We start from the raw sequence: 72,089 nt of genomic DNA on the forward strand, positions 1-72,089 counted from the left end.
TCCTGTTATGCACTCTAAGACAAAGCACATCTCTATCAAATATCATTATCTTAGAGAAGAAGCTCAAGAGAAGAAAGTGGTGTTGGAGTATGTTAGCACAAAGGAACAAATAACAGATATCTTCACTAAGCCACTGCCAAGGGATACTTTTGAGTATCTCAGAAGCAAGTTAGGGGTCCTACCCCTATCTTCTACTCACTGACCGAGTTCGGTGAAAGCATCAATTCGATGACTCTAAAGAATATATTTTAGGAGTTGATGTTGATTTACACACTTTAGGATGTTTTCTAAAGGTGTGTTGAAAACAAATATAGGGAACATAAATTGTAGACATAATGCTTTGACTGAGACTGAGTTGACACATAACAACAAGGAATTCACTTCTCAACAGAAGAAATCATGTTTTAGTTATTTACTTTTTGGCATTGTTGTCAAAGGGGGAGAAGACTAATGTATGGGGGAGAAGTCTGATGATAGGGGGAGAGCATTTCAGAATCTCATAGCAATCTAAATCCAAATCAATTAGGTCAAATCAATTGGTTTTGCCATCAATGCCAAAGGGGGAGATTGTTGGCATTATAATAGACAAGGAGAGATTGTTGGCATTTCAATATGGATATAATTGATTAAGGATGTTTATTATCTTAATATTATTATTTTGTCATTGATGTCAAGAAATTGATTTTCTAATTCAGTATGATGTTGCCATATCTTAAGAAGTATGATTTGATGAGTATAAAGATGTCGGTAAAAGACATAGAAAGATTGTGATGAATAAGGGGAGAAATAAGTTATTCAATGGGCAACTATTACCGAGTTAGACAATGATGAGATCATGATGTTTAGATTGTTTTGATATCCTACATATGTTTTTGATTGTAAGGTTAATACTATGCTATGTTACCTAGCAAGGAACCTAGTCGGTAAACCTTAAGGTTATCACTATCGGTTAATGAAGGCGAAATGTCTATCGAGTGAAGTTTAGTATTTACCGAGTTACAACCGAGCTGTAACAGAATGCATTAAATGATTTAAAGTGTTATTTAATGAAGGAAGTTGATGAGATGGAATTGATTAAATGATTGGTATGCCGTGCATGAAGTTTGTTAAAGAATCTATGGCAATGGAAGATCGATAGAAATATCTACAACTCAGATTAAACCACAATACCCTAGCACAAGTTCCAAGAAATGTATGCAAGTTCCAAGGCGAGGTAAAACATTTTCCGATCGAAGGATACATTGAACCTGGTCAAGTTTGAAGATCTGATGGCTATGATTGATCATGGGATATGTGATCAAGGAGATTAAGCGGTTAGCAAATTGTTTATAAATAAGGAACTGTTGATAAACAATGCATGTGGGCAAGTGTAAGAACGAGGATGCTACATAGTGATTACCAAGCATAGAAGCTTGAAGACCTGTTTGATTAACAGAGTATAGAGCCCGGCAGAGGGACAAAATAAGTCTTATGACTAGATTATATTGTGCAAATAAGAATCTGCTTTAGCATTTTAGATGCAAAGTTGCAGATATATTTCTATTACTATGATTTTGTGAAGTGATAGAAAATCTCTTAATCGAGTGGACTTAACAGTCTTATTTGTAAAACCCTCTAGCAAGGTGACATTCTAATTGAGTGTTTGAAACCCTTTAACAAGGTCACCTCTAACAAGGTGAAGATCCTAACAGATCTGAGGGAAATCCCTTAACCGAGTCACATCTAGCAATGTGTTTGTAATCTTTAACAAGATTTTCTTTTAACCGAACACACTCTAGAAGAGTATATTTCTTAGTGGGTTCGAAATCCCATAGTGGTTTTTCCCTATTTGGGTTTCCATGTTAAATCTGGTGTTATGAGTATTGTTATGATTATGTGTTCTTAAGGTTGGATGCTTTACAGTTTTGATTACATATATCTGTTTAAGCTACCAAGGTTGAATCTGTTGAATATATTGAGGATTAAGTTTGTATGATTCACCCCCCCCCCTCTCATCTTGTTAGCTTGGCATCTGTACTTAACAATTAGTATCAGAACTATCACATGAATATAGTGATGATACAAAGGATAATATCCACATAAAGGATATTCCTTCTTCATCTATTCATCCTTTTGATCCTTCAACATGCCCTTACACAATGTTTTTTAAGGAAATTTATTGTCAAAACCCTTTTTGTTCACAATTAAAAACAACCTATGAGATTGGCTATGATATAATTTCAAAACATGGCTATAGAGGACAAGGACTTGGAAAACAAGAATAGGGAATCAAGGTCTCTATAGATCCTCCTTCACAATCTACTACATAAGTTTTAGGATATCCTGATTCATCAACATTTATAGATGATCATATTAAGGTTTAAATTCTTAAGGAGTATACAAAATATAGAAACTATCATCCATCAACTTAAGTTTAAAATCATTCCTTGTCTCCATGCTTGGGGAGAAAGAATATTATTTGAATTCTCTCTCTTTTTCAAAGATTGCCTTTTCCTTTGGGTTGCATTTTTCATAACTTGAGGTCCTTTCTTACATAGAGTGGTCCTCCATGCGAGTACATATATGTCCCTTGGTTGGATTTGTTCTTTGTTTGCAATGGTGTGTCTTCTTATGAACAATCTCTCCTTAGTGAATTTGTGCAATTTGGTACTAAGAATTCACTTTTTATAGCAATAGGAGAAGGTACTTATTATAAGTTCCCTTATCCTTTTAAAATATGTTATTTTTATCAAATATCCCTTCTATTTTCAGAGGTGAATGCATTTTGGATAAAGATCTCTTCCTCTATGCATCCCTCAAATGGATCCCTTTACACTTGTTGCAAGATATCTCTTTTACAACTATCTTTTCCTTTCTTGTAAGAGTTATGCCTTTTTATCTTAGAGTTATGTACATTGTTTCCTCAAGAATATATCCTTGGTGATGAGGGTGTGTACCCTTGTTTCTATCTTCCTTAAGACATCAACATAAGACTATGTTGACATCTTAATGAGCGCGAATACATTGCGGCCTCCTTGTAGCATATGTTCAATTAAAGTTGTGCATTTCCTTACATAATGTCTTGCTTGGTTATCCTTTTTGAATTTAAGTTTTTGAATTTATTTATGAACAGTGTGATTTTTTTGGTTATCCTTATGTCTTAGACAGGGTGTACATGCTTGAAACCAAACCAAAGTATTAGATGACATGTTTTATGAAACTAGACATTTTTTATTACATGTCTTACATAGGATGTACATGCTTGAAACTAGACCAAAGTCTTAGACAAGATGCTTAACTCCTTAAACCAGACAACAACATATATAGTAGGATGTCAACTCACCCTCTTATTTAACTTCTTTAAGGTAGGTTGAATAGCATGATACAACTTGATACAACTTTCAACCCTCCTTATGTTGCATTTTTGGGTGAGTGGAACTAGCATAACACAACTTTCTAGACTATTTTGACTCTTCCTTCTCACATGGATCACACAACATAACACAACTTATTGTCCAATGAGATTTCATGTTTTCGTGGATCACCTAGCATGATACAACTTGCTAGCCCATGGAATCTGATGCCATGGAAATATGGATAAGAACCAAAAACAAAGTTCAATGTTAGTATGTTAATTTCAACCATAAAACCAAAACAAAGAACTAAAACTATTCTAAAAACATGTCAAAGGAGATTCAAAAAGCATGAAAGAAGCTTAACAAAATAATAAGAAAGGAGAAGAGTCTCCCTAAGATGCTTCCATGATGCCTTTGTTACTCCTCCCTTGTTTCCCTCCTCTCCAAGTTCCAAATGAGTGTAGCTCTCAGCTTTTAGCACTAACCAGGGATACCAAATGGAGATTCAAGATGGTCGAAAATGAAAAACATGTGCTATGCAAATGCAAATAGTGATGCTATGAGAAAGCTCTAAGTATCTATGCAATATTTTAGTATAATAACAATGCTCTAATGCTTCCTCTTTTGCTTGAGGAGAAGGGTTCTATTTATAGGCAAAATAGAAGATTGGATGGTCAAGATTGATATGGTTTTTGGAGGGCCAAGATTGTATGATTTATAATCCATGTGATGGTTTTCAACCTAATCCCATGATGACAAGTGTCAGGATGAGATGGATTGAGAGGAGAGGGAAGGATCATTTAATTTCTGAGAAGACATGAGGGTAACCTCATGTGGGTTGGGTTATTGGATAAAGCTATTATCCAAGGGTAAGGTTATTATCCAATGGGTAAACTCTTATGCAAATTTTACCCATGGTTAAGCCTTGACCAAAGGGTCAAGACCCATGTGGGTTAGTGTGTTGAAGAAGGGAACCATTTATGACTCTGTATGAGTCTTAAATTGTTGAGATGATGGGTTGGGGTTTAATTTTGGTTTAGGATTGTGCAAGTGATTAGAAGAGGGATTAGGCTAAATTAAAAGGGGTTAGAAGAATCTAGAAGGAGGTTAGAAGAATCTAGAAGCAAGTGGGTGAGGATAAAGTGGAATTTTAATTAAAATACAGTCATTTATTTCAACTAAAATATGCAACTTGCATTTGTAGGAGAATGCAAATGGATGAGGCATTTTTAAATAAATATTGATTTATTTAAAAGGGGATTTGATTTGGGGATTTAAAATAAATGTTTAATTTATTTAATAGATGGGACTATAGTTAGTAATTAAATAAATTTATTTAACTAGGATAGAAGAAGAGGCTAATGGGAAATTAATTAAATATAAATTTCATTAATAGAGGAATATTAATGTATTAAATAAATATTAAATATTCATTTAATTCGTGGACAAATTTATGTGTCTACAGAATCCATTTTCCCTCTTCCTTTTTCTTCTCATGGATCACCTAGCATAACATAAATTGCTATTTTTTAATGTGCATTCTTTATCCTTTCTTCTCCTTATGAGCTCAAATATTTTCTAGTTGTTGAATCATGGTTCATTGTTTGATCCATGCTCTCATTCTTTCCATGTGATTACTTGTGTTCTTGTAATAGCATTTTGAGAATGAGATTAGCAGCTGAGATATTTTGACTATTGAGGTCTCTTCAACTAGTTGACTTGGAGACTTTTTTTTTTATACTAACCCCTTTTTTTATATCTTTTCTCTTTGTCTTGTGTGTCCTTGCATGTGATTGTATGAGTTAAGATTCTAAGATTGGGGGCTTCTTTCCATAAAATTAGTGATGTCTTAACTCTTTGTCATCTTGCTCCTAGTTGCTCCTCTCTCTCTTCCCAGATCTTACTCTTGATAATCTTGGGTCTAAATGTAGCATCATAAATTGTAACTGGTACAATTCACCTCATTTTGTGCTCCTACTTTAGTGTGTCCCATTGTATTTTTCCCCTAGGTTATTTTTGGCTCATTTTATTCTAGATTTGATGTCCCCTGCTACACAGCTGAGTGGATCCCATCCTAGGACCATTCCCTCATATTTTCCATTTTGTTTTCCCTATTTTAGAAGGAAAAGGGTGCTTGGGGTTCCCTTCTATAGACTAGGGCACCCTAGGTACCATGGTTCCCTTTAAACAGATCCCGATTTAAATAAGAGCGGGCACTATCTCATCGTGATGAGTTTTGGTTCTCATGGCTCAATGTGACTATTGGAGTTCAACCTAATCATTAATTTACCTAAGGAACCATATATAAAGATATCATATCAATTCATTTTCATCTAAGACCTAGAGAGTTAATTCAATCATCATTCATGCATTTATCAGGAAACATCAAGTATTCTCAAGCATGTAAGGCAACATCTCATCCCACCATATTCTTTAAGCATTGTGGAGAAAATCACATCAATCATCATGTAAACATGTGTGATTAGGTCATGTTCATGTTCTTTCAAGTCATGTTATTGCAAAAATACTTGTGATCATGTTCAAAGAGCATTGCATCATCAACCTCAATCAGTTGTTGCAGATCTGAGGTATTATGATTGAAGATTTACTTCAATATTTTAATTACTTTTTCAATTAAATTCAAGGTTAATTCCTAAAGTGGGGTTTAACCTAAGGCAATCCCCCATCAACAACCCTGTTTCTTTCTCTTTGTGTAGGAAATTATCTCAAGAGCTGTGAGCAAGGAATCCGATGGTGTAGACAATAGTGATCAAACTCAACTTTTGAAGGCATGAAAAGTAGAAGACTAGGATGACCATGGTCTCAAGAGTTTTTGATGATATTCCAATAGTGTATTTTGTAAATCATCCTCATCCAAAAAAAACCTAGTTTGTCTACCTCCAATATTTGGAGGACCAGGGTGACCTACTCCCCTTAGTCTCAAAAATTATGCCCGAATCTTTTATCATTTTGATCCATTTTCCCTCCCCATATCTAGGTTTATAGCTCTGCATGATATCTAGAATATTTTGTTACTTTTTTTTATGTCAATTTCTCTTTCCTTTTTCTAGATCTAGCATTACGATTCAACCCTAATTACAATTCAATTTCAACTCTAACAAAGGAAGAATTAACTTGATTTGTATACAACCCCTTTAGGATTAGATCAATGAAGTTAGATTCCCTCCTTTAATGTAAAGTTAGTCCCAAGTGAAGTAAGTGGCTTTATTATCCATTAAGGTATTGAAGCCCTAATTCCAATACCTTTCAATTTGTTAACAATAATAGTCTTCCCATATTTGTTATGATTGAAGTTCATCTTTTCAATAGACTTAGCTTTTCAATTTGACCTATATTTCATTGCCTTTCTTGTCATCTCCCCTTTTTCTTTAAAAAGACTCTAAATATTAGAGTACATAATTTGCAAACTCTATAGATTTATGTATCATGAATTCAAATAGCAAAAGCCCAACCGTCCTCTCATAGTCTAGCTACAAGGTGATGCTACTTATCGCTTCACAGAGTTTTCCCAAGTTTTTGACAATGAAAGAGTAATGTTATACACTAATCTTCCTTATCCACTTCAATATCGATTTTTAATTAGCATGCTATGATGTTGAATGCATTTAGATCCTTGTCACTCAAGCTCCATCAACCAATTGTTGGGAGTACAACTTTCATATGAAAATTTCCTAAGGATTTATCTAGTTCAAAACTCCAGTCCTATCCCACATTTTTTTTCATGATGTATTAACCTATGATATTTACGATATTGACCTATCCCACATTTGTATTGTTCTCTTTCATTGATTTATTGATTGGGTATGTTGAATGCAACAAATAGGGCTAATGATGTAAAATTGACAATAATTGGCATAAACAAATAGTTTTAGAACATATATGTAGATATCATGTATAGAACTATAAATGGGAAGCAGAGAGGAACCTATGTTTGGAATTTTGAGCTTGAAAATGTTGGACAATGTTGGTAGGTGACTTTGTCCAAAATTTATTAGATGTGGGTATTAGAATCATATTTGGAATCAAAATATCACTCATAATATTCTCCAAAAATTACATCACACAAATGTGAAGGAATGTTGCTAGATAATCCTGTCTTTTATTATCTGCCTCTTAAAAATTTGATTTTGTGTGCCCTAGTCTTCACTTTCTGAATCTGTATTCACTCTTTTCATAATATGCCACCTGCACACACAAGAGAGGAAATTTTTTGTTTGGATTGTATATGGGCTTGCCTTAGTCAAACCCTAGATTGGAACTAACCCTATAGAAATGATGAATAAGAAATAGAAATCTAAAATTAAATGCTTGAATGGAAATGCTTAATTGAAATTATTATGCTTTCAATTGATGATGAAATGTTCTTAGGAAATGTCTTCCATGTGTTGATGCAATAACATGGTAAATCATGATAAAATTCATCATAAATTCAACATGAAAACATAAATTAAGATTTCTTGTTGTAGCATGTTGCTCCTTGGACTTAGATATTCTCTTGAATCATAATATTTCTCTTAGAAAGAAAGAATGATATAATAATGAGATATGGTCAAATAAATTAGGAAGTGATGTCTTATATAGGGATCTCAAGGTTAATTCACCTTTTGTATGACTTGAAATAATATTTTTTGGCATTGGGGTATATCTAGAAATGGTAAGACCATCATATCCTATCAAAATTTTAGCCAAAAAGTGTCAGATAATGGGGCTAAGCGACATAATCCTAACAAAATAGTGCCAAATTTTTAGGGTCGTGAGATAATTAGACCTTAGTGCCATAATTGTAATTTATATGAAAAATGACAATATTTAAGTGGGAAAAAATGCATTGTACTTGAAAATGGCATAGGACCCATACAAGCTTAAAATGAAATAAGATAAAGAGCACACTTAAAAATAAGGGCCCAAATAAGAGTGTGTTGATGTATTGAAATAATATAGACTCATAATCTTGAATTAAGTATTAATTTAATGTAGGAAAGGTCCCATAATGCTTGGAGGAATGAGAAAATTAAAATAAGCGCTAGGAGAGTGTGTAATTGGACTCATTAATTAAAGGAGTACAATTTACAACACCACAATATCTAATGAAAGGAATGATCCTAATCTAATGAGATAAAAAAGAAAAATATAAAAATAATAGACAATAAAAAATTTAACCTATAAAATCATTTCAATAAAAAATGATTAGAAACAATAGTTCCACTTTCTTTATATTTGAAGTAAAGTGATTACAATATAATGAATATGTAGTGCTATTTGTATACACCTAAAAATGGTCTGAAGATAATTAGTTAAATAAGTAATTATTTAATTAATCACCCTTCCTAATTTAATTGAATTCATTAGGAAATTTGATTAAATTCTCCCTTTCATCTACCTATTAATAAATATAAGGATTTATTTAATAGGTTCATTTCCATAGTCCCCTTTGATTAATTAATTCAAATTAATTAATCTCTTCCCCCCCCACTTCAATTAATTCTTCTAATCCCTTAATTAATTAAAACAAATAAATTTATGAGTTGTTGAGAATTAACTAGTCTTTTCCTATTATTTGAATTTAAATTCAATTAATTCTTCTAATCCCTTAATTAATTAAAACAAATCAATTTATGAGTTGTTGAGAATTAATTAGTCTTTTCCTATTATTTGAATTTTTAAATTCAAATTACCCACATGCCTCCTAACTTCTAACCACCTAACCTAACCATCCCTCTAACCTAACCCATTCCACCTAACCTTGGGTTTGCCTAACCCTATCCTATCTTGCACATTCTAACCTCCTTATCCTAACCTCCTATGGTGTCGATATTTTCTTCTTGAGACACATTGCACTTTGGCCACGTGTCTCCCCTCTTGGACACTTGCCCTTTTATGAGCAAATCTCCTTGACACTTGTCACCACAAAGATGACAAGTGTCTTTTCCTCCAACCTCTCTCCAACCTCCTCCAATTTCACCCTTGATATCTTCAGACTCAATCTTGACCATTGACTCCTGCCACCTCACCCCTAGCCTTGGAAATCCTATAAATATCCCCCATTTTGGAGCAATAAGGATCCCATATCATAGATTTTTATGCATTGTTACTATAGGCATATCGATTCTAGCATATCATTTGAGCATTGTTATTATAGGCAATTGCATCTTAGATCTAGTTTAATTTCATCATTTTCTAGCATAATTGTTGAATCATGTAGCTTAATCAATATCTTTTCTAGCTTAATTGCATAATTATCATTGCTTAATCATGCATATCATTAGCTTAATTAGTCTCTTGGATCAATCTAGCATAATCAATCCCATCTTTGCATATCATTATCATTTCAAATCCTCCATCTAGGTGTAGTCAAGTCATTGGGATTGCTTATCCAGATCTGAGAGCAAATCCATTCTCGTATCTTTTAGGAGGCTATAGGTCGCTTTGTCATGGTTCATCTTTGTTTTCTTATTATTTTCTAATCATGCTTGTAATGATCTATTGAGTTCTTTGTGTTGCAGCTGCAGGTATCACACTTCACAAGCATGAAATTTTGGCACCCATTGTGGGGCCAGAAATCTCATTTTTGGCCTCTCAAGCATCATCAAATCTTCATTTTTGGCCGGGTCGGAATCAAAATCTTGTATGAGCCCCTTTTCATCCTCATACGAGTTCCTTTGTGTACTCAGATGAGGACTCGTTTTGACTTGTACGAGCTTCTAAGGAGACTGAATTGTTGTACGAGCTCCATTTGGCACTCGTACAGTCCCGAAAGGATACTCGTACGATCAAGTAAATAATGTCATACAAAATTTTGCTTCTGTGTTTTCAAAGTAGATTTCATTTTAGGGTTTTCATGCTTCAATTTGGTTATTGCTAATGCTAACCCTGGTTTGTTTATGATTTTTTTGATAGCCTAATTGGTTTTTTGCAGGATGATTATCGAAGATTACGCTTGTCAAAGCTTCATTTCAACAAAACACATCATGACTACTAATGCATTTATTTTGCAGGTTGCCTAGGAGGATTCAACCAAAGTTCATGTCTTCTTTAAGTTTTCTAGGCACACTTGATTTTGCTAATGGAAATGAACAATCATGTATTATGTGTTTTGATGATAGGTGAGTATGCTCTCACCTTTCTTAGGTGATCAGAAAGCTAGACTCATCCTTTGCTTTCATTAGTGCATGTCTTTAGCGGGCCTACCCTCTTGAGGAGCTAATAACTCTTAGCCATTAAGGTCGGTGAGAGGGGAACGACCTAAGTGGGAATGACTAACACCAAGTAATCCAACCCACTATAAAATAAATGCGATTTGATGAAAATCAAGTCAACGATAGTGCTTGGGAATATATCTCCTCCATACCTTTGGGTATATCAAACCTTGGTTTTCAAGGTTGGGAGACCTCTTAATTGAGTATTATACCTTGATGCGCCAAACGGATCCCTTATTAGTTTTGGTTAAATTAGAAGCTACCCGATTCACCTCCAAAAGGGTGATAATCTTTGTGAAAGAGAGATAGTAACTCTCCCAAGACACTTGCCATATCGTGCCCCCATTAGCATTTGGAGTCAGATAAAATGACATTGAGAATCTATTGGATGAGACTCAATGACCATATTTTGATTAGCTATTGGGTGTGTACCTAACCTTGCAAGCAAAGGTTTTCTCTCTTAGCTAACTTCCTTAGGTAGCATAATGTGCTTGAGGTCACTTATCATATCGTGTGTTTGTTCTGATTGAATGAAAAATAGGTTTTAAGGACCCAAAACCATTACAACATAGTTAAAATAAAAAGCTAAGAAAATAGAGTCCTCATACAAAGCGACTGGTCCAAAAAACCAATGAACAAAAAAAACAGCTAAACAACAAAAAATAGCAAAGAACCCAAAGAGACACTACATAGTAATTTTCTTCTGCAGATCCTCTGCCTTAGTCACCAACTCGTCATAGGTCACCCCAACTACTTTTAGCTCCTCCAGGTCCTTATTCACTTTCTTTTCCTTCCTCTTTCCACGGGTGCGAGTTCTGGGACCTTGGGCTTCCCCGGTTCCTTCTACATCCAGGTCAATTTCCTGGGTCTCCTTTTCATCATCAAGCTTGCTAATGAGGGTATGGGTGTTGTTGGCTGAGATTTTCAGAATGCTAAGACTCTGCTATGCAATGTTCTTGAGGCACTCCTCTATCTTGTCCACTTTGGCAACTGTATCCGAGTGCGTTTTTCGTTAGTTTCCTCTAGGGTTTTTCTATCCTGTATCTCCTTTTCAATTTTCTCAAACTGGGGATTAAAGGCATCTCTGATGTCTTCCACTTTGGCCATTGTATTCTTCAAATCTTCAATATAATTGGCCATAGTGTTCCCCTCTCCAATGTTAATGGTCTTCAGGATCATGACTTTGTTGCAGAGTTTTTTGTATTCATCCACAGTATTCTTATTCCCGTCAATAAGCCATTCAATGGTTTTCATAAAACCCTTCAAGGCCTCGGGGTGAGGACCAGGAGAAGGAGTAACTTTACCAGGGGTTATCTGTTCATCTTTAGCAATATGGAGGGCAGAAATAGTGTCAGCGGCCCTGAGGGTCTCCTCCATAGTCTCCATCTCTAGGCTTTGTTCAGCTTCCAGGGTTCTTGTTTGCTTGTCCTCTTCCTGTTCCTTGCCCGTGTCCTCCTGATCTTTGCTAGTCTCCTTTGTTTTCTTTTGCTTCTTCCTGGGTTGGGCTTGGATTTTACTTTTTTCCTTTAGCACTCCCTTAGGGTTCTTCTTCTCCTCAGGGAAATCAGAGTCCTCTTCTTCCGAAGAAATACTAATCAAGGGTTTGCTTTGGGGTTTTTTACTCTTAGAAGAAGAGGGTCTTGATTTCCTCTTCTTGCTCCTCTCATACTTTGAGTCGTCAGAGCTTTCCTCATTTTCAGTCGAGGAATCATTATCTGAATCCTCCTCCTCTGAGAAATCAAAATCAGACATTTCTTCTTCCGAATCCATAGAGAGCTGCATTCGATTGATTTTACTGGCCTTTAGATGATCATAAATGAGGACCATAAGTCCCTGGTGCATTGTAGTGTCACCCTGAGGATTTTCTTTATATGCTTTTAGGGATGCATTCATAGAACAGAGTAAGAAATAAGGGAAATTCACCTTATCATTATGCCTAAAATGATTTAAGAGGACAAAGTGATATCCATATACTTTCGTAAACCTGCCATCTAGAGTTATATACTTCATTAAAACAAAGAGAATTTCCTGCCAGGGCTTTGCAAAAGCCCTAGGCGGGTAATAGGTTTTGCTCAACTTTACCAGTCTTTTCTTCTCTTTCTCTATGACTGGTTACCTTTCAATGGCTTCCCTGCTAACCTTCATGTCTCTGTAGAAATTGCAGCCCTCCCTTTTGAGTCCCGTAGCTTTAGCTATTAACTCTTCATCAATTTCCACCAGTTGGTCACCCATTTTAAGCTTGCCCTTCTTCCAATTTTTGTAGAAGAAGTTGGTTATCTTTCTATCATAGCCATGGAGTCTCTCAAGGAAGCTCGAAAGACCACCCTTCTGCAAAATTTCCCACACCTCTTCTTTCTATTTCCACTCCTTGCAACTTCCTGGCTCATATCTTCTCCTATTTCTGCCCATAGTGTCGTTTCTCACAATCAAGTTCAAGTTACAGAGCTGATGAAATAGAAAGCTTTTCGAAGCTAAAACAAAAGCCCAGAAAATGTGCGTAGCATTATTGATTTGACAAGTTATAATGCACGTTCTGCTAACTTTGATGTTATAATGAGTAATTCCCTCATTATCGAAGTAACTCGAAGTGCTTACTTCAGTACATATCATAATTGCCTTGTCAATCAAGATTCTTTGGGGTACTTTGATATCTTTCATTTATTATGATTTGTCTTACATCTTCGGGAAGACTGCTCTCACCTGTCCACGTGGTTATTGTATCATTCTTCACCACCATGTTTGCAGCCCAATCAGCATAACAGTTGGCCTCCCGATATATATGGGATATGTGGCATTTTTTGAAGGTTCTGATGATGTCAATGGCAGAAAAAATTATATTGTGGATCGACCAAGAGGGCTGAGAGGTCCCATTAAGACACTTAATAATATTGTTGGAATCTGTGAGGCCTCACCTCGACTCAGTCTGACATTCAGTGGATTTTATATTTTAGACTATTATGGATACTTTATTTTGATGCATTTTGAGACTTAGAACTTATATGATTTCAGGACTTGGATAACATTGCTATGATTTGATGATTCACTTACATGCTTTATGAGATAGAACACTACATGATTATTAGATAGAATGATATTGCAATGATAGATGTCGTTATTGAATTTGCAGGACTTTATTCTGAATATAGAACTATGATGTATGTTTAGTTTATGTGAATTGGGATGAAAATTGCTTATGAGAAATTGCTTGGTAAAAGTTGTATTTGATCTGTGCAGATGAAAATTGTATGCAAGTGATGATGTGCATTTTTGTATTTTTGAATTATATTATATTTGGATATTTGGAAGTACTAATGTGTAAATTGAGATGCGCAGGAAATTTACCATGTGACCATGGAAAATTACGGAGAATCAAACCTAGACTTATGTATGTTTGTAAGCCAGGGTTTGTCTATTTGGAGAGACGACACCCCGTTTGTGTTGTATTTTATTCGTAACAGTATATGCTGCATGAGTGTTAAGTGTTATTTAATTTTATTGTGTAAAAACCTCAAGAGACAATTTCATGTTTTATTTTTGTAAAAGTATTTTATTAAGTGTCACTTGACACATGTGTGGATTTAAATTTAATATTTTATTTTGTCTCTTGGTGGGAAAGTGTTTAATTGTAGTTTTCTTAAATAAATTAATGTGTTGTCATAAATATTTTGGGAATATAATATTTGGAGTGGTCAACTTATGTTTGACCCGAAAATAAACTTCAGAGGGGTTTAATATGGGTTAAATGAACACCTAGGGGTAGTTTAATAGGGTTTCCTAAAGCCCATAAGGTATACCTAGGGGTTAGGGGTAATTTTAGGCAAGTTTCTACTTTATAATGATCTTTTTAACGCTTTAAAAATTGGCTTTTCTGAGTTGAGCGAAAATTGAAAATTGAAGTTAAATCAAATCAAGATTTTTCCTTTTGGAATGGGAATCTTTTTTGCATTTTTGCTTTCTTTCTTCTTTTTGGTTTTTTTTTTAGAATCCTGTGAGAACTCAGAGAGTGAGCTTCTTAAGGAAGATTTTTGGGAATAGCAGGGTAATCACCCACTCTCCATTTTTGGAGACAGAAGAAAATTTAGAAGAAAAATAATGTTATGGAATAGAGAAATTGAATAAGGGTAGAAGGAAAAAGATTTGTGGATTGGGCAGCTCTTCATCAGATATCATAATAACCTTTGGGCAGATTAAGGTTGGTTTCAATTTTTACTTTTAATGTCTTCTTCTTGTTTATGTCTGGAAGTGGTTTGAATAAGAAATCTGTATTCTTGAAAGTTTATGTTTGAAATTCTTTTGGTATTTTGTTTTAAGAATTGATGTGTTTTGGGAGTTTTCTCAAGATCTCTTACCCTTGGGAGAGAAGAGGATCTTGAGGGTGGTAGCAGTGACAGCCCTCAAGTGAGAGACTCTCTTTTGAGAGCGATCATAAGGGATCTTTGTGTGACCCTTGCTGCTTGCCTGTTTGTGAAATGGGGGTCATAAGGAGGGTTATAAGGCTAGAATGCCCTTGGGGGGCATAAGGAATAAGGGGTTGAGAATTCTTGATATTTTATTGTGCCATGAGGTGGCTTCTTGTTTATTTCATACTTGCAATTCTCCTCAGGGTATTTGGTCCACTACCACCCATTAAAAATGTTCATCACCAGAGTGTGGTGCTGTGAAAGCCAAGTTGGGAATGTGTCTGAAAAAAAATCTGTATGCAATGCTTTCTATGTGTTTTCCTATTTGTTACCCGTCTAGGAATTGGTTCTCCGAGCTCGGGGGTGGCTACCAGTTAGCCTAGGCTGGGAGGTGAGCACTCCATGGTCATATTTGTGTCTTCTTTTATGCAGGAAAATCAGAGGAAAGAGAATAGGAACCATGAAAGAGATACAAAAGATTGTTATTGAAGATACTTGTATTTCAATTGCAGATGTTTGTTTAAAGTTGTTATGGAAATATGCCTCATTTATAGAAAAGAGAAGCAAGTTGTATTTTGTGAAAGTAGACTTGAAGTTTTATTGTTGTGACTATTCAGAGAAAACATTCTGTAAATTGGAAGATTATCTTAGAGATGTTTTAAATAAGAAAAGCTTGTTATTTCTACTTCTGGTTTATTTGAAAAAGAAAAGTTAATTTGTGTAGCATGCAAAAGCTTTATGTATTTTGGAAAGAAATAAAAGAATTGTTTTCATTTAGATTTTACCTATATTTTTACTTGAGGCAAAATAGAAGTTTAATTATGCTGAAAGATTTTAAGTATTTTAAATTAAAAAAAGTTGTTTTATGTGAATGATTTATTAGAAAAAAAAAATCAATGAGTTTCTTTATTTCCAGAAAAAGTATAATGTATCTTTGAATAGTATTCTAAATTGTATTTTAGTTAGCATTGTTTTAAAAGCTTATTGATTATATATATATATATATATATATATATATATATATACTTATAAATCTGATTTAATTTAATGTTTTCCCTTTATTATATGAGTTTAAAATTTTGCATGTAAATACCCTTTTAAAAATATATATATATATAAATTTACTTGGAAATAAATTTCATCTTTTTAACTATGAATATAAAAGTTATGTGTATTTAAATATATACATATGTATATATATATATATATATATATATATATATTATATTTAAAAAAAAAAAAAATAATGTTTTGGGTCCCCGCGGACTCCACTGTGTGTACGCACAGTGGACGACCGCGCGGCGCCCACTGTGTGCACACACAGTGGAGCCGCTTGCGGCTCCCACTGTGTGGGCACACAGTGGACGGCCACGGCCGCCACTGTGTGGCCACACAGTGGGAAGCCATTAGCGGCGCCCACTGTGTGGGCACACAGTGGTTCCGCGGCGCCCACTGTGCGCTCACATAGTGGCGCGCGCGGCCACGGCCGCCACTGTGTGGCCACACAGTGGGAAGCCATCAGCGGCGCCCACTGTGTGGGCACACAGTGGTTCCGCGACGCCCACTGTGCGCTCACACAGTGGCGCGCGCGGCCAGCCCGCCTCCCAAACTCCCGTGACCTGCAATAAAATTTCATGGCCGCCTTTAGGGTCTTCGGCCCAGCATGAAAACTTTGACTGTTAAAAAAATATTTATGGGTTAAAACCCTAGCCCGGATGGGCTAGGGCAAATCGGTTTACAAATAAAAGAAAAAAATATTAATTAGTTAGATATTATAAATATGGTAAAATTAGAACCCTAATTAGGGTTGGGGAAAAATATGGTTTTATAATTAGGAAATTATAATGGTATTCAAATTTAGAATTAAAATATTTGCCATTTTAGTAAAATATATATATATATATATATATATATATATATATATATATATATATATATATGTTTCCATATATATATATGGGAATATATATATATGTAAATATATGAATTTTGAGCATTTTGAATAAGTAATTAAATTATAAATATATAAATATATGCATATTCAAATATGTATATATGTATATATTTATATAATCCTGATTTTAATTTGGGATAAATTATAAAGAGAAATATGAAAGAATTGAAAAGACTATATAGTCATATTGGAGGATAAATTAAAATGTCTCTCCTATTTCCTTTAGTTTGATTAATTTAATTAAACTATTGACTAAGTATCTCTTGGAGATAGAATTTAAACCAGTAGGTTTTCCGCAATTAACATATAACAATTTATCGATGCTTAGTTCGTTTCAGAATTAACTCGAATTTAATAATGAAAATTTCTTTAACGCTTGTCGCAAGAGTGATCTTGTTAATTAAATTAGTATCTTTTAAAAAAAAATTTGTTCCATTTTTGCCCTAAATTTTGGGCATGACAGAATCCCCTTCGATCCAGAGATGGGTATAGTTCCATTTTTTGGCTAGAATAATGCCTTGAAGGGCTGCCATAGCTTCTGCCTTATGATTGGTTTGAATGCCAATAGGGATAGCAACCATACCTTTGCAAATGCCTCTTTCATCTCTGAGAATAGCTCCATAGCCTGAAGGACCTGGATTTCCTTTGGCTGCTCCATCAAAATTGATTTTAAGCCAACCATGGGGAGGGGTTTGCCATTTAACTTCAAGCCTTTTATTGTGGCTGATATTATGACCATTAGTGATCTTCATATTCCAGGCTCTTAAGATATTTGACTCCAAAGAGTTGTTTGAGTAACAAGAGACCTCCATAGTTCCCATATTTTCCTGAATAGCCCTTTGAATTTTCTGAAAAAACAATGTCTTGATTTAAGGACACATCCCTAAAAATTTGGTTGTTTCTTTCCTTCCAGAGACCCCATAGAACGTGAGGCAGAGAGAGCTGCCACATACACCTAAGAAAAGAGTTGGTCCAATGAATTTGTCAGGAAGAGAACAAATCTCTAATGTTACTAGGAAACACCCAAGCAAGACTAAAGCTTTTGAGGAAGCTTTCCCAAACAGAGGTTGAGAAAGAACAATGGAGGGCAAGATGGTCCACTGACTCTTCCTCTTGAAAGCACAACACACACCTATTTGGAAGGGCAAAACCTCTGCATTTAAGGTTGTCAACAGTAAGGATCTTATTCTGGAGAATAGTCCAGAAGAACATATTGATTTTAGGAGTTAGCCCTTTTAACCAAGCTTTAGACCAGAAAGGATTCATAGGAGGGGAGGGGGAGAGGATACAATACATCAAAGATATAGTAAAGGTACCTTTGGGGTTATATCTCTAGATCAGGGAATCTTCTTCCTTATTCAGCCAAATAACAGACAGTTGGGTTTTGAGCTTGGAGAGACTAGGATGAATACTATCAATGTTCTGCTAGTTGTTCCCATCCTAGTAATCTGCCACTAAGGTACCAAAAGAGCCAATACAAGAGGGGGCATGGGAAGCCCGCTCATAGAAATCCATTAGGGGTTTGTCAAAAAGCTAAGGATCCTCCCAGAATCTCACTTTTCTACCATTTCCAAGTTTCTATGTCACACCTTTAGCAAACACCTCTTTACATTTAGAAACATGGTTCCAGATATGAGATCCATTTATACTAAGATCCGAATTAAGAAAAGAAGATAGAGAAGAGGACAGAAGAGAATACTTACTTCTCCAAATTTTGCACCATTCAGAATCAGAGTTAAACCATCTCCAAACTTGTTTTGACAAGAGAGCTTCATTTAAAGTGCAAATCCTCCTAAGCCCCAGACCACCTTTGCTTTTTGGCTTGCAGACCCGATCCCATGCCACCAAGGACATTATTTGCTTTTCCCCCACCCCAGACCATAGGAATCTTCTTTGAATTTTCTCAATAGCTTCAGCATACTTGACTGGAATTCTGAATAAGCTAAGAGCATAAATGGGGATACTTTGAAGAGTAGCCTTAAGAAGAAGGAGCTTACTAGCTTGACTTAAGAGAGCCCCTTTCCAACCTACAAGTTTTTTGTGAAATTTATCAACCAGCGAACTCCAATAGGAGTCAGGAGGGGCAATCCCCATGGGGAGACCAAGGTAGGTAGCACGAAGGTCAGCAATCTTACACTCCAGAATTCTGCTGATCCTTTGTTGTCTTCTCTCTGGAGTGTTAATGAAAAAGACATCACTTTTGGCCCAGTTAATAAGCTGCCCCATTGTAGAAGCATATTTACACAAGGTATTCTTCAGAACTTTAGCTTCTAAGATGCTTGAATCCCCCATAATTATTGTATCATCAACAAATTGCTGGTGTGAACAAATAAGGTCAGCAGAAGAAGGTTGGAGACCCTTAAAGGATCCTATCTGCACCAAATTTTCCATGGTCCGTCCAAAGCATTCTGCCATAATAATGAATAGGATGGGGGAGATAGGATCTCCTTGCCTAAGACCTCTCGAAGCTTGGAAAAAGGTTGAAGGAGAACCATTGACAAGAACAACAAAGGACACAGTAGTGGTAAGTTGGGATAAAAGATCCACAATTCTTGGGGCAAACCCAAAAGTAGTAAGGACTTTTTGTAGAAGAGACCAATCCACCATATCATAGGCTTTGGAGAGATCTAGCTTAAGGATGAGACCCTGCTTCTTCGCTTTAACAAGAGAGTGAATATTCTCATGAACAGTAATAATGGAATCGAGAATTTGTCTTCCAGGAACAAACCCATTCTGCTGGTGTTTAATAAAAGCCGAGAGAATAGACAAGAATCTAGAGGTCAGGACCTTAGATATGATCTTTTAAAAGGCATTGCAGAGGCTAATAGGTCTGAACTTGTCCAGAGAATCAGCACCTTGAATCTTGGGGATAAGAGCAATAAAAGTACCATTTATTTCCTTCAAGAGTTTTCTAGCCCCAAAGAATTCCTTAACCCCATTAGCAACATCAGTCTCGATAATGTCCCAGAACTCTTGAAAAAAGAGCATTGGGAAGCTGTCAGGACCAGGAGCTTTGTTTCCATCAAAGGAGAAAATAGCATTTTTAATTTCTAAGGTGGAAGGAATGGAAGAGAGAAAAACATTATTTTGGGCATCAATGAGATGAGGAATGTTCTGAAGAAAAGAAGATTGAGCTTCAACATCCAGACTTTGATCCCTCGAAATGAGGTCCGAGAAATACCTCTTAGCTTCATTCCTTATTTCATCTTCCTTGACCAACTCCCCATTGTCCACAACTAACTTGTTCATCCTGTTGGCAGCTTTATGTTTGATAGTTGACATATGGAAGAATCTTGTAATCCTGTCTCCTTCCTTGAGCCATTTGCATCTCAATCTCTGCTTCCAGAACATTTCCTCTTTAGTAATAATATCATGGTAATTCTTAAGAATCTCATTCTCCTCAGCAATAGAAACAGTACTAAAACCATCGTTCTGGATCTGGTCCTGTATCTCTTTTAGGTTTTCCTGAATTTTACTCTTAGCCTCAAATATATTCCCAAAGTTGTTCTTATTCTAGATTCGGATGTTGTCCTTCACACTTTTGAGCTTCTTATCCACTTTGAACATTGTCGTTCCCTCAACTTGGATACTCCACCATTTTTGAATATACTTTTTAATATTAGGGTGAAGAGTCGACATTTTTTCAAATCTAAAGGGATAGTTTTTTCTTCTATTGATCAAATCAACATTAAAAGTAATTGGAAAGTGATCGGAACCAGCTCAAATATGTGCAGATAAAGAACAAAAATACTGACTGTACCAATCATCAGAAATAAGAGTTCGGTCAAGCCACACTTGAATAAGGTCATTACCATTTCTTCTATTTGTCCATGTGAAATTACAACCCTGTATCTCCAAATCATTAAGAGCTAGAGAATTAATAAAATCTATGAGAGCCATTCTACTTTCCAACTGAGGCGGGCTGCCTCCAAATTTTTCCTCCTCTTTTAAAGGTGTATTGAAATCCCCCATAACCATCCAACTTAGATTTTTGAAACTTTCCCTAGCTTGTTTTATCCTTTTCCAAAAAGAGTTTCTAGCCTTTAAGGTATTAGGAGCATAAATGTTTGTGAGAACCCATGAAAAACCATCTTTAAGATGCTCAAATTTAATACAAGAAAAATTACCTTCCTAAATAATGACCTAGCCTTTAACAGTGTTAAGATTCTAGATGGTAGCAATGTCTTCGGAAGCACCCTCAGAACTTCCCCCACTAATTTTACCATTTTTGAAAAACTTCAAAGATTCTCTTTTTTCTCTACTCATTTTGGTTTCTTGAATGAGAAAAATGTCAGGATTGCTATCTCTTATCATATTCCTAATAATATCATGTTTATGGGGATTGTTTAGACCCCATAAATTCCAAGAGATTATCTTCATAGTTACTACCAATTCCCAGCTCCTTGAGAGTTTTCTGAGTTCCATCTGCTATGTTCTTGCTGGCCTCCATGTCTCTAACTTTGTGATTAGATGGTCGCCCTGGGGAAGAGGAGATGTATCCCACATCAACTTGAGCTATTCTTCTGGATTTCCTAATCAAGGATATCGAGGGTGTTGCTACTTTCTTACTCCTATGTTTAGGCTACTTCCATTCCATTTCTGACATAGGAGCCACTTCTGGATTGGTTAGGATTTTGGAAATTTCATCTTCATTACCCCATTTAGGAGTTCTAGACTCAGTTAAAATAATATTTGCTGTTCTTGAATGCTGATTCGAATCTGAAAGACTCAATCCCAAAATTGCACACTTTTGGGCTTCTTGTATTTCAAAACTAGGTATGGCTATAGAAGAGTTTGTCCTTTCAACTTGTGGATCTGGGATCTCACCTTCCTCTGGTTGATAGTCTCTAGCTTCTATTGCCTGATTTTCATATGTGTCATCCACCACTTCATCTTTTGCTTTTGGAGGATCATTCTGATCGTTCAAATCCATTTTCTGCATAATTTTTATGGGACTAGCTTTGGTTGTTTCATTCCTATCTGCCTCCTGAACAGTGGGACTGAGGATAGAGTTTGAGGCTTCCTTTTGTTCCCCCAAAGGAGAAAAGCAATTTGGATTTTTTTCCTTATTTTCTATGTTTTTAACTTGCCACACCCTTTTCTCTGGCATATTCTGGCTTTCAATCTAAGGTTTTAATTGATTAGGCTCCGCCTTTTGCTTTTTCGGACAAGATTTTGCCCAATGACCTACCTTCTTACAATGGAAACAAGCAAAAGGAATAGTTTCATATTCTATATGTTGCTTCCAGGTTCCCAGTTTTGAAACTAGATCAATCTGTTCTGGCATATCTGCCTCAGGGGCTACTCCAACACAGAACCTTGCATGGGTTAATCTTCTTTTTGAAGCAGTGACTGGGTCAATAAAGAGTAGCTCACCAGAAGAACTTGCTATTCCAGAGAAGATGCTTTCTACCCAATACTCGAGAGGCAATCCTGGGAGTTTTATCCATACTGGAACCTGCACTAGAATAGAATCATTTATATTTAATTTTGGATGCCATTTTCTTAGAACCAGGGTTGTCTTTCCCACCATCTAGGGACTCCCGCATAAGATCTTAACCTTATCTTCTTCACATGAAAAAGAGAAAGACAAAAGACCTTTGGGAAGAGCTGAGACCTCTACATTTCCTTTTAGTGCCCATTTTTGATTAACAAAGGCCCTAACAACTTCAATATTTGGGTGCAGGCCCATAAATTTCCCTACCAAGGAGTTCGACATACTGTTGATATTATGGTCCAGAACCTGGTCAGGGATGGAGATAGAAAACTTACCACTAGAAGGGTTAGAAATGTTCTTAACAGGAGGAAGGGAGGATTTACCAATTGGTCTAGATCCAAAAAGGGAAGACCATTTTTTTCCCTCCCTCCCATTATCCACGGAGTCTACAAGTAGCATAGGCCCCCCATTGGAGCCTACCCCTAGATGTCCTAAAGAATCCGCTATCATGGCAAACAGAGTACCACCGGACTATGAGTCAACAACTGGAACTAGGAGGTCTGGGGGCTTGTCCTTATTGTCCATAGGACTAGCACCATTGATTTGGCCACTCTCACCATTGGAACCAAGGTTCCCGCCTTAATGGAAATTTGAAATTTGAGCTCCCGCTCCTCCCTCTCCTCCCACTCCTCCCGTGTCTCCCATGGCATCCTTTTTTTTTGCATGAGATAGTTTATTATATCGCGTGTTTGTTGTGTCTTCATCCCTAAAACAAAAAATCTGACATCTAAAATTGGAAAACATAAGCAAAACATCAAACTTTAATGATAAAAAATCTATCCAAACAACATTTTTTTAATCTCTGTTCTGTCTTGAGTCGTATGAGCTTGTGTTTTGTCATATGAGTCTTCTTGTTTGTCGTATGGTTTAGAAAGTTTTGTCATACGAGTCCTCTGGTTTATTGTTTTGTTTAGTAAGTGTTGTCGTACAAGGCCTCTGGTTTATCATTTTTCTTAGTGAGAATTGTCATACAAGCTTGTGCTTTGTCATATGAGATTCCTGATTTGTTGTATGGGTTTGTATGTATTATCATCTAAAGCTACTTAAACTGTTGTACGAGTTTCTATCTTTGTTGGTCCAGAGTTGTCTTGTTGCACATCTTTTTCAGGTCTGTCATATTTTCTTGGTCAATTTGCAGTGATCCTAAACACTTGTTATCTGTCATTCTGTGCTTGGATTGTTTCCTTGGTTTGCTTGGTCAAGTTATTATCTATCAAATCGGAGTCTAGAAGATAAACCCCTCAAGATTTTTAGGTCCCCACATTCAACAAGTTCAAGATCTAAACATCTCAAAGTGCATTATCACGTTCTTTGATAAACTGATCACTCAAAACATAGTTTCTCATCAGGATCTATCATCCTCTATAACAAAACTACAACGTTTGGTCAGGATAACCTTGTCCCACATCGTAGGATATATCATTCCTACTGGACTTGGTTTTTATCAAATCATCATCATTGCACTCCAAAATCGAAGATCGAAAAACTTGCAAACTTTTAAACACTTGAATCATCTTTTCGTATCATATCGCTCTATCACATTTACATTGACAATTGATCACTTATCAAAACAACTTTTAGACAATCGAACCCCTAAAATGGAAACAAAAACATTTGAAATAGCTAAAGATCATAGAAACATGGAATACCAAAGCAAAATACAAGTAACAAGACAATATATCAAAGAAATCAAACAAGTCCAAAATCAAAATCCAACTATGTCAAAATATCACAAGGAGTCAAATACATCTCCAAAGAAAGGTGGTTCTTTTATGCAACTCGTAAAGATATCCCTAAAGGATTTGACTAAGAAAGATCAAAATCGTGCACCTATGTCTAGAAATGGCTCATCCCTCCATAAGAAAATTGACTCTCCAAAGGCATCTATTCCTACACCTCTTGAAAACTTACAAGAACCTTCCATAGTATCATCACCAAACAATACACCCAAAGATGAAGTTCCCTAAGGGATATCCAATATACTCATCAAACCAATTTCAGAGGATCCTATTCAAAGCTCATTGCCTTCATATCCAAGCATTGATTCCTTGCAACATCCCCATAATGCTCCCTTGCAAATCAAAGTCATCATTCATAGATCGCTCGTTAAATGTGTCCTAATAGATGGGGGAGCTGGCTTAAACATTTTCTCTTTGAGTCTTGTCCGTGCTCTAGGTTATTCAGAAGATGCAGTTGATCCCCTAAAAAAGATCACATTCAAAGCATATGATGAAGAAGAGCATTCTTCTAAAGGAATTGTGATGTTACCCATCAGAGTGGGACCTTTGCAGAAAGACATAGCATGCCAAGCTCTAGACTTGGACTTACCATACAGCATACTCTTGGGAAGACCCTGGATACAGGACATACAAGCTATTACATCAACATGTCATCAGTGCCTAAAATTTCCATACAATGGGTAGGAAATCACGATCTCAGTAGACTCAAATCCATTGCAGTGTTGTAGTAATCTAAAATCAGCTCACGAGGTCATTGTTCCACATAAAAGAGAGGCAACATCTTCAAGCACACAATACAAGGAACAATAATTTGCATCAATTTTGTCAAGCATGGGAAAACAAATGCAGCTAAAAGATCGAGGGAATGGAAACTATTTTCTATCATGGAAAAACAAACAAGAGAAAATTCAAATTAAAAGGGAAGAAGAATATGTAGGAGTCGATGTACTTCATGCGTATGCAAGACAAACATTAGGAACTAGCCCACTTGAATCAAAATCACATTTGGTTGACTTGGACTTAATCGAGGACAATCAGGAGCTACTTGCGAAAGGTCATTCTGACAAGAGTATCGTTCTAGACATTGAAATGCATATTGAAAGCTTTGACATCTCTATCATGACCCCTAATATCTTTGAAACTATCCAACATGAGGATCCTTTATCCTTAATTCCTTCTGAACCTATGGACTTGGAAAATGAAGGACATACTATCATTGATACCTTTCTGAATGACTATCCCATATCCTTATATCTTAATGAATAAACCCACAACAACTTTCACTAGGGATTCTACTAACATATCTTCCAATCAAGTGGGTGCCAAATCTTCTAGTTGCAAAAGTGAAAATCAAGAAAACAATATTGGGTCTAATATTGAAAACCATTTCTTGGCAACATTAGATCGAGAAAAAGTAAAAATAAAGGACACATCTAATGGTGAAAACCTCCTCGAGGCACCGAAAGATGGGAGATTTGACACCTTACCTGAATTCTATCAAAAGAGGTCATCTATCTTGATGGAACCAACAGAGGCAGTTACCATTGGCACAACTGATCTATATCCAACAACTTCTCTATCAGAACTAGCAAGGCAACAATATTTGGAACCCTTCAAAGGATGGCAAATTAATTTTACTTGGTCATATATTGAACATTCCAAGGTTCGATCCAGATCTTATAATACATCACCTGAATATCAGTCCAGGAGCAAGCATCAATAATGGAACACAACTTGGATCATGAGTAGGTATTCTATTCATCACACCACAAGGTCATACAATTCCAAAAGCATACAAATTAAGCTTTCCATGCACCAACAATACAACAAAATATGAAGCTTTGGTTACAGGCATCAAAATGGCTATAGAATGGAACATTACAGAACTGCAAGTCTTTGGAGACTCTCAACTCGTCATCAATCAAATCAATGATGATTATCAAATAAAGGATGAAAAGTTGATGCCTTATTAAAATATGGTTGATGATATCAAGAAATACTTTGTAGAAATAACTTTTTAGTAGATTCCAAGGAATGACAACAAAGTAGCAGATGCCATGGCTACACTTGCTTCTCTCCTTCAGACACAGGAAAATCAACATCATTATGCATTCCTGGTAGAAGAGTTGTTTTACCCTGCTCATAATTGTCCTGATTCCCAAATGATCTATCACCTTGTTGCGCATGATTCCTCCCATTATGGTCAAAATTACACATACCTGAAAGATAATATCCTCCCTCCTGACTTATCAAAAAATCAAAAGAGAAACTTTATTCGCCAATCCTCCCATTATACTCTCGTCGTGGATACCTTGTTTAAACGAGGTCTAGATGGCACTCTTTTAAGATGTCTCAAACAAGAAGAATCTGAGAAGGCCTTACATGAAGTCCATAATGAAATTTGTGGCCCTCATTCAAGTGGTCTTACCCTTTCAAAAAAATGCATACGCTTGGGCTATTATTGGCCAACTATGGAATGAGATTCTTTTCAAATACCTAGAACATATAAACAATGTTAGATCCTTGGGAATTTGATTCATGCACCAGCACAAGAACTTCATGCTTTGGTAACATCTTGGCCTTTCTGTCAATGGGGCCTTGATCTAGTAGGAAAGCTAAATCATTCTTCATCTAATGGTCACAAATTTATCCTTGTCGCTACAAAATATTTCACAAAATGGATTGAGGCAATCGGTCTCACAAATATCACAAGAAAACAAATTGCTGCCTTTATCTTGAACTACATCATCTTTCGCTATGGAATATCCATAACCATTATCACTGATAATGGGTGACCATTCAAGAATCAGGATGTATAAGAGCTATGTGAGAAATTCAAGATCCAACACAAATTTTCCACACCCTACTATCCACAAGGGAATGGGCAAGCAGAAGCATCAAACAAAACAATTCTTAAAATCCTCAAAAAGACAGTAAATGATGCTAGAAGAGATTGGCATATTCAATTGAACCCTGCTCTATGGGCCTACTATACTAGTATCTATACACCAACAGGTGCCACACCTTTCTCTCTTGTCTATGAATCAGAAGCAATACTGCCAATAGAAGTAGAGATACGTTCTCTACGAGTATCATTAAAAGATCTTATCCTAGATGAAGAACAACGAGTATCTAGATTGTAGGAGTTAGAATTGATCCATGAATGAAGACAAAATGCCTTTGATCATTTAAAAGTATATCAAAAAATAATGTGCCAGAATTATAATCACAAGGTCAAACCATGAGTCTTTCAAGTTGGGGAATTAGTACTAAAGGAAAATCCATGCAACCAGGCAAATCAAGAAAAGAAAGGAAAGTTCGAACCAAACTAGTTAGGTCCATTTGTGGTCACAATAGTATTTGGGTCAGGAGAATATCAACTATCAACACAAGACAAAGATAAGCTCAAAGAACCTATGGATAACATGCATCTGAAGAAGTTTTATGCCTAAAAAAAGAAGAAAAATAAAAAACAGTGAAAAAGCAGAAAAATAAAAAATAGTGAAAAAGCAGAAAAATCCAAAAACAATGAAAAAGCAAAAAAATCCCAAAATAATGAAAAAGTAGAAAAATCCCCAAAAATCAAATATGAGAAAAAGTGCAATAAAAACAGATGGTGAAAACCTGGCGAACAAGCGCTATCTGTCTGGTAGCTCTTCCATCTATTAGTTCATGTATCCTTCCGCTTGTATTCATTCAACGTTGTTCATATCCATAATAAAGCCTTTGTACATACGCAGGCATCCTGGGTGGCTTTTTGCCATGGTTTGGATAATTGGGTATATCATAATGAATTTTTTTCTAGGCTTGGGGCAAAATCCTGCACCTAGTTGGGGGCAAAATTATCGATCATTTTTGAGCTTAATCAAACAGGTAGAACAATAGTTAGACAACTCTTATCAAGCAAAAACTAAGACATATCCAACATTGGACATGAGATCAAATTATCAACCATCAAACTATCACAAAGTCAGTCTAAGCACATGAATGATATCTTTTGGATAATGATTTTAACATGCTTGTTCAACTTTTTTATGTTGATTTTCGCTATCATGATTTCTGAGTAACTCCAGGATGTCTTTGACTAGAGGAACAAGGAAGGAACATGATATTTTTCTTGTCTGTTGTCTGTACATTAATCATTAATATGTGAAAATTTGTCTTGGGACATGATCATCAGAGTATCATCAAAGACGTTTCTGATTTGCATATTGAAATGATTAATACTGCCTGTTTTACGCAAGCAACACTCGGGTCATATCGGTTCAATTATACCTTGATGCTTGTGCTAACTTGCCATATCAAAATCCAAGAAAGTCATGCTCAGGTCATCATGGTTTAATTATACCATCGATGTTTGCACTTAATTCCCATATTTTAAAAATCTCAATGATGACAAAACTCATTAACCTAGTGACTGGTCCAGTCATAGCTTTGCATTTAGCTTGCATTTCATTCTTGCATGGGATCCCGCATGCTCATTTTATCCAAGGTTAAATATATCATAGGAATCATCAAAGTATCATCATAAGTATATATGCAATCAGACTGATGACTCATCTCTCTCCAGATATTGTCAACCCAGCAAAAATCTTATGATATCCCCTCAACAGAACCAACATCAACATATCTAAATCTTCTTGCAACTTGATATCAATAAACTATTAGTTCTTCATCCAATAAATCTTATCAATTTTATCAATCAATAGCATCTAAATCGATCCTATCATGTCTTATACAAGATGTATCTTTCTCGAAACTAGACGTTTTGATCATGTCTTATACAGGATATATCGTTCTTGAAACCAGACACTTTGATCATCTTTGTCTTATATAAGAGGTGTCATTCCTGAAACCAAACAAAATCCCGATCTTATCAATCTAATCAATCAAGAACCACATCACCGCGATCATAGAACTTGCATTTTCATCAACCATAGTTGCATAAATAAAATCATTTCTAATCGGGATATCAATTTCGCAAAAATCCAAACACTCCAAAGGTCAATTATCTCAATTGATCTCCCGAGGGGGCATCATCATACCACAAATTTTCAGTCAATGTCTGGGGCATCCTATTGAACCAATATCATCATCAAAATGAGATTATTCTTTGAAACAATGCGTCATCACACCTCGCTTCAAAGAGGGGAAAAATGTATACACCTAAAAATGGTCAGAAGATAATTAATTAATTAAGAAATTATTTAATTAATCCCCCTTCCTAGTTTAATTGATTTCATTAGGCAATTTGATTAAATTCTCCCTTTCATCTACTTGTTAATAAATCTAAGGATTTATTTAATAGGTTCATTTCCATAGTCCCCTTTGATTAATTAATTCAAATTAGTTAATCTCTCCCCCCCACTTCAATTAATTCTTCTAATCCCCTATTTAATTAAAACAAATCAATTTATGAGTTGTTGAGAATTAATTAGTCTTTTCCTATTATTTGAATTTTTAAATTCAAATTACCCACATACCTCCTAACTTCTAACCACCTAACCTAACCATCTCTCTAACCTAACCCATTCCACCTAACCTTTGGTTTTCCTAACCCTATCCTATCTTGCACATTCTAACCTCCTTATCCTATCCTCCTATGGTGTGGATATTTTCTTCTTGAGACACATGGCACTTTGGCCACATGTCTCCCCTCTTGGACACTTTCCCTTTTATGAGCAAAGCTCCTTGACACTTGTCACCACAAAGATGAAAAGTGTCTTTTCCTCCAACCTCTTCTCCAACCTCCTCCAATTTCACCCTTGATATCTTCAGACTCAATCTTGATCATTGATTCCTGCCACCTCACCTCTGGCCTTGGAAATCCTATAAATATCCCCCATTTTGGAGCAATAAGGATCCCATCTCATAGAAATTTATGCATTGTTACTATAGGCATATCGATTCTAGCATATCATTTGAGCATTGTTATTATAGAAAATTGCATCTTAGATCTAGTTTAATTTGATTATTTTCTAGCATAATTGTTGAATCATGTAGCTTAATCAATCTATTTTCTAGCTTAATTGCATCATCATCATAGCTTAATCATGCATATCATTAGATTAATTAGTCTCTTGGATCAATATAGCATAATCAATCCCATCTTTGCATATCATTATCATTTCAAATCCTCCATCTAGGTGTAGTCAAGTCACTGGGATTGCTTATCCAGATCTGAGAGAAAATCCATACTCGCATCTCTTAGGAGGTGATAGGTCGCTTGATAAATGGTTCATCTTTGTTTTCTTATTATTTGATAACCATTCTTGTAATGATCTATTGAGTGCTTTGTGTTGTAGTTGCAGGTATCACACTTCACAGGCATGACACTATCAAGTATGTCATCAACTTTTGCATGAACAAACATAATCTCAACATACCATACTTCATCTCAAGTATCTAATACATAAGAAAAGACAACCTAAAATAGTTTAAAAATATAGTGAGGTCAAATTAGTCAAAATTGGACCGAAGTGCCCCGCCTCACAAGGTATCCTCCTTGTATAAAATCTTCACCCACATGAGTCAAAGGGATTGACTAGTCAACCTAGGCATGTCATATTGGACCAATAAAGCCATTTACACAAGATTTCCTACACAAAAAAAAATATTCAATGAAAAATACTCCACATGGTCTACAATTAATCTCAATACCCATTCCCTTATAATTGCAATAAGATTCCAATTTTCCAAATGTGTGAACTAGAAATTGATTAAAATTTTTTGCAAGAAATTCCTAGTTGGTTGGAAGAATTTATAATGAGTTGGAATAGGTTGCAAAGTAGGTTCTAAAAGGTTTTAGACCATCAAACAACACATCTAGAGTTATTGAATACACTTATTTGGGTCCTAAATGACGGTGTCTAGCAAGTTGGTGTTGGTATATGAGGATCTAGGACTTGTGTTTGAATGGGAGTTCCTATTGTCCTCCAACAACATTAGTTTCTTTAACTTTTAACCTCCCAAAAGTTTATGATATAACTCAACAAAATTTTGGAAGCTTACCTACATGTGAATTAATTCATCACCGCCTTCCAAAATGTAGTAAAGTATAGCAAATTTCTAGATGTGTAATAAAAATGAATTTTAGATATTGGAATTTAACTACCACAAATAATTACCTATTTGGCTTACTCCACTTTAGCAATTTGTTGAAACTATGTAAAGAAACATATTAATGTAATATACATTAGATAAATTATCGAAATATTTGTAAGGATTGATGAATCCTAGAATTGCCATGATTTCACTTGTTTACTTCTACTTCTATCAAAATTTTTATATTTTTTAACTAATCTTGAATTGTAGTTTCATCCAGTTAATAATACATATGGCATGCTAATCTATGAATATGCTATGTCAATTTATTTGGTTGATATATTGTCAATATGTTATAAATGTTGATTTATGAAGATGAATGCTTGTCTTGAGAAACTAACATGCAACTTAAGGATAGTAGATAACCTAGAGCCAATGGAGAACTTTCCCTATTGTTTGCACAAAAGCAATCAAAGGATTTTCAATTGGAACTTAGTTGTGCTAAATCTTTGTTGACTTTTTATTTCCAAATAAATGTGGAGAAGAATTGTAGGATTCTAAATAATGATGAAGTTATGCTTCATAAATCTATTTAAATGAATATTTGCACATTCTTGATTTGATATTGTCATTTGAACAAAGAGTCCAATTTAGGTTAGGACTCATGGTAGAATTATTTGTTGTTGCAGATTCCTTTTGGAATAAGTCATCCTCAACATTAGGGAGGATTGACACATATCTTAGTTCTGAAGAACGAAATGACCCACTCTCTCAAAATTGTTTTAAAAAGAGATTTTTGTTCAAGTTAATTTATCTTCTTCGGCTTTTTGTCTTTAGTCATTGAACATTTATGTATAAGGTAGACTAGATTTGTCTCTATATTTTTTGTTTAATTGAGAATATTGTTTTTGTACTAATGAAAATGAATAAATAAATGATTGTTACATCGAGTTAAACATATTGTTATTTCTAGAGATTACATTTCCTCCAGCAAGGGCCACTTGAGGTAGTTAACTCTATCTTTGTTTATTTTTGCTTAGTTTGTTTTATTTATGTAAAGAATTAATTAGATTATTGTTACTTCTTTGGAATCAATGGTTTATTTAGTTTAAGTGTTCTCTTAATATAGTTAATAGCTAAAGTCTAGGTTACAACTGAGTTATTATATTGCTTACCCATAGGAACTATTGAGCCACTTATCAAGTTACTAGTATCAACTATTGTATAGATAGAATTTTCATTTTAGTACTATTTATGATTTCATTAGTTAGTATTTCCCTTTATGCAATCAATAGATGACTTAATAATCTTTTGTTGCACATATAGTGCCAATATCATCCAAGTAGAAATGTCCCTACTTGATAACTAAATGAGCCTCTACTTTAGGACATTAGGTTACTCTGTGTGGGATTAAATGCCCAACCAAGTTGAGTGCATCGATTTATTGTGCCAATATTTTTATTTAGTAGAGACCAGTCATTTTTGGTATCATTTACGAGGGTGGTGCTAAGGTTTAAGATTCTTGAGTTTAGATTTTATTTATGTTATTTACTTTTTTATATTTATTTTTCATTAACATAGTTGCTTTACTTTCAGCATTAGGAGTAATAGATTTCAAGATAAGTATCAACCCATTTACTAACAAGTACAACCCAAATTCTCAACACTTCCATTGCATGCAATGGTAGAGGGATTCTCGAGGAAGGTTTCTTCCCTCCATATAAAGTTTAGGGGACATCCTAGCCTCAATCATGGAGCTAGAGGACTCACCAAAGACAACATGAGTACCCGAAGATCCATTATGCATCAAGAAATTCAACATCTTCAGACGACACACAAACACAAGAAGAACCTAACCAAGAGAAAGCATAATAAGTACTAGTGATAATGCCTAAAGAAAAGATAGAAAATCCTATAAAACCAGTTACTATTGAATTCCGCATCTCTAATCAAGAGAGAGTAGCAACACTCAAGAATATAGTCCCATTTTCTCAACTCATTTTTTTATGGACTAATCATAGAAGACCATAATACCTTTCTATTTGAATTTGATGCAATGTGTCATAGTTATGATTATGTCACTCATGCCCATAGACTTAAACTATTTCTAGAAAATCTAAAGGATTTTGCGCTGAGGTGGTTTATGGGATTGGGTAGAAATGCAATCACTAGTTGGGCTACAATGAAGGAAAAGTTTTTGCATAAGTATCAGGACTATTGCAGAGGTGGAGATATTAGAAAGGGGTGTTGAACACTTACTAGAATGTTGAGAAGGGGGTCAATTGGCATAAACAAAATTTACCAAATTAAATTGATACAGTATTCATCCAATGAAAGTAAAAGAAGTAACCATAAAAACATCCACACAATAACATCAGATTTTTACATGGAAAACCCAAACTAGGAAAAACCATGGTGAGAATTAAACTCACAATATGTATATTCATTGTTTATAATAAATGTGGCCACTAGCCAAAGATCTTATTGATTCAGACTTGTAAACTAAGGTGCAAAACCTTAGGCAAGATACAAAAGATTAATTACACACCTGAAGATGACATCTTAAGGGCAAGATACAAAAAACTATTTAGTACAATATGCAATATAACTTGAACTGTACAAAGAGCATTTATATAATGTTGGTAGTAGTTCCAATTAAATCACTCTCTAATCTGCTCCAAATCTATACCACCTTCGCTCTATTCACTATTCTCACATCTGTACATCACCCTATTCATATTACAAAGTGTTTCCGACCTTCTTATACCATCCAGATAAAAACTCATATACTATGAAGTTGGCTAGAAAGAGATGTAATATGTATATTACCATCGAACCAAAACCACTCAATTTTGTTAATGCAGAACACAATTTTTTTTATATTGTTGGCTTCAACCTCTATACATTATTCCTTAATCTAGACCAAAATTTATAATCGTATACTCCGAAAAACTATCAATATGTATTTATCCGATCTTCTAGGCCATTAAATATAAAACATGAATATTCGAAAGCTGACTATACAAAATTTGTTTATTAATCAAACAATGTAGGAGTACTAGAAAACCTCCAATAAAGAGGGGTTCACATCAATGACAAGACAAAAGGGCATATTGAAACAATCTCCCCTTTTTCATTGATGGCAACACTATCCCAACAAAAAATAAACAACTTTCCAAAAATTGTCCCCCTTTGACAGTAATGACAAAAAGAGGGGCACATGAAATAGCAAACTAAATCCCTGTAAGGGTAACACTTTGTCAACATCAAGAATGATATGTACAAATAAAAGAAAAAGAATAGTCCATGATAAATTAAAATTTGTGTAGTGTAGGAGGAATGATACCCTTATTCACTAATTTCAAGGATCTCCGGATAGCGGCCCAATTATCCTCAATGGGAAACCAACACCTTGATATGAATTTCAATCTCAATAATGAACTGCTCGTCAATATTACAGTCCACTAGAACTGACACAAACACACTCAACTTCGACAAGTCCTTTAGATTTTTTACCATATCGATGAGATGTATGTCCGCATAAACCCCAATCCCTTTTGGGGGCCAGATACCTCCGATTTCTACCGCAAGCTCACAATCTATAAAAATATTTCTTCACAAGTTCTCTTTGATTGATCAATTCATTCAATCTCTTGTAAAGTTCTTTGATCTCCAATCTTCCAATAGAGTTTTCATCATTCTTCAATTGACTTGGATGACTCTTGAATTTTTACTTCAATTGTGTCAATCTCCTTTTTGTATCAGACTAGTGAATTTAGGCCATGCATGGCAAAATCTGTAAACTTGAATTACATTGTCCACTTCAAGGATTGAAGCCTAACCTTTCAAATGTTTCAAAGACAACTGAAACTTGTCTTCATTAGAAAAAGAATCGTCAATTTGTATATCTGGAAGCTTCTCATCGAGAAACTTCAACCAGGCTCTAAGACAAATAGTTATTCTTAGTGGCTGCAAAATGTAACACATTTCTCAACTCAAGCATTTGTCGAGGGGATAGTTTCTCGAATTCCATTCTTGTAGTGTCCCTCCTAGACTTATCTTTTGAGTTATGCACTGATAGACTTGTTTAGACATGTTGATGATGTTTTGATGATTATTTATGACCTTATCTATATGATTAGATGCTATGGATGATCATAGACATTCTATATTAATATATGTTATATGATGACTCTTATGGATGATAATATATCTTTGATTACTATGACATATAGACTCACATTTGATGATCTTTATTATGCTCATTATTCATGTAAGGTTATATTTCTTATGAGACTATGATGACATCTTGACTATGCTAACCCTATTCCATGATTAAGATGGGTTTAGTGATACGATGATGATTGTGATTGTTTTATGATTATGTGTGTGATAAGAGATGATGTCATACCACTCATCATGAGTATGATATGACATTGTAATTCTCTTGCACTCGTTTGATCATTTAAGATATACTACTATATATGTTGTATCGTGGTTATTGGTGTATGTAGGATTGCAAGTAATATACATCGACTCCACATGGTCTCATAGGTCTAAGCGTGTCTTTATCCCAATGGAAAGTTGTTGGAGATGGCATGAGTTCCCTCTATACACTCTAGGATTAAGTTGTCATCCTTGTTAGTTTATGTGTCTTAGTGTGAGTCGTTGTGCTAACATCTTGAGTTGTGGTTGTCTTGTGGCATTGTGAGTATTTGATCATTTATTTAATTTATATTTGATTAATATAGTGTATCAATGTTAAAATTAAATTATTATGTAGTTGGATATTTAATTATTATCAATGATTATTGTGAGATTTAATATTTAATTATATTATTTGATTATAGCTTTATGAGCTTTGATTTAATGGTTTATTTATTAATTTATTCATATTGCCCTTGGTTAATTTTATTTTATTGGGCCTTTGATTTATTATTTATTGTTTATTTATATGGTTGTGATTTAATATTTTAATTGGAGTATATATTTATTTACCTTTGATTTATTTTATTGGGCTTTTATATTTTATTTTCCCATAAGGTTTATTTTATTTTAATGTTTTTTGATTCATTATTCTCTTTTACTATTTGTGTTAAATATAATATATTTCTTACCTACCCTATTACTCTATTGGTTAAATTGTGGGGGGTAATTAAATAATATTATTTTATATTATTTAACTCATATTTATGCATGGTAGGTATAAAATATAGTTTCTCTGAATATTCTGATTGGCTGAAATTTTTCTATAGTTTGGATGCAAATTTTATTTACTAGTTTTTTTGTGCATTGCCGGGGTTGGTTTTCTTGGAGAATTTTGAATGTTGCTAGAGATTTTGGTTTTGATTTGGAGATTGGTTGGATTGTGAAACTTGCTATATTTTGGTTTGGGTTTAATTTTGCTTTGCCATAACTTTAGCTCCAAGTTGGTTTCGTGATAACCTATATGCATTTTCGTTCGGGAAAAGCTAGTTTGATCTATGTTTGCATAAAGATTGTTTTCAGGATATTTGGGAGAATTACTATTGAAATAGAATAAGGATATAATTCATATTATATAGTTTGGGGAAATGTATTTATTTAGATTTTATTTAATTAATTGCATCCTTGCAATGGATGACATTGTGCTTTCTCTGTGTATGTCTTGATGAGTTTATAGTTGTTGTGAATGAGGGAGATGGTTTTATTATTTCATGTAACTAGTTTTTAGGGAGTCTTGGGTTGCTTGTTATTGTCGAGTGTGGTGTTTTGTATGTTGTCGGAAGCCATGTTTATGTTTGTGGATAGTATCTTATACTTCAATTTTTATTTGATATTGTTAGTTTCCTTGAGTTGTAAATGATATTGTGTCCCTTTCTAAGTTATTTCTAAGCCTATGTATTTTTTGGAGTTGTCAGAAATCTTTCTGAGTTTGTTTTTTTGAATTTTTAGTCTCAGTCTTGGATGCGCTACAAAATAAGTCGTATGCGCTATTTTGGGCACTACAAGTGCCACTGTATGTGGTATATGCGTCATTTTGCTCTATTTTCTATTTTAAATTTTTTCTTGGATGCACTACAAAAAGCCTTGGATGCACTACAAAATGCTTTGGATGTGCTACATAATGCTTCATATGCGCTATACTACCAAATTTTGGTATTTTGATAGTTTGGATTTTTTGTGTTCAATTTTCTGAATTTTACTTTGTACAAGAGGATTTTGATGATAATCTTGAGGTTCCTAGATCTGTGTATTGGTATATTTTGGTTATTTGTTATGTATTTAGCTCCAACAAGAGGGGTATATACCTTGTTGTTGAGGTTTATGTTATATTTGCTCCAGAAAGATGAGTGTTACTTGTTGTGGAGGTTATATGTATTGCTCCAGTGAGAGGACGAATGCCTCACTATAGAGGAGATTATAATTTGGTTGTGCAAGAGGATTTATGCCTTGCCTTGTGTATATGTTTATGACTTTATGAGGCTCTTGATTTATATATTGGCTTTACGGTTCTTGTTATGATTGATATTTGTATATGTGCATGATTGATGTTATTGGTGGATTCATTACATATGATCCTCCTTATTGTTACTGTGATTTATGTTACCCTAAGGTCTTGCCTCATGATTAGGGAGAGTGGGTTTCCATGTGATGGCCAGGGTCAAGAGAGAATAGGTTATCAAGAGGTTCCTTGTAAGGATGCTTGAAGTCTAAACCACCAGGAACACATTGGGGGTTTTCTTGTTGTAATTAAGTGATAACCATAATAATTAATTAGTGGGATGGGTAATTAAGACTCACCTAATAAGATAATTAATTGGTTTTGGTACCCCACCTCATGGCCCTTGAGTGGAGACTTGGGATGAGTTTGGGAAGATAGTGGAGATGTTAAGACAAACTCCCTTGATTTTCTCATAGGTTGAGATGGCTCCACATGTCTATTAGGGCATGGCTTTTCCCCTTTTGTGTGAGGATAGCATGTGATGACACTCTTTTCCTACATGTGTCCATGGTCCTTATTCCTTGATTGTTGGTATGCATCTGAGAGTTTATTGCATTTTGACTTAGCCTTGTGATGTGATTTGGTGTATTATTTATGTGGTTGCCTTTCTTTGATTGTGAGTTCTTGTCCTTTGGAAGTTAGGTGTCAGCCTAGGTCTAGAGTGTTAGTTGGAACCTTGTGTCATCTCCTAGCATGGGGTGTGGTTCCTTATTGGTTCCACATGGTCGTGTGGTTCGATGCCTTCTTCCATTGGGATTTTCTTCATTGGATGCTTTCATGCATGGTTGTATATTCTCATCTTTTCAACTTATGGATGGATATTGTAGCAGATGGATGTACAAGATGCTTATGGCACATGTATTTGAATATTTCATGAGATCATTGTATTTATAGTTGAGAGATATGCTCCTTGATGTAAAATAGATAATGTGTATGTAATGGTAGTTGATGTATTAGAATATGGATATGACTCTTGTAGTAGGACATATAAATGTATCATGTTGTATCTTGGATATTGATTGGTTTATGTGAATAATGTGTTTGGTCCTATTGATATGCACTTAGTATCTTATGGATGTTTATTGTGTTAAAAGAGATGGGTTAGTAATATGATAGATCATATGGGAAAAGAGCAATGATTTTAGATGATGATTAATTGGGGTTAGGATCATTTGGATTGGTGTTTTAAAATGAACCTTAAAAAGGCTAATGGTATATGTAGCATTAGTGATTTGTATTCATGATAGGTTGATTAGAAAATGATCATATGCTATGCATGGGAAAAAGTAGATGATAATTGTGTTAGATTGCATTGAATTATAGTAGTGAGCATGATGATATTGTGTATGGTGATATTGTAAGTAATGATGTTGGGAGACCCTAAGGAAGATAGCTAAATATTGGGTTGTGTTTATTTTCACTTGCGTTATGAGATTATATATGATTATTCTTTAATGATTTTGTGTTTATGATGGATATATGTACTGCATTAGATGATGATTTTTAAAAAATAGCTCTATTTGCATATTAGATAGTTTATTTCTCTAGGGTATTTTGGCAGGCATTACAAATCTACCTTGAGAAAATAGTACATGTAGTACCTTAAATGAAATCTCCGATAAAATAGCCATTTTGAATTTTACTATTTGACACAATATGTGCTTATTCTATCTCCATGTGCAATGAGTCCTCTTTCTGATCAACACTCATGTCTAAATTATTCTATATAGTGCCAACACCAATATCCTCATCTATGTTTTAATCTTTATAGGTGTTTTCTACTGGTTCCAGGACTTCATTTGTAAAATGATAAAATGTATCATCATGAACATTTTTTGGAATGTTGCCATTCTGTTGTTCTGTCTCATTTCTTAATTCTTCTTCTATAGGAAATGCTTGTTCAAGATGACTATTACTAACTGAAACCACTTTTAATTGAACATTGTCTTCATTTTTTTTTTCTTCTACTCCTGACATAGGAGTACTCCCACTCGTTTCACCAACACACAAGTACTTATCTGCTTGTTCTGGAGGAGAAATCAAAGATTTTACCACTTCCAAGGTGACTTCAACTACAATATTATCAATTTGTTTGATGGCCCTTTTGATATCCTTTGGATCCTCACAAAATATTAGATTTATTCTTTCCTTCTTGTGTAGCCTTGTATTAAGAGAAAGTTGAATCTTTCCTCTAGCTTCTTTAGATAAAGGGCTACAAACTTTGTCAAGGGAAGCAATCTGAATATCATTTTTATTCTGTACTGCCTCACTTATTTTCTTTGTTAAAGCATCATACAAACTAGTAGGAATGGACTTTTGAATATCACACAAAATCTTGTTACAAATAACCAAATATTTTAGAATTGTTCTTTCCATTACCTTTTTATTTGTAGGATGTGTATCATCATAAACATCTACAAATTTTTTTGCATATCCTACTTTTTGACCAACTTTGACACTTAGACGAACATTTTGAAAAAAAACTTTCACTTTCCAACACCTATAACTTTTAAACCATTAATAATTTGAATATGATGTAAACTAGAGATTTGTAACATCTTGCTTGTAGATTTTAAATATTTTTTTTAAAAGTATTTTTGAATAAAATTTTATTGATTTTTTAATCTCCCTCAAAAAGTAGTTTTTTACAGCAAACAACATTTTTAATAGTGATGTGCATCCCGAAACGCATAACTTTTTTTCTATAAATGATAAAAAACTTAATTATTTTGAATTTTGGTTTGTAACATCAATACCCAGGGCATGTAGTTGGTTTGATAGTGATATATTGAATATTTTTTATTTTATTGATTTTTGAAGGACTAATTATAATTTAGATATAGGTGTACATTTGAACACATAACTTGTTCTATATATATCAAAATTCAATTGTATTTTTTTTTGTTAGAAAGAAGAAATCCATACCTAGTGCATAGATATTTTTCAATTTTTTTTTGAATTAGTTTACTGTTTTTCCCAATGCATTGAACAAAGAAGTTCATGTTCGATGAAAAACCTACATTCATAAGAAATAAAATAAAAATATATTAATGAAATTAAATATATTAAAAATTATACTATTTGGAAAGCTTATAATAAGGACTAAATACTTAAAAAACAAAAGTTTTAAATGAATTCATTTGATCCCCCAAAAGCTAATGCAAAATTGGTTTTTTATCAACATTTGATAGATGCAAAGGAGACTCCATTGCAAGTATGATTTAGAAGTAGAGAGGTTTTATCCAATAAATTTTGGTCTAAGAGCCTTTGATCTATCTCTCTTTAATTAATTACTTAAAATGGGACAACTTAAAGCTTAAATTATTATATTTTCTAAAAATGTATGATTTCAGCAAAAATCAGGATGTACCAAAAAGTGGGAACCAACATTGTGACTTCACAACTCTTCTTTGATTTGATAGTGGTATATTTTCTTCTAGTCTTCTTTGTGAGAGGAGTAACATCCTTTTCCTCAATGTCATCCATCTTAGTCCTCTTGGTTCTCGAACTAATGAAAAACTTTTCTTTTCCATCTTCTTCATCATTGTTTCTTCTTACTTCATGAGCCTCCTGAATCTTGAGCTTCCTTTCAGCTTTTGTTTTCTTTCTTGGGGTTTTCTTTTCTCCAGAAGTAGACTGAACAAGAGTTTTGAAGGAAATCTATATCACCTAAGGTGATGCCAAAATGGGTCTGGTCAACCTTTGTCCAAAGGCATGTGCAACTTTGGATAGTCCAATATCCTAAAAAAAATTGTTTACTCTTTTTTGTAGTCCTGTCTTAAAATTTTCAACTTCTTCATCACTATTGCTTCTTACTTCCTGAGCATCTTGAATCTTGAGATTCCTTTGAGCTTTTGTTTTCTTTCTTGGGGTTTTATTTTTTGCAGAAGTAGACTAAACAAGAGTTCCAAAGGAACTCTGTATCACTTGAGGTGATGCGAAAATGGATCTGGTCAACCTTTGTCCAAAGGTATGTGCAACTTTGGGTAGTCCAATATCCTCAAAAAATTTGTGTACTCTTCTCTTCAGTCCTTTCTTAGATTTTTCCTCCCTCAGGTTGGCTTCCAATTCTTCATCTGTTCTAAAACAAGGCTCATTGGCATCCTTTTCAAGTTTGATAATTTCTAATATTTTTGCTTCTACCAACTATTCAAAAACTTCATAGGGCAGATTATGAATCCAAGCTACTCATGATTCAATAGTCATAATGTAGCAGTTATCTAACTAGAAAAGTGAAAGTCTCCTTGTATTTCAATACTATATCTGGAGGAAATCTATACCTTTCTTTCATCTTTTCCTTCAAGTCCACAAACCATCCTCTGATTTCTCTTCCATAAGTTTGAGTGCCAAAACCTCTGATATATAACTCCATTTGTCTCCAATGGGTGTGGATTTCTCCCATACATAATTATCCCTTCCAAAAAACTCATTTAGATACATGAATGTAAGACAAATAATCATAGATCCAGATTTAAATAGATACTTACTTTTCCTCATCTTCTCTAGATTCTCCATCAATTGTTCTATAAAAGTTCACAAAGGTTTAATTAATCTCCACAAACAACTATTCAAAAAGTAGTGTGAATGGCAATTTCAATTGCGGTACCCTCACGATTCTAAAAATAAATTTTGTATGCAAGCACCTTTGTAGCATATTTAACTCCTAGATCATTAATGTCTTCAATTGTCATGGCTCTTCCATCTTTCTTTTCTCATGTCAGCCCACTCATAGCGTCATTTTTCACAGATATTTTCTCAAGAATAGAACGATTTTCACAAAGGCCAGTCAAATCCCTAATGCCATTCTTTGTAATCTTGGAGGGTTTGTCTAAGTACATGGTGTCTCCATGAATTCTTCTCAAAATCACCCTTGTCTAGTTGGGATCATAAGAAAAATCGAGAAGAACTCTCTAAATACCTAACCTTGACTTGGTGATATTTTGATACTCACTTTTGAGAGTTATCCCATCATTTTCAAATATTTTCTCCGAGCGATCAATGAAACTTCCATGACTTACTTATCCAATGTATACATATATATAAGCTCAAACATCTTCGGTGTATAAGCAATGAATTGTCACACTAAAAAAAATACCTTATTTATCCTTTATTGTTGTAACATACATATATGGCTTCAACACAAGTCATGGCTTGAGAGAATCGTCAACAACAACCAAAATCGACATTGTGTTTGCAACTAGGGTTTACTTCTTCAATATTGGATGCACTCTTTCGCTTCTCTTCAAAGAGCTCTCAAAATATCAAATTGCAAGTGAACAAAATGAGCTTAAAAACCAATAATGTATTGACATTAAGTGTGCAAAAACCCTAAAAAGCTGATAAAAACTTTGTTCCAACTCAATACTCAAGATAGTATCTGAAAATCATTGGAAATTCCATTCAAAACACCAAAATGCTGAAAACATTCCTCAACATCACATAACTCAGGGGCTCATATGATATTCTTTCAAATCTCCCCCTTAGACCATGCTATCTGATTAGTTTTTGGAAGAAGGTGTAGCACCTTCCGCAAGTGCAAACTCACCCTCAGTTTTTACTTTAGTCATGTCCTCTAATTTCTACACCCAAATCTTCTTCATCTTCTCTCTTTCTTGGTTGATATTGATTTTCTTTGTCATGTCATTAGACTTATGTGTTCTTCTTCTGTAATGTTTTGAAATGTGACTAATCTTGTTGCAGTTATGACATACTGGTCTTTTCTGAAACTTGCCATTATTCATGTTGTTATTTTTGAACCTCCAGTTTGACCTAAACTCACCTACTCTATGTCCATACATATTGCAACTATAACACACTCTATTGAAAGAATGATTATAACCCATGTTTCTATAGTCATTCATCATTATCCTACTACTGCATTCAACAACTCTATGCCCAAAATTATTGCAAGAGTAGCATCTCAGGTTACTTGACTAATTACTAATTTGACTTCTGCATTCACTAACTCTATGTCCAAATTTATTGCATGAAAAATAATTTCCATTAAAGGAATACCTGGATCTGTTGTCATTCTTGTTGTTGTTTTGTTTGATGTTCTTCCAATCTGAAATGTAGTTAGTATCTTCAATCTTCTCCTTTCCTTTGGAATTTTTTCCTCTTTCATGGCTAAGTCCATCCTTGCCATTAATTTTCTTCTAAGAACTAAGCATTGCGTCAAGCACTTTGCTTCCTCCTTTCATCTTCAAGATTTTTTCAATTTGTTCCTTTGCCTCCTTCAGTTCCTTCCTTAATTTATGTACTTCCTTTTCAAGTTAGAACATTCCTCAGTTTCATTGTTCAATTTTGTATCAAGATCATCCATCACTTTTCTTCCTTCATCAAGAAGTTTTCCTAAATAGGCAATTTTGTCTTCAACCTTTTTGCACATGAATTTCCTTTCATCTAGGTTTGTCAAGGTTGATCTTAATTCTCCTTCCATGTCAATGAAACCTTCAACCTCCTAGTTATGATGACTCTTAGTATCCATATTAATAAGTGTTCAATTCCCATATCTACCATAGCAGTTAAGTTGCTTCTTCAGGAACCTCGCTCTGATACCAATTGTTGAACACTTAATAGAATGGTGAGAGGTGTGGTGAATCAACATAAACAAAATTTACCAAATTAAAGTGATACAACATTATCCACTGAAAGTAAAATTAGTAACCACAAAGACATCCACACAATAACATTTTTATGTGGAAAACCCAAACTGGGAACCATGGTGACAATTAAACTCACAATATGTATATTCACTAATTATAATAAATGTGGCCATTGGCCAAAGAGATTACTACTTTGGACTTGTAGACTGAGGTACACAACCTTAGGCAAGATACAAAATATGACTTGCACAACTGAAGATCACTTCTTTGGGGCAAGATATAGAAAACTGTTCAGTACAATAATATGCAATATGATTTGAACTATACAAAGAGAATCTATATAATGCTAATGGTAGTTCCAGTTAAAGAACTATGATTCATTTTCTAGGTCTTTGAATCTCTAATCTACTTCAAATCTATACCAACTTCACTTTGTTCACTTTTCTCACATTCACACATCACCCTATACATATTACAAAGAATTTCTAACCTTCTTATACCATCCAAATCAAAAATCATATACTATGAAGTCAGCTAGAAGGAGATGTAATGTGTATATTACCATCAGAACAAAACGACTCAATTCTGTTAATGCAAATTACACAAAAACATGTATGTTGTCGAATTCAACCTCTATATGTTATTCCTTAATCTAGACCAAAAAGTGATTACCATATATACTCCAGAAAGTTATCAATATGTATTTATTTGATCTTTTGGGCCACTAAAGATAAAACATGAATATCCAAAAGCTGACTAGACAAAATCTATTCATTAACCAAACCATGTAGGAGTACTAGACAACCTAGAGTTAAGAGGGGTTGACATCAATAACAAGTGAGAAGGACATATGGAAACAAGGGGGATGCCTTTAGGATGTCCCAAGGGGAAGATGAATCTCTTGAAGATTACATATAGAGATTTCAATTTTGTCTAAAGAGATACAAGTAAAATAAACTCTCTCGTGAGTCTGTCAAGTTGGTGTTCCTAATAGGAATTAAAGAAGACTACATAGATGCACTAAACCTAATGTGGGGAGATGAAATCTTGTTGTAGATGTAATTGTTGCAGATGAGATGGTGTTGTTAAGTGGTTGTCATTGATGTCAAAATATTAGTTGGCATTGATGTCTTTGTTGATCTTGGTGTTGGTGATCTAGAATATGTTCTCCCAAAATCTTTGGTGCTCCAGAATATGTGTTGGTGATCTGGATATTTCAAGTAATTTGATATGGTGTTGATTGATGGTATTCATGTGTATCTTGGTTTTGTTCTTTTTTTTTTTCTTTGGGCAATGGTGTTTAGGTCTGGATTAAGTTCAAAATTTGAGGACGTGCAATGACTTGTGGTGTAGTGTGTGTATCAAGTTTTTGGGTTGAGAATTTTTAATAATTATATCGTGTTGATCTGACCATTGATGTGTGTTGTGGTATGGTCTATTACTCATTCCTCCTCACCACCAGAATATTTATTATTGACCTATATTAGATCTATATCTCAATCGACTTGGAAGATTATGCTTCCTAGAAGACATTATATATATAGGACTTATCTCATTGAGTTAAATATAAAAAAAGTGTGACATTGTTTTGAAGATATGCAAGATTTGAAAAGAAAGATCTGACAGTTGGTAATGTGTGTGAGTGTGTTGGTTTTGAGGCATCGAAAGTTGTCCAGTTTGTGTAGATTGTGTTTCAATGGTGGATTATTTCTTTCTTTCTCTCTTTCTTTGACAGTGAGCCTTTTTCTGGGTAGTGAGCCCACACACAGTAAGCATTTTGGTAGTGAGCCACCCTTTGTAAAAATCACCTTAACTAGTGTTTTATATTGATAATTAACATTCTCTGTGGTTTTTCCACATCATATTTGGTGTTCTTTGTGTGATCTGTTGTATGTTTTTATTTTTCATGGGATATCTATGTTAATTAATTATGTTGGTTTTGATTTGGATGTGAAAAGGATAAAAGAAATCATTTTAAGTAATCAACTGATTCACCCCCCTCTCAGTTGCCCAATTATTCAACACATCTCCCAAGAAACATTTGATGACATTTTCAAGATTTCTAGGAACTATTTCAAGTCTACATTGAGGGAGAACAAAAACTTTATGCTACTTCAACTCCTAATACATCTAACAATGTCTCTAGGGTGGAATTGAGCAACCTTCTTTCTAATATGAAGGAAGATATTTTCAGTCATATGACTACTCAACTAGATACTCTTCACATTAAAAGAAATAAGAGGAGGTAAAGGTTACTTTCATAGAGTACTGTCCTACTACAAGTATAAGTCTAGTTGTAAATGTAGAATAAGATAGTTACTATTTTTGAAGAGAAGTTGACCTATCCCCGAGTTGCAAACATTAGAGAATGAAAGGGATAAGTCTTTTATATAGCTCAATGTAAGCCATGGAAATAAAATAAATGTATGCCACTAGACCCATTGTCTGCTCAAAAAGCTACAAATTGGAATTACTAACCCTAAAACACCATTCCTAACTAATAATGGCAAATTAATTCACCATCAAACTAGATTCCATAGCAAGGAGCATGGCCACCTTAATCCCACCATCAATTTCCAAGCTATAACCAATGGAAAAACCATCAGAACCCATAGTCTCAACCATGACATGGAAAACAACCATGGAAATAGTCTAACACTTCCTATGCATAGCATTAGGAAAACCTAGCCTAGTAGCCTACACTTATACCTAATGCACATAGAAACCATCTATTATGCCTGATCAAAATATGGCTACCCCCACGTAAACATGAGTACCAAAATTTATTGCTTAACCTAAACCCAATCCTAACAATAAGCCTATCCAATAGGATTACTCTGATGAGGCAACACAATATTCAACTTATACAATCAAAATTAGTGATGTCCACCTCCATTCAAGAAAGTATCTTGTTGGTCTTAAATCTCCATAAATCCCAAATTTATTTGATGAAGAACCAATATTAGACAACACTAATAATGAATTATATGAACAACCAAATCCACATGTTGATGTTTCAAATAAGGAACCCCCCTTTCTAGAGGCATTGGCTAGACAAAAGTATTACCTAAAGCCTAAGTTTGAGCTTCTAGGACAGTTGAAAAATGTGTGTCAATATTCCTCTCTATCAAGATATCAAGGATGTTCCAATCTAGATCAAGAATATCAGATAACTATGTCTTAAACACCTAGGAAGAAAGGAGAAGGGTCCACATAATGTCCACATCATAGGACAACTTGCTAATATTATGTTGGGAACTATAGTAGTACCCAAGTATTCAGACCCTGATAGTTCTATTGTAGATTTTATTATCAATGGGACTCATTAAAAACACCCTAATAGAAATCGGTTCAACAATAAATGTCATGACTAAGGAGACAATGAATGACTTGCAACTGGTATACATAAGGCAAACACCAACAATTTTGCAATTAGTAGATAGATCCACCACAAAATTCAAAGGTGCAATTGAAGATTTTGTAATAATTCTATATTCATAGGAGTACCCTACTAATTTTAAGGGTTTACAACCAAAGGATAGTTTGGAAGGCTACCCATTGATTGGGAGGCCCTGCTTGGCCAACGTTATTGATTTCATTGGTTGTAGGTCCGAGTAATATGACTATCTCCAATGGGAATGTAACAAAGAAATTGGCACTCTATCCTCCAGCTCAACCTCATGCTAATTTAGAAATCGATAATATGGCCTACACTAGAAGAAGAAGAACAATATTCCCTATAGACTATCATGACAATAAAAAGGATCCCTATGATGGAAATACAAAATGAAGATGTCATTCTTGCTCAAATCTTGCAAAACTCTTATGGTCTTGACCTATAGGAAAAGGATTTTTTTTATTTTGTCTAACCTATCGATTGCATAGTCTCTTAACCAATAAATATCCATCTGCTTCACAGATGTTTTATGATATTTTACCTCATTACTAGAACCTCAATATTTCTAAGCTAGACATTGCCTCAGTCATAACAAAAACTAGTTCTATTAAAGTGTCTCTAAGTAAGACACTTAACATCAACAATGAATTGATAACAACTCAACATGTAAACCTATAGAAAATACTCCAAGCTCATATAATAGAATTTTTATTAGACTATCATGATATGAAAGGCATTTATCCTAGCCTATACATGCATAGGATATACAGTAATGAGGGATAGATACCATTGAGATGTCCACAAAGAAGGATGAATCCAAAACTCAAGGACAATGAAAGATAAATTGCAAAAGCTTCTTGATGTAGGATTTATATACCCTCTATCAGGTAATGAATGGGTATCACCACTTTTAATTTTTCCTAATAAGAGCATGTGCAACTTTAGAGAGCTAAATACAGCCATAAGAAAATACCACTTTTGATTGCCTTTTATTGATCAAGTATTGGAGTCACTGGCTATCAAAAGGTATTTCTCATTCTTAGATAGGTTCAGTGGTTACAACCAAATCAAAATATCCCCTGAAGATCAAGACAAGACCACATTCACATGTCCATGGGGGACATATGCCTATTTAGTGCTACCATTTGAATTATGCAATGGACTAGCTACCTTTCAGAGAGCTATTTCAAGCATCTTCTTAGATTTTGCCCATGATACTATGGAAATATATATGGATGACTTTAAAACCTATGGTAGTAATTATTAGGAGGCATTGGAAAACTTGGAGAAGGTATTCAAAGGTGTCAAGACAACAATCTTTCCCTTAGTCATGAAAAGTGTTTTATGATGATGGAAGAGGGGGTTGTTCTTAGACATTTTGTCTCAGCTAATGGAATCCAAGTTGATCCAACAAAAAATGAAATTATCTTAGAGCTTCCAGTGCCATAGAAACAAAGAGATGTCAAAATATTCCTTGGGCATGTTGGATATTATAGGCACTTCATCAAGGACTTTAGCAAGACTATTGCACCTCTTTTCAAATTGATTACAAAAGAGGTGGAATTTGATTGGACTACATGATGCCAAAAATAATTTGAAGCACTCAAACCAACTCTTACTCAAGAACCAATAATTAGAGGACCTAACTAGACTCTTCCTTTCAACTTAGGCATAGATGCCTCTAACTTTGTAGTTGGAGCAGTGCTGGTTCAAAATGAAGGTAATCTAGAATATGCAATTTATTACATAAGTAATAAATTGCAAGGTATTGAGCTTAATTATACAGTTATAGAGAAATATATGCTTTTCATTTATGCCATAAATATATGTAGGCACTATATCATTGGGTACTTTATTTTCATTCACACTGACCATGCAACAATACACTATTTAATGAACAAACCAATGGTAAGTGGACAACTTGTCAAATGGCTACTTGGTTACAAGAGTTTGACATCACAATTGTTGATAAGTCTGGTAAGGCTAATGTAGAACTAGAATTTATTTCAAGGTTTACAACCTCCAAAGAAGATGGATGACTCAAGGAAGATGAAACATTTGACATCTTCAAGGCATGCCATGATGAGCAACGTGGAGGCCACTTTATGACTAAGAGGAAAACAATCAAGATACTATATGCAAGTTATTATTGGTCTATAATATGTAGAGATGTTGCAAGAATACAAGGATATGTGATTATTTTTAGAGAATGGGAGGACCTACTATTGGTCCCAATCGGTGCTGAGAGGGGAGGGGTGAATTAGCACTATACCGATTATTACAAATTTAACCTTAATCAAAACTTCTCAATAAAACTTAACACTTATCAGTAAGAAGTATTGATAAGAAACATGCACAAAAAAAATGTAATACACAAGACTACTAAGATTTATCACGCGGAAACCTAAAAGGGAGAAAACCATGATGTGAACAAAAACTCACAAAATCTGCACTCTTCTGGAGTATGCCCGATGAGGAGCCATCCCTGTTAGGAGATTACAAAGACATTGTTAGGTGCCACCCAATTAAGGGATTTTCTTTAAGGCCAGTTAGAACCTTTACCCTATTAGAGGTGGCCTTGTTAAAGGACTCAAAATCCTCATTTAAGATGTCACCCGGTTAAGGGACCTGTTAAAGTCCACCCGGTTAAGGGATTTTATTGTTGTAGTTATTAGAAAGCAACAGAGAGAATGATATTCTATAGAAGCTACTCTTAGCTTAATTAGATCCAAATAAAGCTCTTCAGTTTGATCATCAGTTACCCTTGCTCTGCACTCTACCGGTGTTCTATATCATACTTGCTCTGCACTCTTCTAGTGCTCTGCATTATTTCTCTGCTCTTCACACTATCCGAGCTCTACACACTCTCTTCACCACTCTGTTATTCACTTAGTAGTTCTGCCCTCTTCTCATCTTGTTGGATCGCCTCTCCTCAGAATTGCACTTTACAATTTTACGATCAATCTTTTTGGTTTTCCCCAGAAACCTTTATACAAAAATCAGTAGATTTGAAATTCAAAACTTTCCAAATCTTCTCACACTCTCTCTGCATACTCTCCATCAATTTCTCCAATGACTCATCCTTAAATGCCTCTGCAACTCATAATTTCACCAACCTTTGGGTCGTGTTTTGTCTTTTTAATTGCGAACTAGAAAATCCGCACAAATCTCACCTTAACTGATTGTTGACTATAGTAAACTTCACTATCCATTTGTTTAATGATATCTCACCATGACTGACTTACCTTTGGTCATCGTATCTAGCTTACTAGTCATTGCTCTGAGATTCCTGGAGGATATCATCCTTCAACTTGTATCACCGGTTCACCAATGTAACTCTTCACCTTTTGCCACCAGTCACTGATCATCAATTAGACTGATCACTTGTCTGTCCAGAGTGTCCCGATCGTGCATAAGACTACTAAAATACAATCTGAGTCACCTCTTGTGATCGCATCATCATTTCATCTGCTAGTTTGGAGAAACTGATCTCAATATCTATTGAGCACTTGACTGACCAGTCGACTACTTTGTTTTCCCTTTAACCGATTAGCCTTCTAACAATACACTGCTTAAGTGTGTCAATGATGCATATTTGGGAAGCACTGATTCCTCCATATTGTTTGCAGCCATGAGTAAACCATTTAGGTTTACCACATCTTCTTTCCTATGAGCTTGGCCTTATTCACCAGTAAGTGTTGGTCATCAATGACAATACTAACTGATGAGCCGGTTATGCCAACACCTACAAGGAGTGATGAAATGCCTCTTTAGCCTCAGTTATCACGTACATCATTTGATAAATGGTGGGACTGATTTTATTGGACCAATGGAGCCAACATCAAACAAAAAAACTTGCATTCTGGTTTTTTCTAATTATCTAACCAAATGGATGGAAGTTAAGGATCTAAGGTTGCTCAATTCTTATATGATGAACTATTCACTAGGTTGGGAGTTCCATGAGAAATAGTAATAGATCAGGGTCCACAATTTAATTATGATTTAATAGAACAATTGGTGAAATAATTTAAAATAAAAAGTAAAAGGTCTACACATTACCATCCAAAATCTAATAAATAGGTAGAGGTAACCAATAGAGAGATTGAAGCTATTTTTACTAAAATAGTTCAAGTACACATAAAAGATTGGGATGGTAGATTGCCTAAAGTAGTCCAGGTATTTTGAAAAACATGGAATACAACTACAAGGTTCACACCCTATGAGCTTGTCTATGGTAAGAAGGAAGTCCTCCCTATTGAATTTGAATACAAAACATTGCAGGAAACATTAGAGTTGAAAATGAATCTTGATCAATCACAAAAAGGAATAGTTACACCAGTCGAATGCACTGGATGAGATGTGAATGGAACCCATTTAACATATGAATATTAACCAAAAACAAAGGATTAAATGTCATGATCAATACATAAAGACAAAGGAGTTTCATGAAGGAGACTGTGCGATTTAATATGATTCCAATTACAAGGATCACAAGGGAAAATTGTGCACATGTTGGTTAGGGCCTTACAAAATTTAGTAAGTGTTTCCCAATGAAGTTGTTTAGCTCACTACCATGAGTAAATGATAATTTAAATACATAAAGACAAAGGAGTTTCATTAAGGAGACTGGGCAATGTTATATGATTCCAATTACAAGGATCACAAGGGCAAATTTCAAACATGTTGGTTAGGGCCCTACAAAATTTAGCAAGTGTTTCCTAATGGAGTTGTTTATCTCACTACCATAAATCCACTTTGTTTCACATTAATGGTAAATGTCCACAAGATCAAGTTTTAAAAGAAACCAATAAATAAGAATGAATTTTTACTCCATTCACACCATCAATATCATCCAATCCATTAGATGATGCAAATACCATACTACCCATATCACCTAATAACTCACCACAAATAATGTTTGTAGATGAACCATCTAGTTCATGCACAACCATTACATCCAAATAAATTATCCAAGAAAATCACATGAACACACCACCATATATTTTCATTTATGTTTTCTTTTTCTTTTGGTAGCATTCAAGAGCATGCAACAATCAAGACCCAAAGCATTACATTCTAGCTCAAACTTGACTTCGTGTGCATGAATCCACTATGATTGTTCATGCACTTTGCAATTTTTCTCAAGTCACATGAAGCCAAGGAAAAACCATATTTACATGTATCCCTTCACTTTCTCACACATTTATGGCAATGTTTTCTTGGTTTCCTTTTTGCATGTACAATACTATTCATCATCAAATTTAAAAGTTTTTTCTGCATAGCATCATCTTAATCTTCCAACTTCACAACTATAGTCACATCGATCACTTCAAGTACAAAAACTACATTAAACTCTCTCTCTATATCTTCTTCTTTATTCACCACAAACTCACTATGCATGTCTCAAATCATATGTCTGATCACACATAGGTATAAATCATATTATCTCATTTATTACATTTGTTTTATATCAATTTGGAAAATTTGCATGTACATTTCTAAATTTACTTGTCATATTATCATTATCCAATCTCAAGTACCAATCCTCCATAACTCTTATCACTGCCATTAATTTGAGGACAAATTAAAAATTTAACTTGAAGGGGGGTAGTTGTCATGATTATTTTTGTTTTCCAAATTTTCTAAAATCATTTGCATGATTATCCAGTAAAGTTTGGTAAGTTTGTGAGTCTATCAAGTCTATACCCTGGTTATCTTATCACATAGGTGAACCATTTGTTGGTATTATAATAGCATGATTGCCCTATGATAGCAACAAAGGGACTTGAATTGGTAAGATAAACTTAGAAGTTGATAGAAAGAAGTTGTAGAATCAAGCAAGATGAGAAATTGTTGGAAAATTGAGCCACAAAGTAGGTTATAGAAAGTGTTGGCAAAGTCTTTCTCTAAGAACAACTCAATTATAGTTGTAAGTAAAAGAAATATCAAAGAACAAAATCATAATGGGTGGTGATCCTTTAAGCAAGAGCCCACATATTACACCTTGTTTCTCTTGGATACCGAGTCTTTACAATTTTTTAGAAATCAATATGGATATATAGCTACTTAAGGTTAACAAAGTATGATGGAAAGATGACAAAGCATTCTATAGTAACCTTCCACAATAATGAAGCAATTATAAAGTGGTTGAGGGTGGATGTATCAGAAGCCATTATTTTTTAGGTTTATTGTCTTTCACAAACCAGAGAAGTGTTTTCAATATCATCGAGCATTGTCTTTTCAAGAGTAGAATTTGTCCATCCGTATGAAACCTTAGACTCAACTACTCAAGGAAATAAATGGGTTTCTTTGTCTCGACCATGGATAGATTTATCATCTCAAACAATCAAGTATTTTACTTGTGATGGAGGGCATTCTTTTCTTTATGTTTGTTGTCAGATTTTGCTACCTAAATCTATATTCTAATGCCCACATAGGTACAAGTATGAACAAATAGTTGCAATAGGCATGATGAGCTTCTATACCTACTCTTTGCTTATTTTACAAGGCATGAATACCTTATACAGATAGACAATGAATTCAATCCAAGTGTGATTTTAACCAGAAAGTAGTTGAAAGGTGTAATTTTTAACCTAAAAGTTTTCAAGGAACACTAATGCTTCAAAATTTAAAAATAGTAATAAAGAAAACTAAATCTTCCAATTGATTCTCATTCTCATCTCAAAGGATGACAAGGATTAGAAGAGAAAATCTAACATTTTCATAATTAAAACAACCATTGCTATCAACATCCATACAAAGCTATATATTTCACAATAATGGGCAAATGAATAGATTTCAATCACTTAAATACACAACAAAAAAGTACCAAAATAGCTATGCAATCAACATAAGAAGAATGATATCCATACATCACAACACACAGTCTTTGATCTTAGGAAACTATTTGAAAAACAATCATTGAAGCATATCCAAGTAACTAAAATAAAAATAGAACATTTACTTCTAACAACACGAAGTTTTCCAAAAGATCTTATATGCATATTGGCTGCCAAATTTAGCATAACTGTTTAAAACCATAACGGCCTCAACCAAATGGCTGATTTAAAAACCATGATTTTAAAACAAGATTTAAAATAAATGTCTCCCTAGAGATAATAGTTTGAGATGCATAACAAATTAAAGCATAAAGGAAACTAATCTAAGAGAGTAATGCCAACTTCTTCCACCTTGTCTCTTGCTAATGACCCCTCTTCTCTCTCCACGGCTAATGGCAACTCTTGAGATTCCCATGTCACTTGATTTTCCTACCCATCTTGTGTCTTCATCTTCTTCTTGTAGGCCATGACTATTAGGATGATTGGGGACAACGTGTCGACATTTGGAGTGCCATTAATGTTGATTCTAATTCTCCACCTATTGATATCCTGATCTGCTTCTACTATTCTTCCTGGTATATCCTTGACACTATCTCTAATAGTACTAAGAAAAAGCATTGCATCTTTTATTCATTCAAAGGCCGCAACTCCTACATTCTTCACTAAAAACTCTTCATCATTTCTTTTTCTGAAATCCCTCTTCACAACGTTAATTTCTAGTAATTCCTCCCCACCCTCTTTGAAAATGTTTACTCCCAATGTGAAAAAATCACTCCTCAAATATTTAAGGACATTTGAATGTTGGTTGATAGCTTTAATAATTTCTCCTTCCAAATCTCCGAGCACATTCAACTTCTAATCCAACATTTCCTTCCAATTTGTAGAATTCTTTTTCGTAGGATTATTGATAATTTACTCAGTTACCAAAAGATTGGGAGGCATCTTTGTGATTTCTTCTAACTCCTTAAAAATAGTTGTCAAGCATCCTCTTTCCCTTTTCACCCACTCCAAATCAACACAAAGGGCGTTCAACTTTTCTATGTGCAAAGTGTAGGCCTATAAACCATTATCAATAAAAACCATGCCACTTAGAACAACTTTTCTCGCCCATGCATCAATTACCCATGTAATAACTTGACATCTTCTAATTTGTTCTAGTTTATCAGAACCAATACCCTCTAAAGTTGTTATTATTGAAGTTCCTTATGTGGTTGAAGCACAAACTAGTAGGATAGGTTGAACAAAGGTTGTCAAGGCATTTAATTTCTATGTCAACTCTTAGCTTTTCTTTTCTTCTACTTTAATTTCTTTGATAAATTACTCTTTGAGAACTTAGCATGACAAATATCTCCTTCAGTGGTGGAGGGACCCATATCGATCCAAATCAATTTAAAATTCATTTTAGTAGTTTCATGCTCATCTTTATTCACTAAAGGATCAACAATCTCCTATAACCAATTTCTAGTATTCAGGTGGACAATCATCTTAGACATGTGCTTGGATTTCTTTGGATTCAACATACCCCCTAGAAGTTTGGCTAATGTGTCTACATGGATTTTTTCCATGGTGGTGTATCATTTATTCTTTTCTATGACCTTCTTTAGCCAAGGAGGACATGAAATACCGATAGAGATACTAGAGATATTGGTAACAACATGATCAATGGTCGTAAGAGGGAGAACTGCATGTACTATTTCTCCTAGAGTCAAAGGTTTAGGGTTCTCAAACCAGGAATTCAAAATATTATCTCCACCAATCCGGTTGAAGATGAGGGATTCATTATCAAGGGCTGTCATGGTGGGAGCTAGCAATTGTTGGCTAGGCAGAGATACATGAGTTCATGGCCTACTATCTCTCTCCCTCTTCGATGAGTTAGGCACGCTTCCCTCATAGATGGAACTCAACTTCTTATTCTCTTCTAGTGGTTCTTCATTTCCTCTGGGTTGTGAGCTAGACCTTTGAGGAGTTACCACCTGTATTAGATGAAGCCTTTATGATCTGGGAACCCTAAGAAGATATCCTTTCTACATTGGGTATGCCTTTATGTGAGGAAGAGCCAACATGGATTATCATTTTTCTTTCCAGATACATCCTTATTCTTTCTAGAACATCGTAGAACCTAAACTTTATGCTTGTCTGCTCCTCTTCTTCTGACCATTGGATTTATGGAATTGGTGCAACAATGACATCTTGATATGATTCATCAATTAAGTTCAAACCATCATCAATTATACTTTCTGAGATTGGCAAGGACAACCCAAAGGCTACAACCTGATCTATGAATAGTCTCATCAAATTTCTCCTTCAGACTTCTCTCTTGTCCACACAATATTCTCAGATATATTTCAATTGTGGCACATAGAGATACTATTTCTCTCCATAGAGATTGTATCTAATGAAACTCTTTCTATCAAAATTGAGTTTCAGGGGCAAGGAAAAAAAACCAAATTGGACCAACAATTTATTAGTACTCTTGGCAGATTCATTATTTTTACAAGAATAATTAGATAGGGCTAGGGGAAAAGAATGCCCCTTCTTTTTCACATTCACATATTTGATATTGATAAAGGCCATCTAGTAAAAAATTTGTAAGAAAAACAGATAGTATGATGCATACCTTAGAAAATTTAATGGGGCCTTTTCACAACACATGATTCTTTGATAAAAGAATGTGTTAACCTAGATTTAATAGCTACCAAATTGCATAACCAAGACTATGGCTTCTGCAGAAATTCTTCTTTCAGGTGACCCTTTAATCCTTTTCACCATTTTCATGAAGAATGCATCATGAACAACTAAGAAGTTCCCTATACCCACATCCTTTTGTGGTTGAGGGAAACAATTGTATATAGGCAATCCGTCGGCAAGAGAACCTTCAACTTTTAGGACTAGCCAAATTGACTCACTAATAGCAAGCACATAGAACAGTGGAGAACACAAATAAAGTCCTGGGTTCTTCTGATAACCCACCAATTTCTCATGTAGGTGTTCACTTATCAATCTGGCCTAGTCGACATATTTTCATCATGAATGGTCAACACAAAATGACACATCCATTATTCAAAGTATTTAGAGTTAGGCTTTCCAACTACTCAGTGCAGGAGTATGATCATGTTTGAGATATCTTCCCTCAACAAATCTCTTTTTATCCTACCAAGAAGCTTGGAATTACCCCTCCTTTCTACTTTTAGCCAGCTCCGAGCAATGTAACTGAAACACCAATCTATCTGATTTTGGAAGAATTCCCACCTAGATTGCATGGTTATGTATACACATTGCTCCTTTCTAGGAATTTGTAGCAGCAAGGCTACTGCATCAACATCAATTCTTAAAACTATAGACTCATTCAAAGTCTTGATTTCTCAAGCATCTAGGTGATAATTTTGAGCACATGCAAGGAGTAACTCTAGACATACAATAGTTGGTCAGAAACCTCCAACTTGTAATAGCCCACTACTTAGGATTTTATGAGTAATGCATGACTTATCACGACACTGTAATCTTCCCATGACCTCATGGAGATAAATATCCCTCAAGTCTGATTCACTCACATCATCTAAAGAATTGTCTATAGTAGGAGAAATTTTGGGTTTCATCCTACATAGGATAAGACAGACTAGGGATTTTGTAACTATGATAGGAATTGATATAATTGGCGGAAAATGCAAAGCAAGTAGAGATATAAATTCATGAGTGTTTCCATAGAGACCTCTTTCTAATTTCACCCATGAAACCTTAAATATTTACCAAAGTAATAGGAGAGAAAGAATAATATTGGCTCAAACTTGGTTTTTACGTGCTTGTGAATTTACAATTGACATAATCTTTCACACTTCTTCCAATTCACCACCCAAGACACGAAATGAAATTTCAGCCAAAGGTGGTAGGTTTATACATGCATAGAGAATTTAAGAATTGCATGCTTGGGATGACATACTATACTACACTTTTCCCATATTTTGATTTAATTTTTGCATTTATGTCTCATTAATGTTTTATGCTTGCTGATGTCAACGCTAGGAACATGCATTGAAAATAGGAATTTATAGTTAGCAGGCCTTTGACAAAGATTGGAACCACAAAAAAATTTGAAGTGTGTGCATAAGTTATTAAATAGTGTAATTGGTCAATAACAAATACAAGTGAAGTCCCTTCACTAACTATGACTCACCTACTTGGGGTGTTGGGCAATCAAGGAAAAATAGAACTTGGGAACCGTAGATTTATGACTGTCTGTGTTTCGATGAGTTGTGATTCATCGACTACAAAGGAGCTAGGGATTTAAAATAAATTTGGACATCGCTAATGTCTAAAAATTTTAAGGGGATTGGTTGATCGAATGTTTCAAGAACTAAAGGGGGGGAGGACTAGGTTCCAAAGTTAGGAAAAGGGCTGATTAATCGATCAAAGATTGGTAGACCAAAAATTCGAATTAAGATGCACTAAACTCAAAAACTAAAATGTGGGCAACAACAGGCTCTAAATGGGAACTAGGATGAAAAAGGATGTAGAGTATCTAGACAAAACTTGGCATCAAGCCTTATCCCCAAGCACTACAGAGTCACACCAAAAATGACACACCAAAAGAGGAACAAAAAAAGGAAAATATAATACAAGGCATGACTAATTGGATGGACTACCGGTTATACAATTTTAGATGTTGTCCATTATAGGAAAGTGGCATATGTGTTTCATCTAGATATTCCAACAGGAATGAATTTTCTTTGATAACTTCTCTGATTGTGAATCAACCCCTCCATAAAGAATCAAATTTCTTGTTGCACCTTTGGGTTCTCTTGTACGGTCCCATAGTAGGATTGATAATCCAACCACAAATTATCTTTGCTTAGTATTTTTTTCAAATATTTTCTTCACAAACTCCTAATGTCTTGGTATTCTATACTCTACTTCCTTTGTTCTTCAAGCTTCCTTAGATACATGATTATTTTCTCCAAAGATGATTGGAACCCTTCATCTTCGATACACTTTCAAGGGTTTAGCACTGATAATTCTAATGGGACAGGCAACATAGATTCAATTCCATAGAGTAACTAACAAGGAGACATGCCTACTACTCTTTTATGTATGGTTTTGTCTGCCTACAGAGCATCATAGAGACTTTTGTGCCAACTTCTCTGGTTTTTCTCTACCAAATTTTTGATAATGGAGATGAGATTCTTGTTGCTTGATTTGGCCTGGCCATTACCCTAAGGGTAATAATCTAAAGAACGAGCTAGACTAATCCCATAATCATAGTAAAATAAGGATATTTTAGAAGAAGAAAAACTGCTAGCATTATTAGCTACAATCTTCTTTAGAACTCTGAATCTCACCAAGATGTTTTCTTTCAAAAATTTGATAACTACTTTAGTAGTGCACTTTACGGTAATAGCCTCTACCCATTTAGTAAAATAATCAATGATTGTGAGGATATGAGTATGTCACACACTTGAGTTAGGGTTTATGGGCCCAATAAAGTCTAAACCCCATTGTTGAAAGGGTTCTTAAATAACTACAAGCCTTAATGGAAGTGTGGCCAACTGTGGCCTATTGTAAACTTTAGGTATTTATCACACTTGGATACCCATTGATATTCATCTTTGAACATACCTAGCCAATAGAAGGACTAGCGTAGGATTTTAAAGGTTGTTATAGATGCAAAAAAGTGTCTACTACATGTCTCGCTATGAAAAGCCTAGCAATTTCTTTTGTTGTTCTTTGTCTACACACCTTAGGAATGTACCACTCACTCTTCTCTTATACATATTTACTTCCCAAAGGTTGTATTTGGTATCCTTTAACTTCAATTTCCTTCTTTGTTTACAGGATAGTGAAGGAGGAAATTTGTCATATGGCTGCAGGTAAGCCACATCTAAGAACCATTCATCAGTAGTACTAGTGAACAACATTGTCAATAGGCCTTCACCTTCATTAGGTTTACTTTTTGCTATCATCTTGCATAAGTCTCTTCCCCTAACCACTATTGTGGGATTTATTTCTATCTTATATTCTTGTACCTTTTCCACCCAAGCACCCCTTTTGTTGCAATCAATATCCCGTTGTGTCAAAATATTCTTCACAGTTGAGTTAGGAACAAAAAGTGTGGTATATGAGTGTAGAATATAGAACTTGAAACTTTTCAAAGCTTTAATTACAACATACAAGTGTTTTTCCATTGGAGAATACTTTAACTTATGCTTCTTTAAAGGCACACTCATGAAAGAAATCAGTGCTTCTATGTCTTGTTCATTCTTTTGTACTAAAATGGCTAACATCGTATGTTCTGAGGCATAACAATAAATAATATAATCCTTCTTGAAGACAGGATGTACCAAAGTAGGAGTGTTAGCTATAGCCATTTTAATGTCTTAAAAAATATTTTTACCTTCCTGAGTCCATTTGAAAGTAGGATGGTTCTTCATCATCTCAATAATATGTTTAATCAATTCAGCGAAATCTAGAATGAAATTCCTCAAGAAATTCACTTGACCAAAAAAAAATCTTGTGCCACTCTGAGAAGTGGGGAGACTTAATTGTTGAAGTGCCCTAATTCTTTCTAGGTCAATTTTCATCCCATCTCTAGAGGAAATATGCCCTAGAATTTTTCCTCCAATTAATGTGAAGACCGATTTCTTAGGGTTTAGAGAGACACCAAATTCTTTGCACCTTTGTAAAGTCCTCTCTAGATCATGCAGATGATTTTCCCTCTTTTTTAAAAACAAATTCAAGTCATCCAAGTAATTTATAATTATTTTGTTTTACAAGTCTCCAAAGGTTAAATCCATGGCTCTTTGAAGAGTATCCCTTGCATTGATAAGTCCAAAAGGCATTCTATCATAAGCTAAAATACTAATAGGAGTGGTAAAATAAGTTTTTTGTTGATCTTCCAATTCTACTTCTATTTGATTGTATCTTGAGAAACCATATAACATTGACATCATCTCTATACCATAAATTGTTTCTAAAATATGATCCATTATTAGCAAGGGATTATTATCCTTAAGAGAGGCTTGACTCAAATTATGAAAATCTACATAGATTCTTATCTCCCTATTTTTCTTTCTAATAGGCACAATATATTCTATCCATGTAGAGTGGTTGATGGGGTAGATAATTCTTACCTTGAGTATTTTATTAATCTCATTGAAAATAGCCTCTGCCACCTTTGGGTTATAAGTTCTTTATTTTTGTTTGAATGAAGTCATGCTAGGTTTAAGATGGATGTGGTGTTGGATCTTCCCACCTTTGAATTTATTTAAGTCATCATAGCACCAAGCAAAAATGTCTTTGTACTAAATTAACAAAGAGATCAAACATCGCTCAAGGGCACAACACTTTCCAATACGAACCGGTTTGGGATCTTCAATCATTCCTATATTAATCTTTTCATATTCTATAGAAATCCTAACTAAACTAGAGTTCTTATGTTTAATATATTGATCATGATAGTTAAACAAGTTCTTCAGGGAGACTAGACCCTTCATTATCTTATTCCTCTTTAAATAGATCACTTCATTTTCTTTGTCATCTTCGAAGTAAATTTCTCCTTTCAAAGTATAACCACATTCCCTCATGTTTCCTTTAAAAAACATATTAACAAATGCATTAGCCTTCTCTAGGAAGTCAATAATCTTCCTATCATTATCAAAAACCTTCCAATGATTAACATAATTAGGCATGCTAGGTCTATAAATTACCTCCATACTGTACACCCTATCAGTAAATTTGGGGTGAGGCAATATGAGGGACACTAAAATGACTAGAGAATCTTCTCTACAGTTCTAATCCCTAGGTACCCCTTTTATAGAGAAAGATTCAAAATATTTAATAATTAAACATTCTCAGTTTGTAAGCAAAACCGTGAGTTCACTGTTTTTGTGAATTGTGTTTGTCAAAATACTCAAGGAAAGCTTCAAAAGAATTGTCCAAGCCTTGTATATGTGGAGGAAATGTAATAGGAAGATTGATTGGTGTTTTGCAAACCTCATTGAGGTATATTTCCAGTTTAAACTCCTTGTTATGCAGGTCCAAAGAAGTAGCAGCAGTTGACTGGTAAAGGGCAGTGATTTAAAAAGTGATAGTGGCATTTTTACTACTTTTCTCAGTTGTTTGCCAAGTGTTTGGCAAAGTGCTTGTTTATGAAAGGAAAGGAAAGCTTTAATTTGTTGTGGTAGAGGTCTCCTAGTAGTGTGGGAGTTTGAACCAAGTTTGGTAGAGTGAATCTATGGTAGGTGCATCCAAACCCTCACTAAACCCTACTTTTAAGCCCAAATTTGTGGACAGTCACCAAACCTAATTGATGGGGCCTAAGACCTCAAAATTCCTTGAGAAAATACCTATAAAACACCACCCAAATAAATTTTGTTGGAGGAGAAGCTCATCGTTGGGCAGGGTGAGTAAATTAGTACCAATTAGGCCTCCATGGGATACAAGCCTTTTGACTGCATAACACACACTTTTCAAGAACCTGATTGGTTTGGGTTTAGTAAAACTTGAAGAATATAAGGATAGCTATCCAAGGAAATTGAAGGACAATGATCCACCTTCTTGACAGTATGACAGAGACATTTGTGGTTTGAAGCCTAACAAAGGGCTTGAGTAGGAAGACCAAAAATGCTTAATTACCCCAAGATTACACAAGGTCAAAAACTATACTTTTGCTTGGGTTCCTAGACCACTTGGAGGAGCTTGTACTGACAAAGAACAATCAGAATAATGTCCAAAGGATAGAGGAATGAGTAGGAAAGTTTTAATGGTTGGATATAGCCAATAGTGGAGGAGCAAGGGAATGAGCTCACTACAAAGGGGAGTTTGTTTGGAAAGTGATGCATGAGTTGCTTGGAATTATAACCAAAAGAATGATTTTGCAAACATATACAACAACCTCAAACAAGTCTTTGGAAAACAAATTGAACCATTAGACTTAAAACATCCTTATTGAGCACTTACCTAGCATTCTCCCTATCATAGTGGTATCAAAGCCAACAAAAGATTCAGGAGAAAAGGATCATTAGGAAAACATGGTGAATAATGCTGAGTTAGCCAAGAAGGTCAAAGACCAAGAAGAGGAAAATAGGGCACTCAGACAAAGATTGGATCAACTAGCAATGAAACTAGCTGTAGTAGAAGTCAAAACTGAAGAAGTCCATGAAAAGGTTGGAGATCAAGGTAAAATGGTGGCCATACAAGATGAGGTTCCCATACTTGACCCTTTTATTGAGAAAGAACCATTCTTGAAAGATTTGAGATCTATGAATGGTAAAACCTTAGAGGGAGTGGCTCTTTTTAGTGGAAAAATGGATCCAGATGCTCTTATAGAGTGGATTGAAGGGCTAGAAAACCATTTTGAATGTGATGGAGTAACTGAAGCACAAAAGGTTAAGGTAGCAAAATCAAGGTTGAGAGGGGTAGCCTTAACTTGGTGGAAATTCATCCAAGAGGAAAGGGTGAAAGAAGGTAAGAAACCAATAGCCACCTGGAAAGAAATGGTAGCTAAAATAAAAGAAACCTACCTTCCTGAAGACTATGAAGTCCAACTTCATAGGAAAAGACAAAATTTGAGACAAAAAGACCTAGATGTCAGTAGCTACACTAAGGAGTTTTAAAAACTATGCATGAGATCCATAGTAGTAGAGGATGCGAGCATAAAAGTGGCAAGGTACTTGAATGGGTTGAGGTAGAACATCCACGAAGAGATGAGCTTGTTATGCCCACAAACAATACACAAGTGTTATCAATTAGCACTTAAGGTGGAAGAGAAAAGTAGGAGAAAGAAAGAACAAAACAATAGAGGAAGAGGTAGGGTAAGAGATGGCAGAGGCCATAGAGGCAGTTTTGGGGGAAAGAGCATAGATCAACGATCCTAGGAGAGTCTAAACTTATAAAGCAAAGTGGGGATTCTCAGAGAAAACCCAACTATAGGGGTAGGGGATCAAGCAACCCGAGTAGGGGTAGATCTAATAGACCAGGGAGAGGTTCCTACTTCTCAACCATGAAGTGCTATAACTGTCAAAAGTTGGGCCACCCTGCCTATAGATGCCTAGAGAAGCCTAGTTCATCTTATGGTGGTGAAAAGAGGGTAAATTATGTTCAAGAAGATGGAGGTAATACCAGAACTTCAACATTAAACCTAGCTTCAGAAGATGGTGAGAGTTTAATGATAAAGAGAGTGTTAATGAAGAAGCCACACAGTACAGAGGTCTCATAGAGAAGAGCATTGTTCAGCATTGAGTGTAAAATCATGGAAAAGGTGTGTAAGGTGATCATAGATTCAGGATCCACAGATAACATCATATCAGAGGAAGCAATAAGTAAATTGAAACTACCTAGGATACAACACAAGGAGCCATACAAGGTCACATGGTTAAATAAGGGACAAGATGAGTTAGTAAATGAGCAAGCCTAGGTAAATTTCCACGTAGGAGGATATATAGATAGGATCCTATGTGACATCCTTTGTATGGATGCTTGTCACCTACTATTGGGTAGACCATGTCAGTTTGCCAGGAAAACACAACATGATGGGGAAAGAAATTCCTACTCATTTTAGAAAGATGGAGTAACCTATTAGATTCAATCCCTCAATGAAGAAGGAGAGAGCAGCAACAAAGTGCCTAACATCTTGTTAGTGAATGAGAAAGAATTCATTAAAACACTAGAAGAAGGTGAAGGAGTGGGATTTGCACTCATAGTGAAACCCAAGGAAGAAAAGGTAGAAAAGAAATTTGAGATATCATATGAGGTGCAGCAAATCCTTGATAACTTCAAAGCAATAATCAGTGATGGTACACCTGCAGCTTTACCACCTCCTAGAGCCATTAGCCATCAAATTGATTTCATACATGGAGCCTCTTTACCCAATAAGGTAGCCTATAAGATGACCCGTGAACAAAATGAAGAGGTAAAAAGACAAATACAAGAACTCTTAGACCAAGGGCTGATTAGGAAAAACATTAGTCCTTGTGTAGTACCTATAGTGTTGGCACCCAAGAAGGGTGGAACATGGAGACTTTGTACAGATTCTAGAGCCATAAACAAGATCACCATCATATACAGATTTTCGATACCCAGGATAGAGGATTTGATGGATTGTTTGGGGGGTGCACAATATTTTAGTAAGATTGACTTGAAGAGTGGTTACCATCAGATAAGAATCAAAGAGGGTGATGAATGGAAGACAACTTTCAAAATGAATGAGGGTCTTTATGAGTGGCTTGTCATGCCATTTGGACTCTCTAATGCTCCCAGCACATTCATGAGACTCATGAATGAAGTTTTACATGATTTCATTGGCAAGTTTGTGGTTTTGTATTTAGATGATATTATTATCTTCAGTAAAACTAAGGAAGAGCATTTGAAGCATTTAGCTATTGTTTTGAGAAAGTTATCTGATGAACAACTAACCATTAATCTTGAAAAGTGTGATTTCTTGAAGCAAGAATTGGTCTATCTTGGTTTTGTTATATCAGGAGGCAACCTGAAAATGGATCAATCTAAAGTTGCTGCAATAACCAATTGGCCAACTCCTAAGACAACCAGTGATGTCAGAAGCTTCCATGGTTTAGCACAATTTTACAGGAAATTTATCAGGGGATTTAGTGAGATTTGTGCTCCTATGTTAGACACCATCAAAGGGGGTGTAAAGGTAAAATTTTAGTGGACAGATGCAGCCAATAAGGGGTTTGAATGATTGAAAACTAAAGTAGATACTCAACCAGTGCTCATTTTACCTAGTTTTGATAAGCCTTTTACTATTGAACGTGATGCTAGTAATATTGTTGTAGGAGCTGTTTTAAGTCAAGAAAATAGACTAGTTGCATTCTTTAGTGACAAGTTGAATGATGCCAAGAAAAAGTTCTCTTCCTATGATTTAGAACTCTATGCATTAGTATAGGCACTTAGTAAATGGAGACATTATCTTCTTCCTAAATAATTTGTTGTATACACAGATAATCAGGCATTAAGTTTCTTGAACTCACAGGATAAACTGAATCATAGGCATGTTAAATGGGTAGAGTATTTGCTAGCTTACACTTTTACTCTTAAGAATAAGAAGGGTTAGTTGAATAAAGTAGCAGATGCTTTGAGTAGAAGGTTGTTATCTGTTCATGAGATTTAAGTACAGAGCATTGGTATTGATAGTTTTAAAGATATGTATCCTACTGATGATGATTTTGCTTAAGCTTATAAAGTTTTTCAAGGTTTTGAGAATCATTTCCATGGTGCATATGCTGATTTCAATTTGCAGGATGGTTTGTTATTCAGGGGTGGATAATTATGTGTTCCAAAAGGTTCTATGAGAGAGAACCTCATTTAGGAGAAGCACAATGGGTGCTTAAGTCGACATTTTGGTCTTAATAAGACCTTAGAGTTGGTCCAAAGATTCTACTATTGGCCCAAGATGCAAAGAGACATCAGAAGGTATGTTGAACAGTGTTTGGTATGTCAGAAAGCAAAAGGTAATTCCTCCAATGCTGGTTTATATCAGCCTCTTCCCATTCCACATAGGCTTTGGGATTGCATTAGTATGGATTTTGTGGTAGGATTACCTAGAACTCAAGTAGGATTTGATAGCATCTTTGTAGTAGTTGACAGATTTAGAAAAATGGCTCATTTTATTCCTTGTAAGACAACACATGATGCAAGTCATATTGCTTACTTATTTTTCAAAGAAGTTGTTAGAATACATGGTTTGCCTACAAGCATTGTTAAGTTTCTTGGTCATTTCTGGAAAACATTATGGAAGAGATTGGGTACTAATCTCTCTTTTGGTTCATCTTACCATCCACAAACTGATGGCCAAATTGAAGTTGCGAACAGGTCTCTTGGAAACATGCTTAGGTACTTGACAAAGGAATATGGGTAGAGTTGGGATCAGCTCATTCATCAAGCAGAATATGCCTACAATGATAGTATCAACCGGTCTATAGGTAAAAGCCCATTTGAAGTTGTTTGTGGTATGCATCCAAGGGGTATAATGGAGTTGAGGGATATCACTAACTTTCAGCCTAAGAGTGGAACAATAGATGACATGGCTCAATCCATGAAGGAGGTTCATGAGCAAGTGAGAAAGGCTCTTCAAGATACCTCCCAAAAAGTCAAGGAAAGAGTATATGCTACAAAGAGAGATGTTCAGTTTTCCATAGGAGATCATGTGATGGTTCATTTGAACAAGGCAAGGCTACAAAAGGGAGTTCCAAGCAAGCTTTAGATGAGGAGAATGGGCCCTTGCAAAATCTTGGCTAAGTATGGGTCTAATGCTTACAAAGTTGATTTGCCTATTGATGTTTCTTTGTCTCCCATTTTTAATGTTGCAAATTTGATTCCTTTCAAGGGGAAGCCACCTAATGAGATTCAAAGAGTTTTAGATGTTGCACAATCCCTTTCTGATCTATCTCTCCCTTCTCTTTCTATTCCCCAAGCCGAACAGGTTCTAGACTCCAGGATTCTCAAGAAGACAAGAAATGACACCTATATGGAACAATTTATCAAATGGAAGGATAAGCCTATCTCACAAGCCACATGGATACCTAAAACTGACTTTCAGAATTTTGGCATCCCTTCTTCTTTGTTTCCTCAGGAGTCACATGACTTCTTTGTTTTTGGGGGAGTATGGTGTAGGAGCACCTAGTTGAGTAAAACTCTCCTTTTTGAGTATTTTATGATTTCATGTTTGTAATATCTTGTGTTAGGTTTATAATGTTGTTTTAGGTTGTTATGTGTCTTGTATAGTGGTTTTGATCTCATTTTGGGCTCAAGAGGTCAGGTTTTGCCTTTCAGGCTTTGAGTTGATAATTTTTGGCAAAAATGTGCAAAATTGCCTTAGAGGTCTCCAAATGCTTTCCAAAGCATTGAAACATGTTTAATAAGTGTTTTTAAGCATGTCTAAGGTTTTTAGATGAGTTGATGAGGTTGGGTTGTCAAAAATGTCTTTTGGAGCAAGAAATGTTGTCATTTGGGCTTGTAAAAGTTGTCATTTTTTTACTTTTCTTGCAAAATGATGTTGTGGAAACCTTATGTCCATAATGGGGCTTGATAAATAATTGGAAATAATATAAAAATTCCTCCCTTTTCCTTGAGAAAGGTTGGTGATTGTAATAATTAAGAAAACTCAATAAAAAAGATGAAATTTTGGTTCTTTTCTATGGTTTTTCCTTCCTTGGAGTAACAGTCTGTACTGTAGCACTCTAGTCTAAATTGTACCTTTAAGAAAGTGTGCATAGTAGTTGTAAAATTCTCTCTAAGTTATTTTTGTTCTGGTTTCCTTTGGCAAATTGGTTGTACAAAACTATTTCACTTTTGTGTGTTCTCTGCCTTGTCAAGGGTTTGAGGTTACAAAATGCAACAACTTGACTAATCTAGGTTTGGGATCCCACAAAATGGATTTATTCAAGTTGGTACACATTTATATAGTTTACATATGCTTCATTTTGTGCCAAAATTGTGTTTGGAAGAAGGATTTGACTGAATACTAGGCAAGTATTGATTACTTGGCTAGTAGCATGATCAAAAACTCAAAATTTGCACCCAAAAGAAATTTGGAGTGAACAAATGTATGAGGCAGAGGTTTGGACATATGGAAAAGGGTTTTGAGAATCACCTTGGTTTGTTAGAGCAGCTTGTTCCTATTAAACATTCTCAGTTTGTAAGTAAAACAGTGAGTTCACTGTTTTTGTGAATTGTGTTTGTCAAAATGCTCAAGGAATGCTTCAAAAGCATTATCCAAGCCTTGTAACTGTGAAGGAAATGTAATAGGAAGACTGATTAGTGTTTTGAAGACCTCATTAAGGTATATTTATAGTTCAAACTCCTTGTTATGCAGGTCCAAAGAAGTAGCAGCAGTTGACTGGTAAAGGGCAGTGATTTAACAGTGACAGTGGCATTTTTACTACTTTTCTCAGTTGTTTGCCAAGTGTTTGGCAAAGTGCTTGTTTATGAAAGGAAAGGAAAGCTTTAATTTGTTTTGGTAGAGGTCTCCTAGTATTTTGAGAGTTTGAACCAAGTTTGGTAAAGTGAATCTATGGTAGGTGCATCCAAACCCTCACTAAACCCTACTTTTAAGCCCGAATTTGTGGACAATCACCAAACCTGATTGATGGGGCCTAAGACCTCAAAATTCCTTGAGCACATACCTCTAAAACACCATCTAAATAAATTTTTTTGGAGGAGAAGCCCATCATTGGGCAGGGTGAGCAAAAAGGTACCAATTAGGCCTCCACGAGCTACAAGCCTTTTGACTGCATAACACACACTTTTCAAGAACCCAATTGGTTTGGGTTTAGTAAAAATTGATGAATCTAAGGATAGATATCTAAGGAAATTGAAGGAAAACCATCCACCTTCTTGACAGTATGACAGAGACATTTGTGGTTTGAAGCCTAACAAAGGGCCTGAGTAGGAAGACCAAAAATGCTTAATTACCCCAAGATTACACAAGGTCAAAAACTATACTTTTGCTTGGGTTCCTAGACCACTTGGAGGAGCTTGCAATGACAAAGAACAATCAGAATAACATCCAAAGGATAGAGGAATGAGTAGGAAAGTTGTAATGGTTAGATATAGCCAATAGTGGAGGAGCAAGGGAATGAGCTCACTAAAAAGGGGAGTTTGTTTGGAAAGTGATGCATGAGTTGCTTGGCATTATAACCACAAGAATGATTTTGCAAACATATACAACAACCTCAAACAATTATTTGGAAAACAAATTGAACAATTTACTTAAAACATCCTTATTGAGCACTTACCTAGCATTCTCCCTATCAATTACTCTTGAATCCCCTCAACAAATGTAAGGATGTGTTTATCTGCATAGTTGTGATGCATAAAATTTGGTCTAAAATTTCTTAATTGAAGTTTTTCTTGTGACTTATTTATTTCAGTATCGGTATCGGCAACAAATAACCGGTGAATTCAAATCGGTGTACTTTAAGTTGTGAGCTTTAATTATGACCGTTGGATCCTAGCACCGATAAATCTCAACGAATAAATAAGGAAATGGTAGCACATTGTCATTTACCTAACTACTTGTGAATTTTCTTAAGCTCCTGTGTGCTCCAAGGCGATTTGAAAATTGCTAAGCTTTGTTTGTGTGAAAAAGAAATTCAAGCAGAGCGATAGTGGTGTTTGGCATTCCCTAGGAAAGGGTTTTCAACTGCATCTGAGAAAATCTTGATTGAAGGTCATCATGGTAGCACAGTTATCGACTCTTGTCTTGGTTGAATCTATCAAGGAACCCCAACCCGAGTTCAAGCTGTACCCAATAAAATCCAGTGAAATTGACAAGACCGCTGCTTTATCATATGTATCCTCTCATGTATTGTTGGTAGAATATATTCGCTCCTACATTCATTACAAGCTCAAAGAACTTGGAAATATGTTCATTCGAAGTGAGTTTAAAGGGTTCTATGACAATGATCAGTTGAAATCAAGGTTCCTTCATCTGAAGACTAAGGGTTTGGCATATGTGTTAGACTTTCCTGATCAGTTTCATGGTGACTGGGTTAGATATGTATTGAGCAAGGTTCATGATCAATTTTTGTGGCTAGAAGATCATGTACTGATCAAGATCACAAAGGAGATGATTCAGAGGGTGACAGGGTTTAGTGCAACCGATGAAATATTAACCCTAAGAACGATTTCATCAACTGAAGTCACCCGGTTAACCAAATCTCAGTGTGATAGTAGAGCAATGACTATCACTCATATTGAGGATGTTGAAGTAAGATTTTCCTCTGCAATGTTGGGTTACAGGGTATATCGATCAAGCCGGATGAACAGTGTGATGAGCGATGCCATCCATGTTGGATATCAAATTATCAAAGAAGATGCAACATATGATATATGCAAGATGATTCAAAGTTAGTTCATGATGAACATGGAAAGAATAAAGAAGGATAAGAAGTAATCCTTCAAATATGGCTCTCTACTGGTATGTATATTTTTCTATGTGCTAAAATATTTTCTTGGTAAGGGTAATGTAGTATGGTCATAGGAGCAACCTATCATGGTTCAAATAGGTGAAATGATTAGGGATCTGGGAAATAAATTTGGGGAAGCAATGTGGGGATATTTCAAAGAACTCCGAACTAGAATGCACAAGAGAGAAAGAATTCCAACTGGAATAGTGCAGAAATACAAGAACAACATTTGTTTTCTTGTAGATACAGATTGTTGTATTATCCAAGTTGAACCCAAAACTTTTTGGGTTCCACCTATGGGGTATGAGGTTGCAACAAATCTAGTTAAAATTCATATCAATATGCTTCTATCTAAGCTGGTAGACTTGAAGGTAAAGAGGTTTGGAACATATGAGAAGGCAAGATCTAAAATAAAACAAGAACTTCAGGTGCCTATCATTAAAAGAAAAGTAAAGAAAATGATTGATACCCTTGACAAGAAATATGGAGGTGAAGCATTCAGTGCCACTACCTCCACCAGTGTGAGTGAGAAAATAGGGGTCACACCTACCAAAGATGAAGAACTGACTGGTGGAAAGAAGAAAGTGACAAAAACAAAACCAAAGGGGACTACAACAACTAAACCGACAACATACACAAAGGAAAAAAATCTAGGTACTTTG

Source organism: Cryptomeria japonica, chromosome 5 (assembly GCF_030272615.1).
Source record: "Cryptomeria japonica chromosome 5, Sugi_1.0, whole genome shotgun sequence".
Taxonomy (NCBI): domain Eukaryota; kingdom Viridiplantae; phylum Streptophyta; class Pinopsida; order Cupressales; family Cupressaceae; genus Cryptomeria; species Cryptomeria japonica.